Source organism: Balaenoptera ricei, chromosome 10 (assembly GCF_028023285.1).
Source record: "Balaenoptera ricei isolate mBalRic1 chromosome 10, mBalRic1.hap2, whole genome shotgun sequence".
Taxonomy (NCBI): domain Eukaryota; kingdom Metazoa; phylum Chordata; class Mammalia; order Artiodactyla; family Balaenopteridae; genus Balaenoptera; species Balaenoptera ricei.
The window spans coordinates 56,915,501-56,987,589 of NC_082648.1; the positions used below are offsets into that span (position 1 = coordinate 56,915,501).

The 72,089-nt window shown below is 42.0% G+C and overlaps 2 pseudogenes; both read right to left on the reverse strand.

The window, feature by feature from the left end:
* Positions 1-12,208: 12,208 nt before the first annotated feature.
* On the reverse strand, positions 12,209-12,909 carry LOC132372600 (ubiquitin carboxyl-terminal hydrolase isozyme L1-like; annotated as a pseudogene).
* Positions 12,910-32,372: 19,463 nt separating this feature from the next.
* On the reverse strand, positions 32,373-33,472 carry LOC132372601 (lipoyl synthase, mitochondrial-like; annotated as a pseudogene).
* Positions 33,473-72,089: the final 38,617 nt, after the last annotated feature.

The following is a 72,089-nucleotide window of genomic DNA, read 5'->3' on the forward strand; positions in this document are numbered from 1 at the left end:
TTAGAGTAGGCAGGTGCTCTGAATATTCCCCAGAACCAAGAGTGCTTAAAAACACTATTACCAGCTGTATAGCACAGGGAGCTCAGCTCGGTGCTCTGTGATGACCTAGATGGGTGGCATGGGTGGGGGGGGGGGGGGGAGGGAGGTCCAAAAGGGAGGGGATATACGTATACGCAGAGCTGATTCACTTTGTTATACAGCAGAAAACTAACACGACAGTGTAAAGCAATTATACTGCAATTTTAAAAAATGCTATTATCTTCTGCTCAGAGTGATGGCAAGATAGAGTAAAACGGGGGCAATGGTGGTGTGTGCGGTGAGGGAGGGTTGGTGTGGACATGGGCCAATGGAAGCGATCTTCTGACTGAATGTACTGATGGATTTGAAGGTGGTGTGCAAAGAACATGTGCCATGCACATCATCATCAGGGATCCACCTCAAGTCACCAGTGTGTTAGTGGCAGAGGGAGAATGGAACACGGGGTTCCTAAAACCCAGCCAGATGCTTCCTCCGGCACCATGCCATCTTGGGAATGTGGAGGCTACACCTCTCTTCTGATATTTCATGGTTATTTAGAGTTTAGCTGTAGTACAGTCTCCATGTGTCAGTGCCTGATGGGAGAAAGTGAATTAATTAAAGTCTCCTCATGCTGTTATTTATCAGCTTGTCTACAGTTTTCATTGTAAGGCCAAGTTATCCCAGAGATATCAAGACTTTCCTTGGTGGAGCACCAAGCATGGGGGAAGGAGAGACTCAATCCTTAGAAAAGTTCAAGGGGCTAGATCTTTGAGGAAAAGGCACAGCTCAGCCTGAAAGCTTTGAAACTTGCTTCTGAAGAAGGTCAGGAAGTGTGTGTGTGTGGGAGGTGTTCAGTCAACCAGAAGGAATTCTGAACAGCTTGGCTTTTGCTGTGTATATGGAATGGAACTGGCTTTTTTTCTTTTCTTCTTTTCAGTAGATTGTAAAGATGGTTACAAAAAAAAATTACAAGCTTCCTGAGGGAAGGAATGTCCCTCATGGGACATTACTCTGGAAACTACTTTGTAACTATGTTTCTGTGTATTTTAGATATTTTGGCTTAAATTAAAGGTAGCAAAAACATATAGTCTATGCTATGATGTAGGTTTTGTTTTTATCAACAAAAATTTGCATACTACATTACCGAAGGTGGGTTCAGATATTAAGAATAAATGGCATAAAGAAATATTTCCAGAGATGATTAAGGTGAGGTACCTGAATCAGTCACTATTTGCAATTACTATTGTAGTGTGTGATTTTGTAGACAGGTAAAGATAATTTCCTGAAAAATTCTCCTAATCTAGAACTATTCCTTACACTACTCATTTTGCAGACATTTGAGAGGAGAACAGCAAGAGAAAGCCCAGTGCTGACCTGGTGTAGAAGTATGCATTTAGTTCTCTAGTCTGCATCATTTATATGTTATACTCTCTGGGACTATAAACTGCTTAAACAAAAGAATAGGAATGAATGGTAGGGAATCAACCCCTTTGTTTACTCATTGTAAGCAAACCATCAGATAATCAAATCACAAAAATCTTTGTCTTGCTAGCAGTTTCACTTATCTGAGTATGTAAATCATCCTCTCACCTCTTCACCTTATGTCACAAGAGAAATAGGAATTGAATGGTATCCAAATAACTTGGATGCATTTGCTTGCTTCACTGTACCTTACACTCAGAGTAAAGATAAGGTCTGAGAGTTCTTTTTCAATTTTTAAACCCAAAGCTGATTATAAGTGCAAAACACTTCCAAAATATATACTAAGAAAATGAATGTATGTTTCATTTAGATTAAACAGGAGATCCCAGGAGAATTTTAGAAACACTTTGGAAGCTGGGGAAGTGGAGAAAAGAATGTATATTTATTCATAGGACTTATGGTGCTTACCTACAAGAAATTTCAAATATTTCCCTTCCAAACAAGAACATATGCCTAATACATTCCATCATGATTTATAGGTGTGAGTTCAGGAGGTAAAGTCATGTGGGGTAAGAAGAAGGCATTGAACAATAGTCAAATCAGTTGAGAGTTGCTTAAGTCATTGACCTTTGTGAATTCTAGTTCTGGTGGCAATGATCGGTGCTTTAAAATATTTAATTATTTAACACTTACTTTGCACTTTCTATGTACAGGACTACTCTAAATACTTTGTAAGTAATTAATAGAACACTATGAGGTAGGTGCTGTAATTATCTTTACAGAGGAGATTATGGAGGTTCAGGGAGGTTAATTAAATTTCCCAAGAACACACAGCTTGTAAGAGGCAAAGCTGGGATTGGAACTCAGTCTGGATCTGGAGTCTGTGTTCTCTGCTGCTCCATTTACTGAAGAGCGAATTAATAAGCATTTGATAGTTGCATTCTATGTGTCAGTCTTTCAAACAGGTCAAGGTGGCTACCGAATTCCTAAGAATATGTACATACAGTTTCTCTAAAAGCTCAAGCCATATAATGCTGCAATATGAGAAGCAAGGGAGAATACACTCTTGCTGTATTTTCTGTTTTTCCTAGACAGTTTTGTTCTCTAGGTATGCCCAGGATAGTTAAAGGGCCTAAAAACCGTTTAATATAAGGAGATGATGAAGAATCTAGCGACATTTAACCTGGAGAAGAGAACTCTTGTTGGGAAAATGACCAGAGCAATTCTAGGCTTTACATGATGTTCATGAAATCCAGAGGAAGAAAGAGCAGCATTCCCAGCCCCTTCAGAAGAGCAAAGAGGCTTATTTTCTAGAAGCCTCCAGCAAACCCCCTGTGTTAGGGTCCTCCAAGAGCAGACATCAAAGTAGGATTATATGTGCTGAGCTTTTATACGAGAAAGTGCAAGTGTGAAACGAAATAAGGAGCTGGGAAGGCTGGAAGAGCTGTCAGACCTTGCCAGAAGTCTCCTGTGCAGTGAGGGAAAAAGAGAGAAAGAGTCCTTCATTGCGGTGCCCTCTGAGCAAAGCCTCAGGGAAATCCTTTAGCCAAAATCAGTTGACAAAGGAGTTCAGTGTCTCCCAGGAACCAGTCTGTCTTAGTACCCTTAGGATCCATAAACCAGGGGATGGATTTCAAAGTGCAGCACCTGGAGCCCTTGGTCAACCACGCTCCTGCGACAGGAGGTGAGATGCATTCTCATGGCTGCTATGTCTCTCCTCACAGTTCGTCGGTCCATTATTAAATTAATCTTTGTATCAGGGGATTAAATGCCCTGATTGGCTGAGGCCTGATTTCTTGAACCAGTCACCCTGGCAAGGGGGATGGGATTTCCCATAGGCCCATTAAGTCCACCGTCTGAGTTAGCTTCCCCTCCAGCATGTGGGTTGTGGGGAGGAGGGACTGATACCTAAATAAAAATCTGGCAACCCCTAGGAAGGGGAAAGGGGGATAACATTTATGGTTTTGTAATTCTAATCCTGATCTAACACCAAAGCCTGTGCTTTGTTTTTCTGCATCACAGTATTTCTTAAAATCTATGGTGAGCAGGTATTAATAGTTGTGGTGTTTGGGGTGGGAGAATGGGGATCAAATTCTATCTCACTGAAAATCATCCAATCTATGACATATGACTAGTTTTAGATCATGTCATAAATTGTTGACGACCTCACATCTTGAAGTAGGAATACAGCAAATGTAGTAGCGAATATTTACAGAGCAATAATTATGTGCCTGACAATGTGCTTTATATCCACTCTCACACTTAATGCCCACAATACCCTGTCAGATAAACATTCTTACCAGCTCCAGACAAAGTAGGAGGACACTAAGGGCTCACAGGGTTAAGAAACTCTGCTGAACAGAGCAAGTAATTAAGTGGCTGATCGTCTGATGGCAAAGTGGTACCATCTCCTCCTCCTCCAATTCTCCCTCTATCACTTCTCCAGCTTTCTTCAACAAAGCTTTTGAAAAATAAGTTTGCTTTCCAGGAGCTGTTCTCTTCTAGGTGAAAATGGGAGAGCTGGGTGTTCTCTCAGGCACTGTATTAGTGGCATTCTGCCAACGTTGTCTTGAGATGGCTGTTGAAGGCTCTTGAGGCTGGCACGATGACAACTGGAAGGGCAGGTTGCCCTTAATGTCCAATAACTGCAGGTAGCAAAATACAGTGCAGTGCTTTAGATGTAGTGTTTGGCTGACTTTGTAAAGAGAACTGTTTTATGTATGCATCGTGGGTGCTCAGCTAGGTATGGATACACACCAAGATCACATGCAGCTGGCATTTTAGGGAACCCATAGAAAGACAGACAAGGACCTAAATAATGAGGGCCATGGAGAGAATTTCAGTGGTCATCTCAGTAACAACTTATTTCATTGCAGTAATCTTTACTGTGGTGTGCCCTGCTTTAAAGAATACAAGTCAACAACACAGATAAATGAAAGGGTGATTATCCACTTTGAAAAGGCATAATGAATTTACATGAGAATCTCTTATATATCAACAAAATGCATTTAAAATGCAATTCATTATGTACAATACTTCATGTTTTTTTCCAGAGTGCAGCCATTGGTTTAAGGGCTGTTCACATACATATGTTTTGAAGAAATATATTTCAGATTGATCTTGCTGAACCCAATTTCAACACATTATTATATATCTATACATCCAGAAATATTCATGAAGGCCCTACTATGTGCAAGGCCCTATACTACACTTTTATACTTTGACTGGGTGGTTCTGGGGTGAGGCCCAGATTCTGCATTCCCAACAAGTTCCCAGACCACACTTTCAGTAGCAAGGGTTTCTAGAAAATCAAGCTGGGAAACTGGGCAGAAACTTAGGAGATATGAGAGGCATGGAAACTCCCAGCCCAGTGTCAACCACAGGATGAGTCTGGGAAGGATGCTTGCTGCTGCCCACTAGTGGTTGGGCCTCTGGTAACCTCACTGCTACCTGCACTAGCTGCTGCATGCCCTCAGCTTCCCCTGTTGTTACTGGACACTGGGTGTTGTAGTCCCTGAAGCTGGACTGAATTCCTATTTGCAGTAATTGCTCCTGCCTCCGAGACCTGAGTGAGACCATTTGGTTGAACAAGCCAGGGGAGCACACCTGTACTCTTTTCCTTGGAGAATGGGAAAAGCTGGTGGTATCTACTCTTTTCTGCTTCTGTAGTGGGGGTCAGGCCCTGCTTTCAGCCATGACTCACAGTATAAGAAATTCCCCAGGGCTTCCCTGGTGGCATAGTGGTTAAGAATCCGCCTGCCAATGCAGGGGACACGGGTTCGAGCCCTGGTCCGGGAAGATCCCACATGCCGCGGAGCAACTAAGCCCGTGTGCCACAACTACTGAAGCCCACGCGCCTAGAGCCTGTGCTCCACAACAAGAGAAGCCACCGCAATGAGAAGCCCGCGCACCACAACGAAGAGTAGCCCCCACTCGCCACAACTAGAGAAAGCCCACGCAGCAACGAAGACCGAACACAGGCAAAAATAAATAAATAAATAAATAAAATAAAATAAAGAAATTCCTCAGACCTAAGAAGGAGGTTCAGATGCTGGACAGCTAAAAAAAAAAGAAAAAAGAAAAGATAAACGTCCACTATGAACGATATGAGTTTATGCGTATAAAAAAGACTCGTTTAGGCATGTAGCTCACCTTACATGAGCCAATGCACGGAGGTAAAATTCCCACATAGCTTAACCTTGGGCTCACCACTCCTCTCCCCAACCTCAAATGGAAGAAGTGGCTCTCCTGTGTTATGTGGCATGCTCATGTGGCCCCTTCCAGAACATCCCCCTGTTCCAATTCTCATTTGCTTTATTTCATCTCCCATTTCACTGCAAATTTTTCTTGTGTCAGGAAGTTTTTTCTGGATTTAGTTTGTGAGGGTCAATGAGCTCCAAATGTATCCCATTCATCTTCCTGATGGGATTTATAGGGTAACTTCTCCAATATTAAAAAATAAACGTAAATCTTAATGTTGTGGCTAAGAAGAATGAGAAATGTCAAAGTGTGCGCACATTGGTTCCCCTTTTAGGATCACTCTCCCTCTCCACACTGGAAGCTGGTTTTCATTAAAATGTGACATTTATCTTCCCAAAGTGAATTTGTCTTGCTACAATAATAGGAAAATGTCACAATTTGCTGCAAAAAAAAAAAAAAAATACAGGAAAAGATAAATAGTTTTTAATGGAAACCTTAATTTTAAAATAATGCTTTTCTTAAATACCCAATACTCTAAGAGAGGGAAAAAATGTCATGAGAATTCAAATAAAGTAAATTCTAATGTCCTCTGAGGAGAATACACTGAACAAAGATGCGTGTTGTCAAAACACTGCAAAGCACTGCAAAGCACTGCAATAGAGCCTTTCATTGGAACATACGTTCCCCTATTACCAGTCATGAAATGCAGGAATTGTAGACGATTAGGAATGGAGACGGTAGGTTTAGACTTTGTTGGGTGAGATGGGGAAAGGGTGCCTGGGACAAGCAGCCACTGGCTGGAACTTCCCCACTTTTAATCAGATGTAGACGCAGCCATCAGTAAGAGGGCTCAGCTGCTGGAGTGGGTGTGACTTCTCCAGACCGGACAGACTGCCCCAGGGCTGGCATTACAGACCACAGTTAACTTAAAAACTAACTATGCATAACTTAAACATTAACTTCACAGATGTAGCTAACAGGAGAAGCATTGGGCTGGAGGTCCCAGACCCAATTTTAATTCTGGCTCTGACCCTCTTTCCTCATCTGAAGAATGAAAGGATTGGTATAAATGTTCACAAAGATTTTCCCTCTTTTCAGATTGCGGGGTCCTAAAGATGAAAAGAATTTCTCTCTACAACATGCTCTGCTGGGAGAAGAAGGGCAAGATTAGGAAAGGACTTTAATGAGAAATGGAGGAAATGAAAACCTTAAAAAGTCAGAAGTAGCTAGAGAAAGAGGGAAATACGGAGAGGTCTTTGGTGGGTAGATAATACGAGGACTCCTCGTCAAAATACACTGCTGTCGCTTCTCCCTTTCCCTGGGGCTGAGGAATGGAGGGGACACTTTGACACAATCATTCGCTGAGGGTTCTCAGAAGCTTTAATATCTGTTTCCGAATGAGATAATCTTAGTAACTCACTACTAGGTGAAATGATATTCTGATTATCAGTGGGGACAAGATAAAATCAAGTCTCATATCACAGTTTCTCTTCCATTGATCCTTAAGACCCTCTTTTTGAATGAAAGACCAGTAATCTCTATACTTAGACCTTGAAACATGATTCAGAACCAAGGTAGAGATAAGAATCAGGAACCAAACCCCAGCCACGGCCATGCAAGCGTCTAAGTGAAGGTGCCTGGTTTTTGTTTTTATATACATTAGTTTTCAATATGTTCAATATACTGAGAAAAGAAAAAGAGGAGGCTGGCTCTTTAAAAAAGAATTCGTTTTTAGTCTTCTGGTAGTTGAGAGTTACACAGATTGATAGATTTACTTACTTTATTTTTAATTTTTGCCACTTGACTTATAATATGCCTTGGTATGGTCCTCTTTGGGTTCATCTTGTTTGGGACTCTCTGTGCTTCCTGGACCTAGATGTCTGTTTGCTTTCCCGGGTTAGCGAAGTGTTCAGCTATTATTTCTTTAAATAATTTCTCTGCCTCTTTCTCTCTCTTCTCTGTCTGGGACCCCCTATAATGAGAATGTCAGTACATCTGATGTTTTCCCAGAGGGCTCTTAAACTATCCTCATTTCTTTTAATTCTTTTTTCTGTTCATCCTGGGTGATTTCCACTACTGTCTTCCAGTTTGCTATCTGTTCCTCTGTATCATCTAATCCATTGTGGATTCCTTCTAGTATAGTTTTCATTTCAGTTATTGTATTCTTCAATTCTGTATGGTTCTTCTCTACATTTTCTTTGTTAAAATTCTCACTGTGTTCATCCACTCTTCTCCTGAGTTTGTTGAGCACCTTTCTCATCACTACCTTGAACTGTTTCTTGAGTAGATTGCTTTGCTTTTCTCCACTTCATTTAGTTTTTGTTCTGAGGTGTTGTTTGGTGCCTGCATTTGGAACATATTCCTTTGTCTTCTCATTTTGCCTAATTTCCTGTGTTTATTTCTATGTAGTAGGTATGTCGGTTACATTTCCTGCTCTTGGAGAGGTGGCCTTATGTAGGAGATGCCCTATGGGGCCCAGCAGCACACTGCCCTCTGGTCACCAGAGCTGTATGCTCTCGGGGGCCCCCTCTGGGGGCTGCGTGGGCTCTTCTGTTGTGGTGGGCTGACTACTGTAGGCACACTGGCAGGCAGGGCTGGCCCCCAGCCTGGTTGGCTGCCAGGCCCTGCCTTGCGCAATGGCTGCCCACCTGCTGGCGTGGGCCTGGGTCCCAGCATGGCGGGCTGGGGTGTCCGGGACTGGTGCTGGCCCACTGATGGGCAGTTAAGCCCCTGCTTCTAGTAGGTTAGAGGGAAGACTCCAAAGTGGCACCTGTCAGCACCAGTTTCTTGCAGTAGAATGAGCTGTCAGAAATGGTGGCTGCCAGCTTCTGTGTCTCCAGGGCGAGTCCCAGTTGCCTCCTGCCTCTTTGGGAGGCTCTCCAAGATCAGCAAGTGGGTCTAACCCAGGCTCCCTTCAAACTACTGTCTCTGCACTGGGACCCAACAAATTTATAATTGTGAACCATTGGAAACAAACATCAATCGTGAAGGGATAAGTTAAAAAATTAGGAACTCTGATGATGGAGATCAGTGTCGCTCAACCCTTTTACCTGTTTCCACATCATTCCCCTTACACATCCTACTCTTATCTGGAAGGGAACGGAGGACATAATGAGAACCACGGATGCAGACCTGTGCATTTATTGGCATGGAAAAATGTCCCAGCATTGCTGACTGGAAAAGCCAGGATCTTTGACCTGATGTAGAATTACACCTACATATACAAATCCATAGGTAACTCTAAGCACATTCACCAAAATGCAAATGGTGGCTGTCTTTAGAGAGAGGGGTTTCAAGTGATTTCTAATATAATATTTGTGCTTTTCTGCTCTGTTTGAATTCTTATAATGAGCATATATCACATTTATACTCAGAAGAAAAAGCAGGAAAGCATTTTAAAAAAGAATAATAAACATAAGCAGTAGTAATCGGCCATAGGTTTAAAAAGCTGGAAAATAATTTTTTCTCAGAATATAGCAACTCAACAGAATATTAACAGTTTTTTAAATGCAGCACAGTTTGGTGGTCTTGTGTTTCATTCGTTTTTCTACCATTTGAAGGGTGTATATAAATACGTGCTCTAAGGAGAATCCACCAAAGTATTCAGATAAAAAGTGAGATCTAAAGATGTGATGTGAGTCAAACATCTGAAACTTTAGTCAGAAATAATACCAAATGGTTAACTGTTTTCTATCATTTACAAAAAGTATGTAAATGATGAAGTTTTCATTTGTCATGCAGACATTGTTAGAATTATTGAGACGTAGCCTAGAGAGAAAGGGAGGAGGCGTTTGGTTTTATATCTGCTTTTTAGAAGACATTTGTATGAAAGAGAAATAACAGTGTCAGTAACGTCTCAAATACAGAGGACATCTAAGGGTACAGGACACATCAGATGTATGTCTCAGACATAGCGACAAATTTCAAAGAGTACTCCATTGTTAGAAGGTTATGCGATGTTGAAATACTAGCTTGGTACTCAAGAGGTAAGGTTTTTAAATGGTTATCTTTCATTAGATTTATTCAGAAATTTAGTATGTGAGAGTTTAGTGTTAATAAAGAGTTACAAAGCTCAGCAGACAATTGGAATAAAAGATTTTGAATTGAGCAGAAATGCCTCTCCTCCCTGCAGACTTATGATTATGTGCAGTGAATGAGTGTTGGCATTAGAAAGCTAAACCACATAACACATACAGAATATTAGTATTCAGTAAACAATCACGATTGCAGTCATCAAGTGTCGAAAGTCTGCCACGTGTGTTCCCAGCCTCCTTTAAAAGTAGTGCAGCTGTTACCTTAATGGATGAGAATCCAGGGTAATATCAAGGAATAAAAAATTGTTCAGTTTGATTAGTTCTAGGGGGGTGTCATCTTCAAAATGTGCCTAATTCGATAACACCAGGGCATTTCTGAGAGACGAAAGAAAATAAGGATAATGTGATGTAAATAGATACATTATTATTTTCATCTCTTTTGACATAAACCATTCTAGAAGCAAAATGACAGCAAAGAGGTGAGAAATAGGGAAGCAGCCTCTTCCATCTGTAGAAAATTGCGTGGTGGGCTGAGAGCCATGGGTCAGAGGATCAAGAGTGGACCCCAAGCAGACTGGCTTCCCCCTAATAATTGCAATAGTAGATCACATTCATGGAATGTTTAATATGTTCCAGACCTTTCGCTAGCTGCCTCACATGGATTAGATCATTTAACCTTCACCACCACCCTGCAGGGAAAGAACTGTTATCACTGTCATTTTACAGATATGAAAATTGAAGCTTGGAAAAGCTAGGTAATTTCTCAAGGTCACACAGTAAGGAGCGGAGCTGGTATTTGGACTCAGATATGCCGATGGGTCCCTCAACCAGTACATTTCATTGCTTCCCCGTGCCTGCTGGGTAAGGAGGGCCTTCGTGTATGTAACCTGCCAGAGCCCTCATCCTCAATATCCCAAACCAGTTTCTTTTTGGGAAATTGGGAATCTTTTTTATCTTATGCCTTGGAAATACTTTCTGTCAAGCCAAGTTCAGGCCGTTTTTATCCTGTTGTCCTTGAAATGCTCTCTCTCCACCTGCCTTTCCCCCAAACCCCCTGAAAGCTCTTGAAGTTGATCTACAGAAGAGTTAAATACATACCTAATTAGAAAGCAAGAGGGAAAGGATGGGCCTGGAAGTGCTCAGAACTAAAATTTGGGTGTTGAACCCTCTGGCAGTATTCTTCCTTACTCTGTCTAGTGACTTGAATATGGCCAGCTGACATGAAATGTTCCTGGAGATTTGAATCACTATTGGAGTTCAACTTCTTCTTGGTTTAAATTCCTTTTAAAAATGAGACCAGGCTTACTCAGGGTAGGAAATGAGTGGTAATCCATTTCACAATTAAGGCAGTCTTCTTTTTTTTATTTTTATTTTTATTGGAGTATATAGTTGATTTAAAACGTTGTGTTAGTTTCTGCCGCACAGCAAAGTGAATCAGTTATACGTATACATATATCCACTCTTTCTTAAATTCTTTTCCCATATAGTTCACCACAGAGTACTGAGAAGAGTTCCCTGTGCTATACAGTAAGTCCTTATTAGTTATCTGTTTCATAAAGGCAGCCCTTGTTACTTCCATTAACCCAGAGAAAGGTTGCTGGGAATGTGTGCCTCCAATTTTCTTGCTCCCATTTCCTTCTTAGAGGGAAAATAAGGTGATTTCATCTAGACATTTTTACTCTCAACTCTATTTTTTAATAAAGAATTTAAATTATTTACTTTCATCCTTTGAAAGAAGAAATCTCCTTGAAACAGTGTTGACTACTTTGATCCCTTGGGTTATGTATCTAGACCAGGACATTATACTATTCATTAATGGTAACAATAATAACCATTGGAAATACTAGAATTCATTTGTAGAGAAAATTGCAGGTATCCTCAAGACATCTTCAAAGTGTTGACAAGCCTCAATCAATTAATAATCAAAATCCATGCTAGATCACTGAGATTTTAGATAAGAAATCATTCTTAAAAATTTTGCTACTAAACATGGTGTAATCATTTTCAAAGATAACAGAAATTTAATAATATATTGAGTAATGGAACTCAAAACTTTCATGCATGACTACTAGATTAGACCTAGCATCTGTTGAGAAATCTATCGTTGAAATGGGTAAGCACAATTGTGATTTGTTACTAAAATGGGAAAAAAAATGACAAAAACATCTCTGCCCAATTGAAGAGGTCATCCTTCCTTTATCTTATTCAGCTTCTATAATGAAACTTGTATTACTACTTTAGTTTTTTTTGTTGTTTGTTTGTTTTTTTATCTCTTAGCAGCAGAAAAATTTTCTTCCTTTTAAGGACAATTAAGCCACATCCAAGGCCTTAGCTTACAGATACAAACCAAAGTAGCCATTAAAGCATTAGATATTGAGGTATAAGACATACAATGAGGGTAAGTGCTTATCTGCAGAACCGAAGGAGAACAGCTGTGCTCTACAAGTACTGAAGCATCTGAGACCACATAGGTAGGGATATACTTTCACGATGAAGGGAAGGGGAGAGAAAGCGACGTGCCGCACCACGAGGCATTAGGCTGCCTTGCAGAGGGCCACGGCGGAGAAGCAGACCTCCCCTTGCTCGCGCTCAGTGACTTCTCTGCAGACCTTGGCGGTGTCCTGCAGCAGTGAGTCCTCTGAACTGGTGCCACAGTTCACCGGAAAAGGCATCCGTCCATCAAGTTCATAGACTTGAACAACGTGGCCATCCACGTTGTTAAACAGAGTAAAATGAAAGTTCACTTTGTCATCTACCCGGCATTGGCCTTCCCGTGCCACGGCATCATGGGCTCCCTGGAGGGCCTCATTCTTTTCAAAGCATTTTGCTCTGTCTTCAGGGTACAACTTCTCTGTTTCAGAAAGAAACTGTTTGGGAACTGACCCATCCTCGAACTCCAGTTTGTCCTGATTGTTGGCCACTGCGTGAATGAGAGTCCGATGGTTCCACCGGAGTTGCCAATGGTCTGCTTCATGAAGTACACCTTAGGACTTACTTCTTGTCCCTTCAGCACTTCAATCTGTTTTTTCCTGAAGTTCTCATGCTGGGCCATGAGAGGAAAGAGGCGCAGCAGCGCGCAGGCAGGCGCGGGCACCGAGCCCAGAGACTTCTCCTCCAGGCCCAGCACGTCCTCCAAGCGCCACTGGCCGGCGACCCCCAGCCGGGCCAGCACCTTGTTCAGCATCTCCGGGTTAATCTCCATCGGTTTGAGCTGCATCTTTGCGAACTACGGAAGGAAGCGCAACCCAGAGAAGAGGAAAAACAGCCACTACTTTAGTTTTTGTATCTTGTCCAGATTCTTACTCAAAATATTAGTCAAGTCATGTACTATCGGTGCTTCTCACTATTTAATTAGGTTCAAAATCTTACCATTTCATCAAGCACAGATGGATTCGAAGACTGAGAACCACCAATATGTCTGTATGAAAGACTCTTGGGAGATAATGAGCAGGAGGAGATTTTTTATTAGGAAGAAGGAAGAACTGAATTAGTGAGCTGGATCTATATCTCTATTGCTAAGTTTCAAAGCTGCTTGCTTCTTTATGCTTATATTAGAAGTAACTCAATTAAGCAACAGATTTTTATTGAGCATGAAATATTCTGGGCAAGGTGATACATGAGGGATTGTCCCATACACAGAGGAAGGTAACACATACTCTAATTTAAGGATTAAGATCAGGAGATTAGAAATATGTACATAAAAGTATTATTAAAAAGTATAAGGTAAGTGTGAAATGTCAGTGTGAGCAATAAGTGCTGAAGGAATTCAGAGTTTGCTTCAGGTTAGAGTAATCTGGGGAGGCTTCATGGAGGAGGTGGGATCCGATCTGCACTTGAAAGGATGCCTTGATGGACAATATTGTTGCCTAACCACCATCCATTCACCCTTCTTTGCGTATTTTTCAGAAACCCTCTCCCATGCAGGACACATACCTCAGGGAAAGCAAACTCTTTCTTAAACTCCAAGGGAGAATCCTGATTAGTCTAATGTGAAGTCATCATGGTAATCCTATCCACTCTTTCTTCCCCTCCCCCCATGATTTGTTCAGGGAGCCAAACTTAATGCCAATCAGTGACTGGCATTTCCCCTAGCAATGGTCTAGGGACATGACCTAAATGGGTCCAATCAGTCTAAAAGGAAAGACCTTTGTTTCATAATTGGGAATAAGATTTTTATTCTCTCCTACTGTGCAGGAAAAGGATGTTGGTTGCCCTGATGGCCTCTGGCAGTCTTTTTGAGATCATGAGGGCCCCTGGCACGTGGAGGAAGGCTGAGGCTGGAGAATAGGGGAGATTCAGAGCTGAAGCCCTATTTGTACTGTGCCTGGAGCTTGATCTGCCTCTAGATCTCCTATTATATGAGACAGTACATTTCTTCAATGTCTAAGCCAGATAGAGTCAGGTTTTCTGTAACCCCCAGCCAAAGTCATGCAAACTGCTATCAAATAGTAGAGTTGATTCCTTTCCTAGCATATATTTAACTTTTTCCCTAACAAAGGAAATAAATTAAATGCTATGTGGTTTTTTTTTTTTTTTTTTTAGGGGGAAAGGGTAGGAATCCCTCTACCATTTTTCCTTGTGGTTTAAATGGGAGAGACAATCTATCAGCTCCAAGTACGTTTGGATGCCATGATTGATTCAGACAGACATGGGCATAGGAGACAAGAGAAAGTTGCTGAGGCTTCTGAAAAGAAGCTCCTTTCCCCTGGGAACTACCAGATATATCTTTCTCTACTCCCCTGTGTGGTCGGGGAGCAGAGATGGGTTGTGTTAGTTTCCTAGGGTGACTGTAACAAATCACCACAAACTAGGCGGCTTAAAACAGAAATTTATTCTCTTCCAGTTCTGGGGGCTAGACATCCACAGTGAAAGTGCTGACAGAGCAGCACTCCTTCTGAAGGCTCTAGAGAAGAATCCCTCCCCTGCACGTTTCTAGCTTCCGGTGGTTGCAGGCAATCCTTGGCGTTCCTTGGCTTGTGGCTGCACCACTCAAGTCTCTGCCATCATCTTCACATAGAGACACACAGGGAGAGAGCTGTATCCAAATTTCTTTAGTCTTATGAGGATACCAATCATTGGATTAGGACCCATTCTGAACCCAGTTTGACTTCATCTTAACTTGATTAAGATGAATCAAGGGACCCTATTTCCAAATAAGGCCACATTCACAGGTTCCCAGTGGACATGAGTTTTAAGGAAACATTATCCAAGCCAGTACAAGGCCTCTTGCAGCCAGTTTTGCCATCCTGAAGGAAGCCAGCCTGAGAATGAAGTTAACACATGGAGCCATACAGAGTCAAGGTGATCTCAAAGTAAATGACATCATTAACCTCTGGATAAAACTGCCTAAAGTTTATTTTACTTTGGATAATTCAATTTATTTAAGCCAGGAAATTTCTCTTTTTATTTAAGTCACTTTGTGTTGAATTTTCTTTTGAGAGTTTCAAAAAGACTTCTGAGAACTTGATACGAATTTTGTTGAGACGGGAAAGGTTCATGCTATATAACAGGGAATGGCAGGAGGAAAAAATCATGAGGATAAAATGAAAGGAGTGTTGGAGTGAAGGTTTGGCTGGAGGAGAATATTTATTGGAGGAGCAGAGGGGCATAAAGTTGTACCGATTGGTTAGTGTAAGTTTTTAGAGGTCTGGAAATGTCAAACTAAATAATTTGAACTTTCTTCTGCAGGCAGATGGTGTATAAGATGGTTTCTGAACATGGAAGTTGAATCAATTAACATGATGTTTTAGGTTAATTAACAGTGAAGTGCAAATTATATCGGAAGGGGACAGAAATCAGATCAGAATTGACTGCCTTGATGTTTCCCAATGCAATCAAGAGGAGAGACCTAGCTTCTCATTTCTGGACTGGGATTCATTCCATCCTACTTACCTAACCTGGCCTTCTTCCTGTTCCTAGAACAGACCAGACTCATTCTACTTGAAGGCTTTTGCATTGGGTGTTTGCTCTGTCCCAAACGCTTTTTATTCCTGATCTTTGCATGGCTGGCTCCTTATCATTCAATCCTCAGCTCAACTGTTGCCTCTTCAAGAAGACTTCCCTGACCAGTCAATCTAGAATAGCCTCTTGTCCCTCTGTCACACTGGCTTATTTTGATTCTCAGTAAACTAAGTACCATCTGCTAGATTTCTCATTTATTTATTTACTTTTGTAGCCCCTCCCTTCCCTGCCCCAACTGCAAAATAAGCTTCATACGAGCAAGGAGCTTGTCGGGTTTTCATGGCCATTTCTCCAGTACCCTATAGGAGCTCAAATAAATATATGTGGTATAAATGATTAATAAATTTGGCTTTGAAGTTTTAAAATTGCTGAAACATTGACTCAATAGTTTAAATAACTTTCAGATGAGCAAAATTAAATAATTTGGCTAATCGGGAGAGAAACTATTTCCAAAGTTAATTTTGCTCAAAAGGCAGGCAGGAGTGGAAGAACTAAAATGCATATTTTTCTCAATGTTCCGAAAAGACAAGAGTAATTTTCAAAACAACACTCTGGTCTCCTAAGGCTGTTTCCACCAGAAATGCCCTGGGCATAAAGAAAAGCTCTAGGGAACTTTGAGGGAATATATTTAAGCTTTTCTCTTTCCATTTTCCCTAGTGGCAGTTTCATTTCAAGGCCAGCGGTCTATAACTAGCTCTAGTTTTCTAGAGCAATTTACGTCTCTCAAATGATTCAGAATCAGACTCTTTTGTCGTTACTAGAACTGAGCCCCTGATTTGTTGTCTAGCAGTGGATACCTCTGTGTTCCTTGCCCCCACCAAAGTGCCTCTGACCTCAGCGTGAAGCTCTCCCACTATTAATTAATTTTCTTGAAATATGCCACAGTGCATTTACCAGCTCATTATGAGAAATCTTTGTTGCATACAATGAAGACCGAACAAGCCTCAACAAAGTAATGAAGGAGCACATTCTGTGATGCAGAGAACTTTCTAAGCCAGCCTTTCTCCATGACTCTCCTGGGGTGCTATTATTTATAATATACTCCTGTGACTTTTTCTGAGATTATAATGAATGAGCTTGTGTACATTACTGATCTGCTTCTTTGACTGAATTCGCTGGTAAATTATTTGAAGTGGCCTATCCAGGCCATGTGAAAAAAGATCTGTGTTAGCTTGAAGGAACTGGCAAGGCTGGGTAGATTGGCCACTAAATTCAAATTACAAATATAGTAACAGCTCAAAAAGGATAAATCTTAATTTACTGTCAACCAAGGTTGGGAATGAAACTCTAAGTGCCTGATAAATATGTCTGACTTACTAAAATTTTTATAGTGAGTACTATATAAAATTACTGGGATATTGGCTGGAATTTGGAAATTTTTGTCACCCAGAAATTTTTGCTTTCCTCCCTCTTCTCCTTCTTCCATTCCCCTCCCCCTACCTTCTCCTTCTTAATAGTTTTATTACTTATTATGGCATTTAATCAGGAATGTCTTTTGAACACGTACCCTTTTAAAAAAAGGCCTCTTTTTAAAGTAAAAACCTCAAGGAAATTAATGGAGTATAGAATAGTAATTTTTATAACTATTTGTATAGTTTAAAATGTTTGACCAACACTATGTGTTTCTAAAGTAAGTAATTTTTTTTTTTTTACTCTTGGAGAAGATATAGTTCTCCCATAAATAATTTGTAAAAGTTGTAATGAACCATTTTTTTAATTAACTGACATGCATACTGGAAAAGTTAATGTACCATAAACTAAATATGCATAAGTTTATTAGAGGGTGTGCCTGAATTTAAAATTATCTTAATAAATGTGTGCATTTAACTGACTGGTTACATCGGGAAGCTATTTATTTCAGTGATGGTGACTCTCCTAAAACGTTTTTGGACTGTCTCTTTGGAGGAGAGAGTCCAAAATCAGTGTTAAAAAGTACAAGATCAACTCGTGTTATAATCTTTGGGATTATGAAACGAAACAAGAAGAGATTCTACAGCACTTTGATTGATTTTCTTGTGCGGTTCAGAGTATGGGAAGTCACATTTTGTAGTACAATAAATATTCCTGTTTCCTATTTGGTTACTGTCTAATTTGCTTCTACTCTTTAGAGGGTAATGTTTCAGATTCCTAGTACTCATTTGACTTCATTCCTCTTTTGGAGCCAAGGAACCCCTTCCACCACTGCAGGATACAGAAGAGGGCATTTGCAGGCATTCTGGGGTGCATTTTAAAGGCATCTCATCTCCCATCCCTGCAGAAACCACTGTACTGAAACAGCAAGTTAATGGAAGACTATAAAGTAAGAAAAAAACTGTTAACTCCACGTCCCTGAGATAAAAATCTGCCCTTTAACTATGCATCTCTGAGTTCTCTAACAATGAACACAGACAAATTTATAGGGGGCCAAGACAGTTCACTGGTGAAACAAAGAAATAGTGGGAAATTTATGGATTTCAGACACAAAAATAAAGACAGGACTGTACTTGAATGAGGATAGGGACACCACCTCATTAATCCTGGTTTCATCAGCATCCTTGATTCATTAATTCATTAAACATATATTCAGCATCTACTAGGTGTCAGGCACTGTTCTAAGGGCTCTAGTAGCAAACACACTTTTCCTTGTCCTCATGGAGCTGGCATCCTGGTGGCAAGGACAGATCTATCATCTGTCTATTCTATTCTATCTGGATATGTGTGTATGTGTACAAAAGGTTTAAGTAGTTATAAAAGTAATGAGGAAAAGTTCAGTGGAGTATGAAAAAGAAGGTGATGGGGACATTATTTTAGAGAAGGTTTGAGGAAGGCCTCTCTGGGCGGGGATTGAGGAGGTATTTGAGGTGAAACCTATTCACATCACAGAGAAAGAGAAAACCTAACAATGGATACTAGACAATGATATCCTTTGTAAAATTCTTTGGCCTCATCGCCCTTGGAATTTTTTCTCTCGGTACCTTTCTCCTGAGGCTCCCAAGCCCTGCTCAGCTCTCTTCCCCAAGCTCTCTCCTCCCTTCTCTAGTTTCCTCCAAGCACTGCTTATTTCTTGCGTAGAGAGTTTATCATTTTCACTGTTTCCTCACATTATTCTGACCCTTACCCACAGCCTCACACCAAGCTTGAGATATTCTTTTCCAAGATGGTTCTGTCTCTTAGTATAAATCTGGTGCCAGCTATCACAATTATTTTTTGCTTTATCACACTTTGGAAAATTCTCTCATTTATTTGTCATAGTAACAACACTATGGAATTATCTCCATTACAGTTGAAGGAAATGAGACTGGCTAGAAGTTTTAAGTAATTTACTAAGGACAAACATCAAATGACAGTGTTAACACTTGCATCTGGGTTTGTAATATGAATAATGTCATATACACATATATACATATATCACATATATACATACGGGCTCTGGAATTAAATATACCTGAGCTCAAATACATGGCTGGTCCTGGCACTACTTAGGTATGTGAACTTGGGCAAACTTCTTAACCTTTCTGAGCCTCAGTTTCTGCATCTGCAAAATGGGAGTAATAGCAGAACCGATCCCATGCTGCTGTTGAGAGGATTAAATAAGACAGTGCATGTGATATGTTGTACCCAGTAACCTTAATGATACAGCACCTTATACATGTAACATGGACAACCTTAGCTAGAAGCTCTGTGAAATAAAAGTGAAAAACCTTGTTCAGTATCAACAATAAATGTATCTTTAAGAGAGGCAAATCAAAATCAAATTCAGAAATGTTTACTTTGCAGATTGTGGGGCGAGGGTGGACTGGCCTCTCCTCAAGTCCTCCACTCCTCACTTGGAACGCAGCTTCATGATGCCACTTAGCCAGGACAACCCATCTTGTGACCTTCAGACACAAAGTGACACATGGGAATAAAAGTGTCATTGAAAAGCGAGTATGTTTTCATACTTAGGGATTGAGGTCACCAGGATACGGAGTAAACTACCGGCTGTTTTGTTAGCAAATCCTTACTTATTATTTATATTTTCATAGGCAAGCCTCAGTAATGCTGCAGTCTTCACGGTATTCATGTAGGGGTGGATGAGAAATTCGTATAAGGAAGTTGATCCTTCTTGCATGAAAAACTCTTCATAAATATCTGCATCATAGGATTATCACACATTTTACTTCTTGATATGATATCCTATACTAGAAATAACTATTTTAAAAGTCTTATTTCTTATGAAGTAAGAAATAACTTGGGAGATGATTTGATAGAAGAGAAGTGAGATCTGAAAGTTAAGGAATTATTTAACAAATTCAGATTTACCCAGAACAATTCGGTTTAAACCCAATTACCAAAAAGTTGCAGTTTTTAATGTTAATGGATAAAGAAGGTAGATAATCCCTAGATTATCTAACAAACCTAAAATGAACCATTGCTTAAAATGAAGATTTAGCAAAAATGTCTGATGAGTGTCCCTTTTTTGTTTTTCCTGTCCCCACTATGGAGAGGGTGCCAATGAACAGCAAAGAGAAGAAAAATGAAAGAGACTGGTGACTCCATCTTGACCACTGCTGGGTGGTCACATTGTTAATTTAGTAAATGGGAAAGCTTATGGTAAAAAGTGCTTTATAAATCAGCAGGATTTAGTTGTTACTGTTACTATTTGTATTGTAGTCCCTTGAGTGGTCCTCTATTTCTGAGAGCAGATTAAAAATAAGCAGCCCTAAACTCTAGTGGGTATAAATTCGGAGAAAACTCAGCAGGGATTTTTTTTTTTTTTTTTTAATATGAGGGTTGTTTAAAAAATGAGTTAATGGCAGCCACAGAAACATACTCTTTGACAATCTGCAAAGTCTGAGTCGTTCTGGGATGGCTTCGCTGCAGGCCTCGCTGAGGGAAGGAAGCCAGCTTTCAGGGTGTGATGACCTTGACATGTATAAAATCACCCAGCTCACTCAGAATCAAGACATATGCCTAGCATGCTAAACTAGCAAAGGGAAATGAAGCATCGTTTCATCTGTCCTCCTACAGAAAAAAAAAGAATTTATTTTGAAAGAGTTTTTAAAACTGTCCATCACCGGACTAAGGACGATGCCCAGGAGACCCTCTGAGTCGGTCAGCTGTACCCTGTGACCAGGTGAGACGATGAAAACCTGCAGATATGGGAAAGCCCTGGCTCCTTCCACACACAGAAGCAGACCTACTGTGCCCATGGACGCGTACGCTACTGTAAAACCATATCAGGCGCCATCCCTCAGGACTGCGCATCTTCTTCCAAAACTTGTATCGTTTCATTAAGTCAATCCTCTTCCAAAACTTGTATTGTTTCATTAAGTCAAAAAATACTCATTTAGCAATGACCATATGCAAGACTGAGTTAGGTACTGTTGGAAATGCAAAGGAAGGGGTTATGAAACCCTTTTTCAAGAGCTTAGAGTCTGGTCCAGGGTTTCTCACCCTCACACTGTTGAGGTTTCTTTGCAGTGGGGGCTGTTCTGTGCTTTGCAGGATTTTTAGCAGCATCTCTAGCCCCCACCCACTATAGATGCCAGTACTACCCTCCTCCCTCCCTCCGTTCTAATTGTGACCAGCAAAATCATCTCCTGGTATTTCTCCATTGCCTGGGCAATGTCACCTGGGGTCAAAATCGCCTCTGTTTGAGAAGCACTAGTCTAGTACAAATGATAAAACATGTACATAAATAACACTAAGATAGTCAATGATGGACAAGAAATACAGATAAGTGCTATGGACGATTACAGCAAGTAAAGATTTCTTTTGGTTGCAGGCTTCCTGGAGAAGAAAGCATTTACAAGAAAGTCTTGAAGAATTCCTAGAATTTAGAAATAGAATGAAGAGAAGGGCAGCCCATGCTGAGGGAACAGGAGATACCAAGGAATGGAGGCATGGACGGCATAGTTAGCCTGTAGGAAATCATGTCAGATGGGGTATCGGGGCAGTTCCTGGAAGGTCACTTACCTCTGATTAACGAGGGTTTATTCTGTGCTTCGGTTCTGATGGGGACATTCCCCTAGGGATAAACTGTGGGTCAGAGGTATTGGAGTTGGGAGGATATTGAGAGCTGGACTGTAGTGTTGGCCTGGGTAGTGGGTTATTAAGAGTCTAGGAGACAGTGAGTGGCAGGGTTAGGAGAATACAGACCTGCCAAAAATTTAAAAGGTAAACTTAAAGTTTAGGATTAAAAAGAAAGAGGAATCAAATATGACCCAGCTGTTTGGAGCTTGGTGGTATTATTAATAGAAATGGAAAGTGTTAGAGAAAAGCAGAGGTAGGATTACTCTGTAATGGCCTGTATGGGAAAAGAATCTAAAAGAGTGGATATATGTATAAGTGATTCACTTTGCTGTACACCTCAAACTAACAACACTGTAAATCAACTATATGCCAATAAAAATTAAAAAAATTTTTTAAATAAAAAAAAAAAAGATTAGAGGAAGATAAATTAATTTGGGCCACACTCCATTTGAGATGCTCGTGGGCTACTCTAGTGAACAGATTCAAGAGAGAGGTAGAGATCCACTTCCGGGTTTGGGAGGGAGATCAGAGCAGGAGAATTTGGGGATCAGATCCTCTTACAGCTTTTTTCTCCTGTCTCCTGCTGCTTCTTACTTTCCTTTTTCACCTCCTCTTTCCACCTCTGAATCTGTGGTTGACACCTGTTACTTCTCTCTATATATTAGTTCTTTGAACGATAACGGTAGTAGTAATAACAATAACAGCTGTCATTGATTAAGTGACTATTCTGTTTCAGGCAAGGAACAGTTGCCTCCTGCTGGTCTTTTCCTCTCCCCCAGCAACATGCCCCATCAGCTGATCCAGCCCACCAACCTCCCTTATTCCTGAGAAAATGCCTTGTTTGTGTTGTCTCTCTCATTTAATCTTAATAATCCATGCAAGGGCAAAATTATCATTCCCATTTTCAGATAAGAAAATAGAGGCCCAAAGATATTACATTGGTTTCTCTGACCCCCAGCTGGTAAGTGACATAGGCCATGTTCACACACTGATCACACACTGAGATGACTCTCTTTCCACTGCAACAAGCGTAAACAAATGACCACCCAGAGGCCAAATCCAGCCCCTACTCGTTTTTCTATCCCCTGTGAGCTAAGAATGGTTTTTACATTTCTAAATGGTTGAGAAGAAAATCAAAGAAGAAGAATATTCTATGATGTGGGAAAATTATGTGAAGTTCACATTTCAGTGTCCATTGATAACATTTTCCCGTGACCCAGTCATGCCCATTTGTCTGTGTTGTTGATGGCTGCTTTTGCCCTAGTGTGGCGGGCATGTGTCTAGATGTGACAGAGACATATGGCCCACAAAGCCAAAAATATTTACTATTTGGTCCTTTACAGAAAAGGTTTTCCATCCCCTGCGCTGCGATATACTGTTCAGAACACTTCATCTAATCTATGGATTCAACTCTCACCTCTGCGCGCGAACTCTCACGTTGGGGGGAAAAAGAAGGAGGTGGTAAGGCAGCCCTCACTCCTCCAACTTATATAGTCCTGCTATATAACTATCTAGTCCTGCTAATGGTCCTGCCAATAAAGTCCCAACAACCCTACGCAGGTAGGAGACACAGTACCTGTGTCAAAAAAGTGACAGAATATGAAGCGTGAGAGTAAATGAAGTCAGCCACATTAATTGTGAAACACAATTCAGTGTGTCTGTATTTTTCCTGAGGTAGTGTAAAAAAAAAAATCAAATATTTTTAAGATGCAAAATAAAAACCTGTAAAATCTATGATTACTGAGAAGGGAAATCTTTCCATAAAGTTGGAGGGGGTAACAGATTCTTTGAGGGCTCCACACCTAGCACAGTACTTGTTACATTGTAGGTCCACAGTAGACAATCAATATTTGTTGAAGAATGAATGAGTGGATGGATGCAGGCAGGAGGGGCTAAACCAATACAAAAATCAGCATAAGAGAGGAGAACAGTTAGAAGGTGGATCTTCATTTTCTAAGGGCCGAGGGAGGCTGGGGGCTGGAGGTGAGCTGACGGGACATATGGGCAGGACAAGCAGGAGGCAGTGATGAGCTCAATATTCCAAGAAGGGCATTAATATTCCAGAGTTTCTGAAGCTTGCCTCCCAGATGCTGAGCCTGCCTCTGAATTCAGCTTCTAATTTTTCGTTTCTTTTTTTTTCCTGGTCTTCCTCCACACTGAAGACAATTTGTTCACAATTTTCTGCAAATGAGATGACAGAATGGGGTGCATATTCCCAAGGCACACACTTGAAAAACTGCCTCCCCTCAAGTTTCAGGTTTATTCTGAAGCCATTTTCGGGTCTGGCCCATCAGATTAGCTTCAGAGATGCACCACAAATGTGAGTTAATATTGTGGCGGTTTCATTATTGCCCTCAGCTGCCCATTTTAATAACTGTAATTTTCTAATACATTTATTTATTGTTTATTTTCCTAAAGAAAATTTTAATCTTTTGGGAGAATTCACTTAAAAAAAAAAAGGACGGAAATCAATTCATTTGTGAGGCATTGCCCTGCACTTAAACATGGGTTGCTCAGACAGCCCGTGTGAGGTACAACACACTGGAATCCATGTCACCTAGACATATTGACAAGGCTTTCTCAAATATATCTTCTACCCCCTTTCTAATCTATTATCTTTCTTTGCCTTTGCCCCTTCTCTTTTGGTTTCTTTTTCTTCTGTTTTGCTTTATCTCCTTAATGAAGTGACACTGTTATTCATATTTGCATCCCTCACATAGTAGTTGCTCAATAAACGCTTGAAATAGTGAATGTTTTGCTCTTCCTTTTTACTCTCTTTTGCTCTTCTCTTTCCTCATACTTCGCCCTTTCTGCTCAGAGGGAACAGTACACATCAAGTCACAACTATAGACCCCTCTAGAACTTTGCATAAGAACTTTGCCCCAGCACCCCTTAGTGTCATCGTTTTCATTACACCAACCTTCTCCCTGGTGTACCCAAATTTCCTAGTTTCTATTCCTAAACTGACACTTCCCAGTATATGTTCTATGGAGCACAGTCATGAGAAGTTAATTTGTCCAAAGCGACAAAAAATCCATGGCCACCTTATTTTGTTTAAATGTTTTACCAAGTATTTCTCAAAGTCTTTGAAATTTGATTTTTCAAAGCCTTTATGTGCCAGTAAGAATCTCCAACAGCAGGTAGAGAATGCAGTACTTTTCAAACGTTTGACCAGAGAATTTATCTCCCTCCTCTCTCAGCCCAGAACTTCTCACAGAGACACACTTGCAAAGTGCTCCCCAACCCATTTGGCAAACATTCAGGACAGGGTACACTTCACTTAGGATGCAGGCATCTGCTGGACAAGGTTCATTCCCTGCACAGAGAAGGGACTGAGATTGATATAGAAATTTGAGAAGAGAATTAATATTTATTGAAGATCTACTCAGTTGCAGACATCATGCTAGGGACTCTGATAATATTAATAATTATAACAAAAATATACATTGACATGTTTTATCTCATTTAGTATGTATCCCTTCATTAATACCATGAGGCAGATACTATTCCCTTCATTGTATAGATGGTGAAACAGTGGCTCAGTTGGTTGACTTATCCATGGCCCACAAGCTAGCAAGGAGCAGACCTAAAATTCCAGCCCACATTTTGTTTGAAATGAAACCAAAGCCGGAACATTTTTTCTTACACTGACGACTTGAGCAACTGTGGCAACCATCAGCCAATCTATCTCATATGTAATAGTGAAAATAGGCACAAACACAATTAAGAAAGAAGTCTTAGACAAATAGTGGACAAGGAGTTGGAGAATCAGGCAGGACTACTGGGTATGGTTGTTCAGGTTGTGCACTGCACCATTTGAGTGAAGTCACATGAATGGCACTCTCTACAAGAAAGAGTGCAGTATTCAATGTCAGCAGACATATATGCCAGCTCTGGGAAAGGTAGCCAGGTACCATAGTACTTTGAGTTTCAGATGCAAATGTAAATTTTGAGCAAGAACTCAGGACAGAATAATAACCAGTTTTAGGAAAACAATATGTTATATGTGAAAGTGCACTAAAAACATATGAGAAACTTGGATATAGTGCAGATTGGCCAGAAAGACCTGATACTTTGAGATAAAGCAAAGATCTAGCAGGGAGTCACTTTGCCACTTTCATAATAATCATGTTCCTAATATCTGTGGATTTACTCCCCTTCCCTTTTTCCTTTATTTTTTACCAGCTTCTGTCTTTAAGAGTTTCCACTTAAGCTGCTGTGTTCTCCACTGACGGCTGAGCCGGTCCTGACTGGGGCAGAAAGAGATATCAGTAACCTCACACACATTATCTGGAGTCTGAATGTGATGCTTTGGCCTTCAACCCAGGTCCAGTGTGCCAGGATTAGCCTCTGAATCCCAGCCTCTCTCTTCTCCTGCCACATTGGCCCAGTCATACAACAAGTTCTCCGTGTCCAACACCCAAATTCCTTGCTGAGGCCGGCAATCTGCTGTGAAAACCAGATTTCTTATTAGGTTTTGTCCTCAGTGAGCTCTCACCTAACTTCTGCAGGAGACTGGAAGATTACTGGCCAAGATTTCCATTGTGCATATTGGAAAATACACAAGCTTTGGTGTTAGACCCTCCTCGGTACAAATTCCAGCCTTGTCGCTTACTAGCTATGTAACCTAGGGCAAGTTACATAACCATGTTGGACTTTACCGTTCTCATCTGTGAAAGGAGCACACTGTGGACGTCCTCACATGAGTTAGATCATCTATAAGGGCTCGGATGACTCTTCCCCTTCTTCTCTGAGGAGGACTCATGGGGTAGGTATTTGTTAGGATGTTTTTCATTGCAGAGAATGGTTACTCAACTCAAAGTTATTCAGACAGTGAGGACATTTATTGGCTCATACAAAAAGGAATCCAGCCTCAAGGTTGGTCGATCCTACCATTTAATTATGTCATCAACAGCTTAGGTTACCTCTATCTCTTCACATAGCCATCTACAAAGAAGACTTCATCCAAAGGTGAATTCTCTACTTGGTAGTGTGGTGGCTTCGAGTAACAATCGGTGCCATATGCTTTTCCATTCACTTTTGGAGGAGGGTGAGGAGAGAGAGAGATCTTTGAACCTGAGCTTTGGAACCCAAGTCCCTCCAATTCATTTGCTTGGACCAATTTTAGTCATAACAATTATTGATGCAAAAATTGCCTGATAGGGAAATGTTAGATACTGACTGGTCTAAGTTCCTGAACCATCACTGGTCAATGGATTACCATGATTGACTAAGGCCAATAAGGGTCATTCTCAACCCTAAATGCTCTGGCTTTTGGTTTCAAACAAGATGTGGGCTGAAATTCTAGGTCTGCTCCTTGCTAGCTTGTGGGCCATGGACAAGTCAACCAACTGAGCCACCGTTTCACCATCTATACAATGAAGGGAATAGTATCTGCCTCATGGTATTAATGAAGGGATACATTTTTTCCTTAGATTCTACAGGGTGAAAAACCCTGAGCTTCAGTTCAGATCCCTACTCTGGCGATTACCAGTGGGGTTACCATTTCTGAACTTCAATTTCCCCATCTAAAAATAGGAGATAAAAATAGTACCCATCTCATTAGCTGGTTTCGAGGATTTGGTCAAATAAAATTTGTGAGGCTCTTAGCACAAAGCCCGGCAGGTGTGTTATTGTTATTAACAGTACCAGGAACACCTACAAATTCTAGACGTTATTTTTACTGTCTATGCCTAGAAATGCAGTGCCACTTCCTGTAAGATTCGATTGTTATCTGATTGCTGGATTCCTGCCATGGGCCCCTCTGCACCAGGTTGGCTGACTCGCATGTGAATGCTTTATACCCTCTTTATATTATTCATCTGACTGTTCAGCTACTCATGAGGAGTTGACTAGATTGGTCCCTTCCCCCCCCCCCCCACCTCACTGGCCCATCCAATCTAGATTTATACCTCTTCCCTGAGGACATAGGATATTGAAATCCCTGCTTGCTTTGTGGCATAGCAAACTCATATTTTGATAATTTTCTTGGTAACCAAGAAATGATGAATGATACACATGGCCAACTGGCTGGGCAACCAGGGTCTTCTATCTTATACTGGCATCGAATAAAAAATGTCTTCTATGGTTCTGATTGCTAAGATGCTGACTACCCAGAATTGAAAATTTCTGTTTGACACCTGCTTTTAAGCTAGACTTGCTTTAGTAGCATCCCAACCAATATCATTACTGCATCTCTTATCGTCCCATCTCTTCCAGAGATGGATATCACACATCCTCAGGTGTTTTTAAATTCCCACAGGTTTTACTCCTTAAATAGGGTTCTTCCTCTTCTGGTATGTCATTGTTATCCAGAAATATTAAATCCTATTTCTTCCACTTGCTTTGATAACATGAACAATTCTTTTCAATCTACCCAGTTATATTCTGAAAGGTGTAATGAACTCTGTGGGTTTGCAAATTTTCGTATTTTAATTTCTGATCCTTTCTTCCTCTTTCTTGCTCCTCACCGTGGAAGACTGGGAGTGACATACAATGTGCAGTCCTTTAAAAATGTCTACTATGCTTGTAGTGATGAATAGCTCGTGACAACGGCTCTTGGCTGTTCAAAAGATTGCAAGAGGAAGCTGGTGGCTAGTCCGCTGCGAAAGTCCAGGAGGACCCAGAGGCTACAGTGGCAGTTTCATGCTGGCCTGTGGATAGGCGTAAAGGTTACAAACAGATGGTCACTGGAGTTAGAAGCGGATATTTTCATTTTCAAAATGGCAGACACAGCACCAGGACCCTACTGGCAGCGTACCCCATCACAGTGGGAGAAACCAGAGCTCGGTGGCAGGCTCTGGCCTCACCGGGAGAGGAGTAGTGTGCGCTACCAAGGGAACATTTGGGAGGGTGGCCCTCCCCTCCCCCGGGCCCTGAGCACAGAGGTGCACTGCTGGCTGAGACCTACATCTGGGAGGGTGATGGCCCACAACGAGGCCACAGATTGTGGCCAGAAATGGTGTCAGACAAATGTTGGAAAAAAGTCCTCCCCATCCCCAGAAAGATGTCTTAAGGGATGACACTTCCTACTTGTATATTTGAAGGGGAAAGAACAAAATCTAGGTGACAGATACTGCTGCATTAATAGAGGACCAAAGGGAGAGGGGGATTTATTCGCTCGAACGCGTTGGTGTTACCGTCCTCGTTTTATACTGTCTGGTGTGCAGCTGCCCCCAGGAAGGGGCACGGCGGCCTGGAGTCCAGCACCATCTAGGAGAATCACAGCCGTGCACTTTGATAAAGAAAAGAAAGAGGGAACTGAGCACAGTTAGGGTAGCTGCATGTGCTTATGCACACTCCGGTGCACGTGAGGCCAGGGGCACAGGCACACCGCTCAAAAGGGGACAGCGTAGAAGATGCAGCCCTTGAGGGAGGAAAGAAGCGTGACCCCCTTACTTGGCTTTGTTTCAGGCTGGGATGTTAGAAGCCTTCTCTCTCCTTGCAGATTGAAATCTCTAAACATTCCAGTACCTCGTCTCTGGCATTTCTGCCCCCAGGGTCTTTGCTTAAAGGATTTTGCTGCTTATCTCACTGGCTCCTGATGGTACACAGCCCCTGTCTGCTCACGTGGGCACCAGGGCTGAGCTTCTGTGACTCCTGCCCTCCGGCCACTGCAGAAGCCATAAGCCCTCAGGAGAGGGTGAAAAGATCAAAGGATGCGTCTCTGAAGTTGTGAGAATCTGGGGCTTACGGGGAACCAAGCTTGATTTACACTGAAGCTTTGCTGGGATCATTTCCCGCTGACATATTCAGGATGCTGGCGGAGGCTTCCACTTGCCCTCTTCATTCGCAGTGGAGCTATTTCAGAAGTTGATTAACCTGGGCTATTTCCCTCCTTTGGAACTCCAGATGGGCTGAAAATTTGCCTTTTAAAAATGACCCACATCCTGGGAAATGGCGAAAACAAACCCTCTTCCATTTTTATTTTGGAAGGCTCATTTTTTTCTTTAAACAACTCACTTAATAATTACTAATTTACCTCTACCACATTTAGATTTGTTAATACATATTTTTTAATTGCCTATGTTGTGCAAATTGCTATGTTAGGCACTTTGAAGACACAGAGAAGTGGAAAACCCAGTCTTTGACCTCAAGGAATTTGCAGTCTTGGTGTGATTATAAAACCTGAAATGAAAATTGATGCAACATTTTAGATTATGTGAAAAGTCCCAAATGACTGGGATAAGCGGTAAATGCTCTGAGAATTTCTGAATCACATACTCCCTTTCTGTCACCTTGCTGTTTGGAGTTAGTGTGCTTCTCAACCCTGCATTCACCAACCCTCACTGTGTGACCTTGGACGAGCCTCTTGCCCTTTCTAAACCTCAGTTTCTTCTCTTGCAAAAAAAGGGGGGAAATAATATAAACCTCTCAGGAGTTGAGGGGAATTAAATAATTTCATGTATAAGAAGCTTTCAGCATGGTGTCTGGCACATAAACGGTGCTGAACAAAAGCTGTTACAATTGTTAAACCCTTGGCAATTTTATTTGCTCCTCAGCGCTCTGAGCAGGCCGATGGCTGAAAGCTCCCAGACACAGGCCCCATGGTCAGTACAGCATTTGGTTTTCAGGCTTTTTAATGCTACCTGGGGCAAAGGATCTGGGAAAATGTTTAAATTCTGAGTATCCCTTGCTTCCTACTCCCTCCATTCTTTAATCCCTAAAATAAATGTGGGGTTAGGGAATCTGACATACAGTTGACCCAAGGCTTCACCTAATGAAGTGCCCCAGACCCTGGACAGCTGTTGGGAAGGACAGAGTCATGGGGGAGGAGCTGCATTCAAAATCTAGAGAGGATATTCCATGAAACCAGCACCAATCCCTGATTGCAAGGAGGGAGTGATTCAAGAGGAGGAATGTACAGGGATTCCTATGTCTTACTTAGGACAGGTTGCCATGTTATATTTCTTTCCCTTAATTTAGTAGGAAGCATCTGACCACAACTTTAGTTGGTGCTGATGCCTCAGGAATAGGGCCTGTGAGGATGGAGGTTTCCAATGCTGGTACATATACACAGGTAAATGCCCACTTCTATGTTTTAAAACTTCCCTAAAACTCCCCACCAGCGTTGTGTTCAGAGCTGGGCCTACTGAGTAATGGCCCCAGGGGAAGATTTCATTTTGCTTTTAGCAGGTTTTCTCCCAGTGGGGTAGGCAAGTAGATGGTCCTCTCTCATGGGCCAGCTTCCCTCCCTTGACCCCAGGATACCCAGCAGGAGCAGGTGGGAAGACAGACAGTTTTGGAAAGCTGACTCTGTCTGGGCTTTCCATGTTGCTCCACTGAAAGCTACTGTGGAAAAGAGCACAAAAGTCTGAGCTCTAACAATCCCTCAGTTTCAAAAATGTATCCGCCTGTGAAATTGTTTCCAGGCCGCAGGGTTTTCTGTCCAGCTCTTCCCAGGCCCTGAGCACCAAAGCCAAGCGTTAGGAGGACAGAGCTCCCGCCCGGATTCTGGAGACTGCTGTTCTCCCATCAGGCTCATGACTGTGTTTACTGGGACTTGTGCTTATATTCAGGGCTGCTTTATGAGCATTCACCATAAGGCCTCTCACCTGGGGGCCAGAAGGGCATTTCGTATTATCGTAGGACACCAGCGTACACCACCCCAAAATAGGCCTCTAGACATAAGGATTGTTTTGAGAAAGAGCAGACAGAAGAGAAGCTCTGAAAAACAGAATAAAAGCTGCCCTTTTGTAAGGACAATTTATACTTGTAAAGGAAATATCCATTTGTGAGGGGGTCTCGCTTTCTGGACCAGGAAGAGAAGGCTGGCTCTAAGTCAGAAGAGGCTTATCCGTGGAGAAGGCACAGGCTGCGACCTGCGGAACGAAGTTTACCCTGTTTGCCGTGTCACTGTTCTTGGTCACCTTCCCACCCCTGACCTGCCCCACCACAGTCCTTTCTTTGATGCAGCAGAAGGTGGTATTTCAGCCTGAATTCTAAGCCACCTCCTTGAGTTACTCATTTCCCTCGGTGTGTCCCATGTATGTGAGATATACATGTGAATAAATTTCTCTTCGAGTTTTTCTCTTGGTAATCGGTCTTTTGTTCCAGGGGCCCTGGCCAATAACTTAGAAAGGTAGAGGAAAAATTATTTTTTCCTACCCTGCAGGGTCAAAGTCATGAAGCACCTTTCATTTAGATGTCTAACATGCTCTCCAAATAAACTTCTAGCCAGAGATGAGGGGATCCAAGGACAAGGCTGAAACCCACACCAGACATAGGGTGTGTGTGTATGTGTCTGTGTGCACACAGAATTCTATGAATTTCTTGCAAACAGAATATATTACATTGTATGGGGGGGTGGTTAAAGGTATTAAATTGTTAAATGCCAATATTTAAATCATACAACTTTTGTAACCTTGATTTGGTCTCCCTCCCCCCTTTAAATATAGTACGGTTATAGTCTCCAAATTTGAGAGTGACTTTTTTTTTTGATTTTCTAGAAGTTTTTAATGTACTTTTTAAATTATACTCTTAACAGTAAACTCTTACAAAGATGTTTTATGATTACATCATAACAAGCAATTGTTTACTGGGACAAAGAAGATATGCTAAAAGACAAATGATTTATTATAATTAAATATGCACAACTTATTGACATTTTTCTTAAGACAAAAAGACTGGGATATATCCACTGAAGTCTAGGCATTCTGCCATCACTTCTGTTACCAACTGGAGTCAAAGTTTTAAAATTCCTGTGATCTTGAATGTCTTGTTAAGTGTTAGAGGGCTTTTGTTTTATCTTTTAGCCACTAGATTTTTCAGGAAAAATTCACCTGCTTTATATGAAGAACACACCAGAGGGCCACTTGCAGTATAATGAAATCCAAGTTCATTTCCTACTTTTTCCCAGCATTTGAACTTTTCAGGAGTAATGTATTCTTCAACCTTAAGGTGGCGCTTTGTTGGCTGCATATATTGTCCTAAAGTCAAAAGGTCCACATCTGCCTCACGAAGTGCTTTCATCATTGCATATACTTGCTCGTCATTCCCACCTAAAACCCAACATTATAGGTGTTTTAGAAATAACATCAGGTCGAACTTCCTTGGCATGTTTCAGTACACGTAGAGACTGGTCAAAATTGGCCCGGGGATCATGAACTTTCCTCTGTAGTTCTGGAACTGTTTCTACATTATGTGCATACACATCTAATCCTGACAGAGCAACTTTTCCTATTGCTTTAAGATCTCAGAAATCGGGGGGAGACATTCCACAAGGATTGTCGGATTCCTTTCCTTTAAGTAAGGCACAGTCTTTGCAAAGCGCTCAGCTCCTCCATCAGGCATATCATCTCGATCCACAGACGTCAGGACTACATAATCCAGACCCCACTCTGCAATTGCCTTTGCAGTATTGTAGGGCTCATTGGCATCCAGTGGAGGTGGATTTCTTGCAGTCTTAGCAGAACAAAACCTACAACTTCCTGTACATGTGTCACCCATCAACATGATTGGGGCAGTGGCAGTGGCATATTCTCTGCCTCCCCAACACTCTCCAATATTGGGACACTGAGCTTCCTCACACCCTGTATGGAGATTTAAATTCTGCATTGTATTTTTCAGTTTATTGTAATTTTTCCCCATGGGAATCTCTGTCTTTAGCCATGGAGGTAGTCTTAACCGTTCTCCTTTCTGGCATTTTACGCCTCCTTTATATTCATCCCAGGCGTTCTTGTCTGCTAGATCACCAGATACAAAATCTTGAAGGTCTGGTCCATTCTGTAAAAATCCCTTTTTTTTTTAATCTGGCAAGGAACTTACTTGAGTGGACTGCATAAATATCTTCCAAATACCCAGGGGCCCGCGGTGCGGACTGCACTCCCGCAGCATAGAGACATACCTCTCTTTTTTTTCTAGCAGGGCCAAGGGATCACTAATTCCCAGGAAAAGAGAGATGGAAGAAAAAAGAGAGTGACCTATCTTTAAACGGCCTGGGTATGCACCAAAAGTTGCAGTGAGCTTTAATTATGCTGACTATAAACCAAAAATATATGGTACACAGTATGACAAATACAAGGATATTTATGGCAACAAGAGGGCAAATTGATAGAAATTGGAACTGTTTTGGAAAATCTGGAAGGAATGTTGTCATAAGTATGGAAATCTCTCCTAGTAAGTGTAGGTCACTCTATGCCACCCAGGAAGAGTCCTGGTCATCTTTTTCCTCAGCATTGACAGACCATTTTGGTCTCTTGAAAATTACGTAATTTCACATTTCTCCATTCCTCACATTATATCAGACACAATGGATACAGAAGCAACTTGAATATTGTTTGGTTCTCTTTAATGCTAATTACTATTAGTACTGGACTGTACTCATGGACATAGCTATGGTCTAGAGTGTTAACCTTTGAATTTGCACAACCTCAAATCTCAGAGACCAGATCTAGAGGTAACTAGAAATCTGTGAAGTGTTGACTTTCTTACATATACCTAACCCAAACACTAATGCAGAGGACTGTTTAAAAACAGCTCCCTGAGATGAGGGCTGGAGTGTTTGCCCCTTAAGTGTGCGGATCTGAGAGTTTGGCTCTGAGAGGTGTTTTGGAAATATTTGAATTGGCCTGAATTCCCATGTTCGAGGCAGAACTGTGGGCCCTCGATATGGATTGTTTGTTGTGGTTGCAGTTGCCAACACTGCTTCTCAAATTTTAAGAGACGTGTCAGTCAGTGGTGATGCTATTCTCATCTTTTGTATATGCTAGAGAAAAGGACATCCCCAGCGGTGGACAGGCTTGAAAGCAAGTGTGTGTGTGTGTGTGTTTGTGGTGAGGAGAGAATGGAAGGCCGGGGTGGGCGGATCACTACCAGACTGATGGAGAGCTCTTTGGTACTTTCCAGATAAAATGCCCCCCCTCCCAAGAAAACTATAGATCAACCTCAACCATGAGCTCTGCTGAGATGTCTTTCACCAAAGGAGCTACTTCTCTTTGTTGAGGGAAAGTGCAATTTTACAAAGATGCTGACTCCAGTTGGTGCCCAAGTCAGTCCCTAACTACGACCTACTGTGAGCAGATCTCTGTGGGTCTCCCAAGGCGGTCAGTGAGCTGAAACCAACATTTCAGAAGATCAGAGACCGAAGGTCCAGCCCTAGGAAGTAAACTGTATGATTATATATTCTGGGAAAAGATAGACTGAGCCTGTGGATAATAATAATTATATAACTGAAGAACCAAAAGGAAAAGAAAAGGGAGTTGATTTATCCCATTACAGACTTAGTGCCTACTAGTTAATATGATTTGATTTCGTCTCTCCTTTAGGCTTCCCTGCCCTCCGCAGGGTTATTTGCCAAAGAGTGAATCATGACATGCACTGGTGTCTCACGAAAATTAGAGAAGACCTAATCACCTCATGAGATAGAAATCATGATCATGAAAATTAGAGAAAACCCCTCTCTGAAAGGCTCCTCAGGAGATGCAAAGAGCTGTAGTTGAGATGATTTCAATGTCATACTCCTTTTCCCTCTCACTCTCTAACTCTCAAATTTCTAGAGAACATTCCCTTAACAGTGGTCAAATAGTAATAATAATAATGGTAATGATAAAGAAGAAACAGATAATAATGACTTGTGGCTGAAAGAAGCCTGAGTACTTAAAAAAAAACTGAACCTGCTGAACAACTTCAGCTTTGCCTGCTATGAGCTGCTATCTTGTAGCAGGATTAAAAAAAAAAAAAAAATTGCGTGATGTAGTTACTAATTATATAACTTGAGAATGAGACACTAGGACATGTATCCAGTCTCTATTACTATCCTAGAGAGAATCAGAACACTGAATTCTAGTAGTGAATGTATCATGTAGAGTGCTACATCAGCTCTTCAAAGGAAAGCATAATTTCTAGGGCTGAGGAAGAAGCAACTAAAATCACAGTTTACATGGAACCGTTTGATCACCGTCTAGGTTAAAATGAGTCTTCTGGTTTCGTTGTTGCTATTTTTCTTTCTTTGCCATGCTGGTGGCTTACTGACTCTGTGTGTGTGAGTGTGTGTGCGTGAGTGTGTGTTCAGTCATTTGCACGTTTGTGTCTGTGGCATGCTTATCTAATCATGGCCTACTCAGGGTCATCATCTACAGTCATACAGATCATGCACTGTGCAAACCCCCTGAATAGGGCCGTGATGCTGCGAGTCAAAATCGGGGCCATCACCAGGCCTAATACAGGCCCCTAACAGAGAAGAAAAAAGAACTACCCTCATTTCTCCTGTGAGCAGGGGAAGGAGGTTAATCAGGGACAAAATTCTTAGCTGAGTTGGAAGGGACTTGGTAGAGGGAGTGAGGAATCTTTTGATCTTCAGTGGTAGGTGTGATCTTAAAGAGCTGAAGGTAGATGCTTGGGGCCTTACGTAGACATGGTGGTTTCTCTAGCCCTGGGCATTGGCCCAGGAATTTGCAAAGTTCCCAAAGCAGCTATGGAATCAGGTCCTGGCCTGACAGCACTGGGGCCTGAGCGGTGGAAGCAGCCCTCCCTTCTCCTGGGTCAGCTTCCATCTACCTTCCTCTTTGGCCGTGAAAACCCTTTGGTTTTGGCGATGCCACCCCCATCCCTCTGCGTGAGACTGTGGCCGGAGAAACCAAAGAAACTCATCCTTGGCGTTAACTCTGCAATTCTGCACTTAAAGCTTTCCCAAACTTTTTATAACCTTATACTTTCTACTAGAACTTTCAGGTGGGGAGAAAAATTCAGGTGGGGAGAAATTTCAGGTGGGGATCTGATTTGATCCTATTTAATTGTTTTGAGGGTCATGTCCAGGCACCAGTATTTTTTAAAAGCTCTGTTGATCCTAACATTCATCTTGGGTTGAGAAAGGCTGTGATGGAGTCAGGGAGTGAGCTGGAGCTGGAATCCAGATGGCCTGCTGGGGGCTCTTTACTTTCTACGTGTCCACCTGCGTTGCTAGTACACCCCCTACGATCCCCTTACTCATCCCAAACCTTTACACAACTCCACTGGGCATCTTTCAACAGGGCTGCTCCAAACCTTCACAAAACTCAATTGAGCATCTTTCAACAGGGCCACTCTTGAGGCTGGAGACCTCTCCTGGCAACCAGAAAAATATGTATGGGAGAAGGTAGCTTGTCTCACTGGGCTGACTACCTTCATGTGACCTAATGCTCCTTCCGAGGGCACACACAAGCCCATCTGCCCTTTCCACAGGGGCTCCACTTTAGTTGGTGCCATCAGGCAAATCCCTGCCTTTCAGGATATTGTCAGGTCTGTACCTAGACTTTGGGGGACTCAAATGTCTGGATCACAATCTGAACGGCAGTATCCTCTCTTTGTGGAATGCCGGGGTCATCCATCAAAGCCACAGAGGAATGGCTGGAATTTTATTGCTCAATCTGGACTCGGAAAATTCTTAGAGAATGGAATTTCTCTAATGAGAGGAGCAATAGGAGTTAGACTAAAGGGACAAGTTAAAGGTTGGGGATAGGTGGGTGTCTGTCTTCTGACTAGGATACTGGTGGTTTAATGACTGAGAAATATGCACTAAGTTATATATTGAGATTCGTGATTCTGTGAGATCCCCTGGCAGATTAGAACATCTGTGACCAGTACTGGAAGCTTCCAGAGGCTTTCACTTCCCCCCAGTGCCACAGACGGCCATCTCCAGCCTTCGGCAGCCCTGCTCCGTTTGTGTGCTGTGCCAGGGATAATGAAATCAGACAGGCCCACGGAGACTTCTTTTCCCTCCTCACAAATTTTTAATAAAACTATTTGAACAACAGAGCTGGGCATCTCTGAAGCCTAAAATTAAAGCAATAAGATGGAAGATGACTCGCTTGTCAGTCTGTACAAATTCCAGGGGAGTTTTTCTAAATCTGCCGACAATGTGAGGCTCTCCATCTGGAGTCTTTTCTTCCTTATTTTCACAGGAAGAAAATCCAGCACTAAGGAAGAGAAAAAGGGACACTTCATTCTCTGCCACTAACAGCATGTGAATGAAACCCTGAATCGGGTTTTCACAAAAATTTTGGGAGAGAATCGCCCTTGAATAAGTAAGTGTCCCCCATTCCGATTTCCTGAGACAAAGTGTAGTCATAGGTGTTTGTTTGGTGACTGCCGCTCAGCCATCTGCCTTGCAGGAGGAATGGCCACTGGAGGTTCCCGGACTCGCTGGATTCCCTCTCTCACCTTGGTCTTGATGCCCACTCTCGCCCTGGCCCTGGTGAAGGCATGCACAGCACACCTGGTCTCCAAGAGCTGGCACGCCAGGGGCAGGGCCGACAAGAGACACTCACAGAAGTCCTGTAATGTCATGTCAGGTGGTGCTAAGTGTCATGAGAAAAAATAAAACACATGATGGGGCAGTGGGTTATGGAGGACAGGGGTATTTCAGATAGGGTGTTTGTGAAAGGCATCTGAGCTCCAGGTTGTAAATTACGTATCTCTATGTAGGCTGGCCCGTTTTTCAAAGCAAAGCTCTTGGCATTAATTCTGCAAGTAAGATTATTTAGTTTTCTAAAAAAGAGACTTAATTTAGCCCTGGCTGAAATTTAAGAAAGAATTAATAGCTCTCTCTTTTTTCCTCCTCTCCCCTTCCCCTCCCTTCTCCCTCCCCTCCCCTCCCTCTCTACCACATCCCCCTTCCTCTCCTCTCCTGTATCTTTCTTTCATCTTTCTCTTATCTTGACCACCTATTCACAGCCAGGAATAAAAATAAATGCAAAATATTTCTATCCCTTTATACCTTGGGGGATATTTCTAGAGTCCTTAAGCTCTCTTAACACCAGTGGGAAAGCCTGCAGCAGCTCACCTCTGCTGTCCTGCACCTTCTTGCTGGGTCCCCCAAAATGTAAATCTGACTGTGGCTCTCTGGGGGCTCGGGCCCAGACTTCCTATAATGTGTGTATAAAAGACATGAGTATCCTGCTGAAAGTGCCTAAAGAAAACAGTGAACCACCAGTCTAAGTTCTGTACTAATGTTACCTTATTTTCCACACTAAGGCATCGAAGCTAAATGAGGTACCCATGGTATATACCATAACCATCTGCCTTAGAATAGAGCTGGAGTCTTCTTCTGTGAACATGTATTCAGGGCTGTATGGCTCAGTGTCCTGGCAGGGAATACAGTTCCACGCAAGCGATTTAAGCGAAGGGAATGTAGTCCTGGGGCTACTGTGAGTGGTGAGGAAGGGGCGAGGGAGCAGAGAGTGCATGGTGAAGCAGCCAGAGACTAGAGAGCAGACAGCCCTTATCACCTCCAGGGCTGGAGGAAGGGGAACCGAGCCCACTGAGAACACGAGCCCTGGAGGCAGTGACCTGGCAGGATGCTTGCTGCCTGTCAGAGGAAGGCAAGGAGCAGAGGCAGAGCAGACAGGAAATACCCAAGCTGGCTGTCTCTCCTCTCACACTCCAGCCTCAGATCCAACCAGAAGTCAGCAGTCTGGGAGCGGGCAGCGTGGAGAGCTTGCCCCTGGGGTACAGAGCGGGGACGGAGAAAGGAGCCAGAGGAGAGCACATGCAGGATCCGGAGCACGCAGACCAGCCTTCCTGCCCACCTGCCTAGGAGATGCTCTGTCTCTGTGCGTGTCTACAGTGGCTACTACAACAATCAATCCTTCTTCTCTTCCTTCAGTTGTAACGGCCAAATATTGAGCAGCATCTTATTTGGTAAACGGGCTCCCTGATCAAAGTGCTAAGGTGACCTAATTCAATCCCAGCTTTTAATTCCATCTATTCTCAGCAGTTGGTCTGTGAAGACTTGATCTGACCATGTGTGTCCTGCCTGTAGTCTCTCCCCTCCCCAAGTCCTTCTTTTGCACTTGAAGAGAAAAGATCATTTCGAAAGAATTTAATGATTTCCTTTCTAAGTAAACTCGTAAGAATTTCCCCTTCTATTCAAATTTTTGGCCCCTTCTATAATTTTCTTATTCCTTCTTAATATTTTCTTTCATAGAGAAATTTAGGACTTGAAAGTCAACCTAAGGTCATCTTCCTGTACTGGAAGCCATAAAGATGAAAGCACAGTTATCTGGGGTGGGGAAGGGGGTGTTGTCACAGCCTGGTTCTTCCTGAAGCCTTTCTAATGACTGCATTTTCTGGCTCTGGCTACAATTATTTCATGGGTTATATTATGAGCCACAGCAGTTCATTTCTTAGCTGAAATCGTTTTCTTGGCCTTGGCTGAGAGGTGTTTTTTCCCCAATGAAACAGACAGCCCTTGAGAACTTTGCCAAAGGCACACATTCATGCAAACCTACCCAATAAATCTGTGCTTAAAAAATGCAATGGCTCAGCTAATGTTTATTATGACAAATGGTTGCTGTCTACCTCTTTGCCCACGTTGAAGACACATCTCTCTGCTGCATCTGAGGAAGAACGCTTTCCTCTGTTGTGTTCCACGGGTGAACAGAGAGAAACCACCTTTAAACTGATATTGATCCACAGGCTTTAACAACCCAAAGCCCTACAAAGGGCATGTCAGCTCATCTGAAAGCTGGCTAGCATTAATAATTAGACCTGGGATTTATGCTTCTTTTCTTCGGACAGTATTTCATAAACGCCTCCAATTCACCCTCTTTGTAGCTTGAGACTAAGGAAGACGTGTGAAAGAAACCTTATTGATATTAAGTGATGTGTTATTGGGACCCTTGAGGCCTTACTGTGGCCTGGGAGTCATGTTGCCTCTATTTGCAGCTCCGGAAAGTTTAGGTGTTCAACCATGAAGAGAGGATCTCCACCCACAAAAATCTCTCTTTAGCCCATTCCATATTAAATGCAACTGGTCTCCTTTCCCTTGTTGGCCCTGCTATGTCATCAGAAAGTAAGTTGGAGGGGTGGCAGCTAAGAGTCTATTGGAGATATTTTCACTTAAGTGCTGATGAACTGTGGTGTCAGAAGCTATAAGAAAGCCATCAACATGGTAGCCAAGGGCTTCCCTAGTGGCGCAGTGGTTGAGAATCTGCCTGCTAATGCAGGGGACACGGGTTCAAGCCCTGGTCTGGGAAGATCCCACATGCCACGGAGCAACTAGGCCCGTGAGCCACAAATACTGAGCCTCCGCGTCTGGAGCCTGTGCTCCGCAACAAGAGAGGCCGCGATAGTGAGAGGCCCGCGCACCGCAATGAAGAGTGGCCCCCGCTTGCTGCAACTAGAAAAAGCCCTCGCACAGAAACGAAGACCCAACACAGCCAAAAATAAATAAATTAATTAATTAATTAAAATATTTTAAAAAAAAAAAAAAAACATGGTAGCCAAAAGCAGAGGGAAGAAAGTCCACCCCCAGCGCAGCTGCTGAAGTCACTGTAATCCTCGCGTGCCCTTTTATTAACTGTTGCCTCGCCTGATGTCTGTCTTTCCCAGTCTGGCCTTCTTTGTGCAAATCTAGAACCTCAAATGTAGTACCAAGGTCAGGGGAATACTCTTTCTCTATAACTTGGTGGGTGAGTGGTCCTTTATCTAGGTTGTTGGCAGGAGCTGCTACCTTTCTTGGATATAATCAGAGGAAGATCCTGCTGGTTCCTGACCCAGAGGGAAAAGAAAAGAGCATTCCTACTCGTATCTTCTAGGATATGGATCCACTCCTGCAATGACTCAGGTTCCTGGTGATACAGAATTTTCAAACTTCAAGAGGCTGAAACTGGGAGAGCCTTGAGTTGCTAAGATGATGTGCAGGTATCTACCCATATCTGCATTGTCACCTCTTTGATAAAGCTATAGTTACTAATTATTAGAGCACGATTTAGAAGTTGCTGACATTTCACCTGGAAATCAGAGCCCGTCCTTTCCCTGCTACACTCTCCCGTGCTGAAATTAGAATAAAAATCTCAACTTCTTCCTGGCTTTTTCTGATCCCTCCCTAATGACCAATCTCATTCTCTTCTCTTTCCCCTTGTTTCCCTAGGCTCGAGCCATGCACTGGTTTCGTCTCTGTCCTTCAAGCATCTGAAACAGATTCTTCCATCAGTACCTCTACACTTCCAGGCCTGTCTTAACTCGAAATGTTCTCTTCTTAGAGGTCTTTCTCCTCAGATCATGCTTTCTAAAATAGTGCCTGTATTGTACATACTCTTTTACTCACCATATCACCCTATTTATGTCCTTCATAGTAATGATGACAATCATGTTATTTGTTTTTCTGGGTTGTGCGTGTGTGTGTGTTTCCTCCACTAAAAGCTCCAAAGGGTAGGACCTCTGTCTGCAGTATCTCCATCAGCAAGAACAGACAATAACACATAGAGGAACTCAAAAATATAATTGTTGAACAAAGTAAATGAATACTATTGGTTAATATTAATTTCCAGTATAAATCATTTGTGAATATAAGCAGGTTCAGTTCATGGTCCACATTTTCTTAGGGCCTAAGGCTTCTGATGCAAAGAGTCACAGCAGTCTCAAGCTTTGCTATAAGGCATATCCCCCAACCCTGGGTGGAATGGGGCAGGTAGGCTGGAGTTAAGTTGTAGCTTTAGTTTATGAATTAGTGAAGTTAACTGACCACTGAAAGAAGAACTCTGGAAAAGTGTCCACCTTCCTATTTTTTTCCCCATTTGGGTGCAAAGATGGGCAGTGATAATAGTTCTGACGAAGAATTTTTAATCTATGTTTTATTGAAAATGAAATAATGCTTTTTAAACTTTCAGCATTCCTTTCCTGCCAATTGGATATCATTTCCTTTGTAATAGTCTATAGACATTTCAACTGGTACAATATCAGATCTTATATATTAATTTTTATGCCTTTCTTTCTTTTCCACATTTCCTGACACTTTCTATATAGTAGCTAGAGGGTCTACATTGATACAAGGAGAATTAGATTACTGTATCCAAAAACCAGAAGGGAAACACATAGTTAATTGCAGGTTTGTTTATTTCTGCCCTTCAAACATCCTAAACTGGTTCTTGTATCAGGAACCAGTTACTAATGGGGTTTCATTTGAATCAAAAGCAAGGGTTCTGAGGGGGAACCAAACATTCCACTTAAGAGTTTATGCAAGAACAGAGCTTGAAAAGAAAAACAGAGCAGGGGTGCTAAGGACGAAGGGGACAACAGATTTTGCCCACCCCACCCCTTCTTGGAGCACAGAGATTTAGGGGGGACTCGACCTGAAAGGGCCAGACTTGGGGGTCCACGGGAGGGAGGAGAGAGTACAGAGGTGCCAGAGGACAGCCAGTTGCCAAAGAGCCGTGTGGAAGCCAAGCAAAGCTACAGATGGCCATCTCCTTATTGATTATACAGGGAAAGGGCCAGTGAGGCAGGGCTCCCCTGTGAGTAGGGGGACTTTCCTCCACAAGCTGCCTGGACCTCAGCCCTCAGCGGAAGGCCACCCACCTGCACCCTGAAACTTAGCAGAGCCCGCATCTAACCCCCCAACTGAAAGCCACTCTGGGCACAGAGGGTGAGGTCCTTGGAGCCCTCAGAGAGGCAGTGACAGGCGGAACAGTCACACACTGGGTGGGGCTGGGAGTGGGGATTCCCTCCATGTACACACTGCATTTCACAAGGTAGGAGATGGTAGCTAGCAGAGTCTGGGCCCATGCCTTATGTCACAAAAAGCCCAACCACTGTCTCACTTCTAATTTAGAGACCTCCTAGAATGTCCTTCTTGGGGACTCTGGCCTTGACAAAATAAAATATGGAAAGCAGTTTTGATAATGTAGGGTTCCAGAAGGTAAATACACCCACATCACTGGCCAGCTATACTGATGTCATCACTGCCCAACAGTGAGGAGTGAGGCCAGCCCACATTCAAGAGTTCCCACATTTGGAAGTTTATAGCAATACAATCCTACCTCAAGAAACAAGAAAAATCTCAAATAAACAACCTAACCTTACACCTAAAGCAATTAGAGGAGGAAGAACAAAAAACCCCCAAAGTTAGAAGAAGGAAAGAAATCATAAAGAACAGATCAGAAATAAATGAAAAAGAAATGAAGGAAACGATAGCAAAGATAAATAAAACTAAAAGCTGGTTCTTTGAGAAGATAAACAAAATTGATAAACCATTAGCCAGACTCATCAAGAAAAAAAGAGAGAAGACTCAAATCAACAGAATTAGAGATGAAAAAGGAGAAGTAACAACTGACACTACAGAAATACAAAGGATCATGAGAAATTACTACAAGCAACTATAGCCAATAAAATGGACAACCTGGAAGAAATGGACAAATTCTTTGAAAAGTACAACCTTCTGAGACTGAACCAGGAAGAAATAGAATATGTAAACAGACCAATCACAAGCACTGAAATGGAAACCGTGATTAAAAATCTTCCAACGTACAAAAGCCCAGGACCAGATGGTTTCACAGGCGAATTCTATCAAACAGTTAGAGCAGAGCTAACACCTATCCTTCTCAAACTCTTCCAAAATATAGCAGAGGGACGAACACTCCCAAACTCATTCTACGAGGCCACCATCACCCTGATACCAAACCCAGACAAAGATGTCACAAAAAAAGAAAACTACAGGCCAATATCACTGATGAACATAGATGCAAAAATCCTCAACAAAATACTAGCAAACAGAATCCAACAGCCCCCAAAAAGATCATACACCATGATCAAGTGGGGTTTATCCCAGGAATGCAAGGATTCTTCAATATGCACAAATCAATCAATGTGATACACCATATTAACAAATTGAAGGATAAAAACCATATGATCGTCTCAATAGATGCAGAAAAAGCTTTTGACAAAATTCAACACCGATTTATGATAAAAACTCTCCAGGAAGTAGGCATAGAGGGAACCTACCTCCACATAATAAAGGCCATATATGACAAACCCAGGCCAACATCATTCTCAATGGTGAAAAACTGAAACCATTTCCTCTAAGATCAGGAACAAGATAAGGATGTCCACTCTCACCACTATTATTCAACATGGTTTTGGAAATTTTAGCCACATCAATCAGAGAAGAAAAAGAAATAAAAGGGATCCAAATCAGAAAAGAAGAAGTAAAACTGTCACTGTTTGCAGATGACATGATACTACACATAGAGAATCCTAAAGATGCTACCAGAAAACTACTAGAGCTAATCAATGAATTTGGTAGAGTAGCAGGATACAAAATTAATGCACAGAAATCTCTTGCATTCCTATACACTAATGATGAAAAATCTGAAAGAGAAATTAAGGGAACACTCCCATTTACCATTGCAACAAAAATAAAATACCTAGGAATAAATCTACCTAAGGAGACAAAAGACCTGTATGCAGAAAACTATAAGACACTGATGAAAGAAATTAAAGATTATACCAACAGATGGAGAGATATACCATGTTCTTGGATTGGATGAATCAACATGGTGAAAATGATTATACTACCATCCCTATCAAACTACCAATGGTATTTTTCACAGAACTAGAACAATTTTACAATTTGTATGGAAACACAAAAGACCCCGAATAGCCAAAGCACTCTTGAGAAAGAAAAAGGAGCTGGAGGAATAAGCCTCCCTGACTTCAGACTACACTACAAAGGTACAGTAATCAAGACAGTATGGTACTGGCACAAAAACAGAAATATAGATCAATGGAACGGGATAGAACGCCCAGAGATAAACCCATGCACATATGGTCACCTTATCTTTGATAAAGGAGGCAAGAATATACAATGGAGAAAGGACAGCCTCTTCAATAAGTGGTGCTTGGAAAACTGGACAACTATGTAAAAGAATGAAATTAGAACACTTCCTAACACCATACACGAAAATAAACTCAAAATGGATTAAAGACCTTAATGTAAGACCAGACACTATAAAACTCTTAGAGGAAAACATAGGCAGAACACTCTATGACATAAATCACAGCAAGATCCTTTTTGACCCACCTCCTAGAGAAATGGAAATAAAAACAAAAATAAACAAATGGGACCTAATGAAACTTAAAAGCTTTTGCACAGCAAGGGAAACCATAAACAAGAGAAAAAGACAACCCTCAGAATGGGAGAAAATATTTGCAAACGAAGCAACTGACAAAGGATTAATCTCCAAAATATACAAGCAGCTCATGCAGCTCAATATCACAAAAACAAACAACCCAATCCAAAAATGGGCAGAAGACCTAAATAGACATTTCTCCAAAGAAGATATACAGATTGCCAACAAACACATGAAAGGATGCTCAACACCACTAATCATTAGAGAAATGCAAATCAAAACTACAATGAGAATCACCTCACACCAGTCAGAATGGCCATCATCAAAAAATCAACAAACAATAAATGCTGGAGAGGGTGTGAAGAAAAGGGAACCCTCTTGCACTGTTGGTGGGAGTGTAAACTGATACAGCCACTATGGAGAAGAGTATGGAGGTTCCTTAAAAAACTAAAAATAGAACTACCATACGACCCAGAAATCCCACTACTGGGCATATACCCTGAGATAACCATAATTCAAAAAGAGTCATGTACCACAATGTTCATTGCAGCACTATTTACAGTAGCCAGGACATGGAAACAACCTAAGTGTGCATCGATAGGTGAATGGATAAAGAAGATGTGGTGCATATATACAATGGAATATTACTCAGCCATAGAAAGAAACGAAAATTGAGTTATCTGTAGTGAAGTGGATGGACCTAGAGTCCATCATACAGAGTGAAGTAAGTCAGAAAAGCAAACACCTTATGCTGACACATATACATGGAATCTAAAAAAAAAAAAAAAAAAAAAAGGTTCTGATGAAAGTAGAGACAGGACAGGAATAAAGACACAGACGTAGAGAGTGGACTTGAGGACACAGGGAGGGGGAAGGGTAAGCTGGGAGGAAGTGAGAGAGTGGCATGGACATATATACACTACCAAATGTAAAATAGATAGCTAGTTGGAAGCAGCCGCATAGCACAGGGAGATCAGCTCGGTGCTTTGTGACCACCTGGAGGGGTGGGACAGGGAGGGTGGGAGAGAGACGCAAGAGGGAGGGGATATGGGGATATATGTATACGTATAGCTGATTCACTTTGTAATACAGCAGAAACTCACACACCATTGTAAACAATTATACTCCAATAACGATGTTTAAAAAAAAAGAGTTCCCACATTTGACCCTTGAGGGAGTAAATACTTTACACTGCCTAGACAAGGCCTTACCCTCCCTAACCTTTGTAGACTCACAACCCTACTACTCAACTATGGAAGCCAGCAGGGCACTGAGAAGCGGAAGGATAGAGCAGCGAGATTAGGACGTCTTGAAACTTCATTCGTTCTCTTAGCCATCACCCCCGCTCAAGAAAGAACTCGCCAGTCCTCCCAGTACTCCGAGTGGGCAGCTGCCACAGTGGTTTTCCTTTTTTCCCCCGTGGAAAGAGAGGAGGAGGCTTTTCGTATTTCACCCTGACACTTTAGTGAGTTATTAGGGACATTGATTATCTAACCATGGGCTTCCTCTTATTATTCCTGCAAGGGCCATAGTCCTTTGGCTCTGGGGAGACACCCTGAAATGCTGAATGGCCCAGTCCTTGGGATGGCGGGGTCTCCAGCAGGCTGGGAAGAACAGCCAGTGGCCGGGGGACCCATGCTCTGCAGTCTCTGCCCGCTGTTGGGTCTGTAATCAAAGGCCAACACGGACACCTGCTCGCCATTTTGCCGTGGGTGCAGCTGCTGTGACAGACTGACACAGTCTATGGGGCAGAGGTGGCATGTACTGTACTTGTCAGTCCCTCTGCTGTCCTCTTTTCTACTGCCTTTCCCACCCTCCTGAGAATTTTTTTTCTTGATTTTTCTTTCCCTGTTTTATTTCAGTGACGCTTGGGTTGAGGCAGTTTATTTTGCCCAGCTTCCTTGATCTAGTGTTTGTCTGCAAATACCACTATTTGCAAAGGGGACTGGAGCCTGGTTTCCAGATTCTTAGTAAATGGAGACTCTGCAGTGACCAGTGGTCAAGCTAGCTTGCATTCTGCCTTCCATGAAAGAGTTAACCTTAAGGCGCATGTTAGCACCCGCTGGTTTCCCCCCTTGCTTCCCTGGCTGATGGGCTGCAGGGCTTACCATATTAGGAGAGTGTGAAGATTCAGCTCCCCAGTGTACACAGCAGGAGCTCTTCTGTCAGTCTGAAATGCAGGTGCTATATTTAGTACCAGGCCCTGCAGAATAGCAGCTCCATGTGGGAGGGGCTGCTGGAAGGCAGTTGTATGTGAATCTCTACTCCAGTCCCCAAAGGGGCTTGAAGCTGAAGCCCTAGGAGAGAGCTGGGCTCTTTCTCCGTCCATCTCCTCCAGAGTGTCTGCATGGCATCTTTTCCAGGTTGGGGAACGAGTCAGTCCCTTTCACCTCTACGGCTTCAAAAGAAGGAAAGGAATCCTGATTGTTGAATGAACCATCACTCAATATGTCGTAAACAGCGATTTCCCTCCCTCCAGCCCTCACCTCTTCTCCCATATCGGGTTAACTAACCACTGATATGATGCATGGAATAATTTTATTGCCTTATTTCCTAAGTATAAAGAAATCATAAGTAAGAGAAATTGCCTCCATTTGGTTTTGCAGGAAATGTATCTTTGGTACTAAAAGGATTTTATTTCACATTACAGAAGCCCCTGGGTCTAAATATATGTCTTCCTTTGTAAAATATAATTGTATAAGTAGAACATAATCATTATATGTGAATTTATTTCTTATAAGGCCATACAAATTTACATAATATAGTAACATTCTATGAGAGTAAAAATTAACAAAAGATAGTCTCGTAGATAAAGTTAACTCATTTGATGATATGGAAGTAAGTGCCTTGTTGAACTGACTTACCATAACGGTAGCTCTGCTTTAGGGATAGTTTATCCAGGAACGATCAGTTCCAGAGGCAGCTTTGCTCTCTGTCTCTGTTTCTCCCTCGCTCCTTATCTCTGTTAAATTTGCCATTTCAATCGACTTTAGAGACTTTAGACAAACAGATTTGGCCCACATCGTTTCTAACTGTGAGGTCTGGGAAATACTTAGAATATGGGATTCTCCTTATTTCCACGTATTTACGTCTGCTACAAAACCCACTAATTTCCTTAGACTGTTGGTAGTGGGGTGGAGAGTTCTAGTCAAAATATTGCATAGGCCTGAAGTTTCTGGTTGGGAAATTCACTTGAATAAAAAGCGAAAGCCATAGCATGTGTAACCACCATCGTCTACCGCTGGAATGCTTCTGCTTCAGAGCTCCAGCTAGGATGAAATGATTGGGTCTTTTAGATGACTCTGGTTGAAACTAACAAACTGTAGTGTAATCTAATATGCATGACTTGGTTAGAACGGCCAACAATTTGATAAATTGAAGACCTTTTGGATACTGCACAAGGATAATGGGGATCCTTGTAGGAAAAGAATTTAACTGGGTCAGGAGTACACTCTTTTGTGTGTAGTCCCAGGGCTGGTCATTATTGTTCAGCAAAAGTACACACAGCAAATGTAAAATGTGCACTGTGGCCAGATATGGAAGGGAAAATTTAACCATGGCCCTTGCATACAGATCCAGAGGGCCCCAGAAAAGCTGGGGTGGGGCAGATACTGGGGATGGAGGCAGAGTCAGTGCAGGAGGGAAGGAAGGCGGAGACCTGTGTTCTGACAGCCAGGTATGAAGCCCAGGCAGAAGCTGGATTCAGGATGAGACCACACTAGAGATGACAGTGCCTGCAAAGGCAGGCGGGGTCGGGAGTGGGGGGCACGTGGTAATAGGAACCTCAGGGAGGCAGCGTTTAGAGGTCAAGTGCCAGGGTCCTGCCTCTAGAAGACCAGGCATCTGGGGTGGGATGGTAGTTTGGAAGAGATGGGGGAGAGCAGGCGAGGGATGCAAGGCAGAGATGCATTCAAAGAGGAAATAAGACACTTAAGGTTTCAAGACAAGGGCTCAGGCAGAAACAAATAAGCAAGAATCTGGCTTCCAGATAATTAGTTCATAATAATGATTATGATAACTAATGTTTATTACCTATTATGTGCCCAGCACGGAAAACACTGAGCTAAGCACATTGCATGCACTGTCTTGTGTTTTTTTTTTTTTTTTTGCCCTGCCACGCGGCTTGTGGGATCTTAGTTCCCTGACCAGGGCTCTCAGCAATGAAAGTGCAGAGTCCTAACCACTGGACCGCCAGGGAATTCCCTGTCTTGTATAATTTTTATAGTAACTCTATGAAGTTGATACTCTTATTTTCATCATTAAATATATAGGGAAACTGAGGCACAAACAGGTGCTTGGTTAATAAATAGTGGAGCAGAGATTCAAATCCCAGTCTCTGATTAGAACCCCAAGACTTAACTACTTCACCATACTGACCCCCCAAATGCTAGAGATCTTGAAACAAGTTTAGGACTTAGTTAAAAAAAAAAAAAGGTGGAAGCTGTTTCTTGAATCATTATTTTTTGCTCCACAAGTTGGATCTGATGCTGCTATTTATTCGAGTGCATATCATATGTGAGAGATGGGGCTAAGTGCTGGGCCTACAGAGGTAAATTTGACAAAGTCCCTCAAGGAATACTGACGAACACATAAATCACAGCACGATGTGCTCAGTGCTTACAGAGCCAGATAAGTACTAAGGGCGAAGTTAACGACAAAAGGAACCAGAGAACCTCCATACTGTTCTCCATAGTGGCTGTATCAATTTACATTCCCACCAACAGTGCAAGAGGGTTCCCTTTTCTCCACACCCTCTCCAGCAGTTATTGTTTGTAGATTTTTTGATGATGGCCATTCTGACTGGTGTGAGATGATATCCGATTGTAGTTTTGATTCACATTTCTCTAATGATTAATGATGTTGAGCATCCTTTCATGTGTTTGTTGGCAATCTGTATATCTTCTTTGGAGAAATGTCTATTTAGGTCTTCTGCCCATTTTTGGATTGGGTTGTTTGTTTTTTTGATATTGAGCTGCATGAGCTGCTTGTAAATTTTGGAGATTAATCCTTTGTCAGTTGCTTCATTTGCAAACATGTACCAAAATGTTCATTGCAGCTCTATTTATGATAGCCAGGACATGGAAGCAACCTAAGTGTCCATCAACAGATGAATGGATAAAGGAGATGTGGCACATATATACAATGGAATATTACTCAGCCATAAAAAGAAATGAAATTGAGTTATGTGTAGTGAGGTGGATGGACCTAGAGTCTGTCATACAGAGTGAAGTAAGTCAGAAAGAGAGAAACAAATACCGTATGCTAACACATATATATGGAATCTAAAAAAAAAGGGGGGGGGGGTCATGAAGAATCTAGAGGCAAGATGGGAATAAAGACGCAGACCTACTAGAGAATGGACTTGAGGTCACAGGGAGGGGGAAGGGTAAGCTGGGACGAAGTGAGAGAGTGGCATGGACATATATACACTACCAAATGTAAAACAGATAGCTAGTGGGAAGCAGCCGCATAGCCCAGGGAGATCAGCTCGGTGCTTTGTGACCACCTAGAGGGGTGGGATAGGGAGGGTGGGAGGGAGGGAGACGCAAGACGGAGGGGATATGGGGATATATGTATGCATATAGCTGATTCACTTTGTTATAAAGCAGAAACTAACACACCATTGTAAAGCAATTATACTCCAATAAAGATGTTTAAAAAAAAAAAAAAGGAACCAGAGAAAGCTTGAAGGGGTGAGATTTAAGGATTCTTGAGGGAACAACAACAGCTGCCCCGGTTGACAGGCAATGAAGGATGTTCTAGGTGAAGAGGGGGAATTGCTTGGATCATCAGGGATCTACAAGCAGCCTGCTGTAGCTGGAGCAGTAGGATATGAACTAGGAAGGTAGGCTGAAACCATATAATAAAAGTCCGCACATCCCCGAGTGCGGAGGTTAAGGTCCATTGAGTTTTGAACTAGAGCTCCTAAAAATCTCTGTGCTGAGGTCAGGACTGATGACAGGGATGACTCTGTAGGCTATGCTCAAAATCATAGCTTGGGGTTAAGGAGAAATCCTGAATTAAGCAACTAGCACGGCCTGGTAAGATCCAGAGAAACAGGATCCAAGCCAAAGAATGCCCGGCAGGGTCAGAACTGTCTTCTGGAATAAACAGAGAAGCCATCTTCCCTCGCCCTACAACACTCTCGGCACATTAGCCTGAGCTTCTGATGAAAACTTATTCCAGTGCTCATAAAGATTTTTGATTTCCTTTTAACCTGCAAGAAGCTGATTAAATTAAGCACTATTGATCGATCCCCAGGCTCTTAAAATAGAAACTCATTTAAAGGGAGCAGCAGTCAGAATAACATACAGTGTCACCCTCTGGCTCCCCTCTCTGCCACCCTCCCTGGGTTCTGGAGGTAGGATATTTTTCATGGAGAAAGCTCTGTCGTCTTGTAGGTTTCCCTGGTGAACCCAACTCTCCACCCTCAGTAGCTACTTGAAAAAAACAAACAAAAAAAATCACAGAACCAGACTGACTCTAAGTTTTGGATAAAAACCTCAAATGGGTGCTTGTCAACGGCCAGGAATCTTACTGTGCCTCCACAGAAGTGCACTTATGTCTTCCTCCAGATGGTTGTTTCACACCTTCTCTCCAACTTCCCACACCTGCCTTCTTCAACTAATGACCTCGTCTTATCATTAAGAAAATACAAGCCCTCAGAGTGGAAACCTGACCTTCCTGCCGGTCTTCTCTACAAACCTGCTCAAACCTGTGCCCACCAGCCGTCAGCTTCTGCACTTGTGATCCGTGTTCTCTATCCCCTAACCTGCTTAAGGACTTTACCCCCTTCCTTGATTCCCCCCGCCCTTTTCTCCATCATCAATTTCTTCTCTACTTGCTCAGTCCACAGTATACAAACATACTTTAATGTCTCCCACTTTTAAAAGAAATCTTACGTTTCCCAATTCCACATCCCCTACCTGCATACATTTTGTATATTTTGTTCCTTCTGGGACAAGTTGTCTAAATCTGGAATCTCTGCTTCCTCACCTCCTATTTCCTCTTCAAATCTTCCCAATTTGGCTTCTTCCCACATTACTCCACTGAAACTGCTCTTGGTGTCTATTCTGCACCAGTACAGCTAAGATGATTTGGAGCAAACCACACACCCATGCTGATTGACATGAATTTAAATTTGTGATCACTACTAACGGGTTCTTCACACTGCCCAGAGGCTACACTACATTCCTCTGGTTTATCTACACTCCTAGTTCCTGAATATTTTATGCTTTGTCTTCTCGGAGCTCCGATACCTTCCCATTCTCAGTCTAGTAGATAACCTTGTTTCCTACTATCCAGTTTTACAGAAAACAGTTTGAAGAGTACTTCCACAGTGCACACGGCTGAATCGACCCATTACTTGCATCTGTGTCCAGCCTTCTGGTGTGTTAACTAAGGTGTCATGGTCCTCGCGAAGGTCAACCTCTCCATTTGTGTGCTAGATCCCACCTTCTCTCACCTACTCGTTGACTGTCCTAGTAATTCCGCCCTGTCCTCGTGCATCAAACATTTCTCTCTACTCTACATTATCCCCAGCGCCCTACAAGTACGTGTTGCTTCCCTTGTGAAAAAAAGAGCAACAATGTGGCAAGAACAAAATCCTCTCTTGGCCCCACTTCTCCTCCAGTTCTCACTCCCATTTCTTTTTCTTCCACTTGTTACCAAACCAGGTGAACTAGGTTATTTTGCCTGAAGCACAGCAAGCCGAAAAGGGTGAGACGCGGAGGTCTGCAGCAAAAAGGGGTTTTATTCAAAACGCAGCCAAATAAGGAGAGGGGAGAAAGTCTCAGATCCGGCTCTCCGGAGATGAGGAGTACAGCAGTAGGGAAGGGTGATGTGGATCCGAGTTGTACAGAGGGTCACCAGAGCTGGGATGACCAGCTGACACAGGTAACGTGAAGGACGTAGACTGTAGGGGAGGTGGATATTAGAAGAGGTGCAGGGAATCAGGGAGAGGAAGGAATCTAGGTGGACTCAGGTTTCTGGAGAGGGGGATTTGGCCCCTTAAGATAGGGGCTCTCGGAACAGTTGGGGAAAGTAATGCTTATGGTTTGGGACATTCGTGAGAAAAATGTCTTTCTGGTAAAGAACCTTGTATTTTATTTCATATACAACTGAGTAAACAGGGGCTTAGAGACAGAAAGTAGAGCTTAAGAATGCTAGTTCTACCACTTACTGGCCGAGCGACTAAAGGGGCAAGTTGCTTAAGCTCTGCCTCCCTCTTCTAATTTATAACATGGGACTAATCATCAAAATAGCTCACAGAGTTGCTATAAGACCTAAGGAGATACTGCATACAAAGAACCAGCCCTGCCCAACTAATTGTAAATCCTCAATCCATGGCAGCTATTTAACTCTAATGACACACAGCTGTGACAACTTGTAGCTAAAATAAGTAACTTTCCCAAAGATATGTAGCCAGAGAAGCCCAAGGTGGTATTTGAACCCAGAACTGCCTCTTCCCACTTAGCACAGATTCAGAGAGAGAGAGAGCTGTACCCACACGGATCTCAGTGGGCTGCAGCTTCACAAGCCGCACAAGAACAAAAAAAGTGAAGACCCTCCACCCCCCAACCCTTTCCACTCCGAAATTCCAGTGGCAGTGATAGCCTTTGCCCGAGGGTCTCAGGAAGGTCGAATTCACAGTGGAGAGTCATAGAAGTGCATGAGAGTTGAGGAAGTCTACACAGCAAGCTTAAACCTTCATTTCTTCATGAGAGATAGAAGTTTAAAACAGGCAAGAGGAAAACGCATTTATAGGCTGAGCAGAGAAAACCAGCAGAAGGTAGGATTAACAGAGAGAGAAGATAACAAGTGAAGGCCCCAGTCTGAAGGAAGCAGGCTGGGACGCGACAGGAGTACAGGAGAGCCACCTCTTCCACGGAGGGCTGGAAGGAGGTGAGGACAGGAGCACAGGCCCTCGTATGCTGGAGCAGGGCTTAGGAGAGAAATGTCTAAAAATTCTCTAATTTCTCAGTAAAGCTGGAGGTTCATTTTGCCCGACGCAGAGCAAGGCAGATGCTGAGACGCCGAGGTCTGTGGCAGAGAGATCTTATTCACGAGGCAGCCAAGCGAGGAGAAGAGAGAAAGTCTCCGAGCAGCCTCGCCAGATGCCCAGGGCTTGGGGGTATTTATGGGAGGAGGAATGAAGCCACAGGGCGGTCCGCGGCGTGGGGGGCCTGGGGAGCGTGGGAGGCGTGGGGAGCGTGGGGGAAGGTGATTGGAAAAAGGCGCGGGAATCGTGGTTCTGCGCAGGCGCAGCTAAGCTCCAGGCCTCTGCACGTTCAAACGTGGAGGCGCTTAGCAGCATCTAAAGGTGGATTTTCGGCCCTCTGACATCAAAAGGTAACTGAGGGGATACTCATGTGTGCCCAGTTGGATAGTCCGTGGTCCTCTCCAGTCTTAACCAGTTCAGCTCCAACTAGACACAGCTGATTCTTGGTTCAACTGAACTAGACACAGCTGACCGCAACTTCTTAGAAAAAGAACTTGGGCGAAGATACTGTTCAGGCTCCGTGCTGCTTGGAGGACATGCAAGTCTTCTGTAGTAACAATTAAAACAACTGATTCACTTTGTTATAAAGCAGAAACTAACACACCATTGTAAAGCAATTATACTCCAATAAAGATGTTTAAAAAAAAAAAAAAACACCCTTGATTAGCAATGGCAGATTACAGGTGAAATGGATTGGACTGATGGTTACACATGGCTTCACTTTTGTAGCCAATTTCTTCCAAAGAGCAGGCTACACTCGAAGTCTCTGGTTTCACGCCTCCCATTCTCTCCCGAATCCACTGCAGTCAGGCTTTTACCCCACCGATCTCTTGTTCCACTCCAAGAAAACGCCTCTTAGTGAGATCAACCAATGGCCTCTACGGTGTTAAGTCCAAAGGTCCATGCTCTTGTTTGATGTATCAGCCGCATTTGATTGCCCTTCTCCTTGGAACACTTACTTCACCTGGTAACCAGGACATCACACTTGCCCAGTGTTCCACCTACCTCTCTGTACATTCCTGTGAGACTCCTTTCTGGTTCTTCTTCATAGCCTTAGACATTGGAGAGGGCCAGGGATCAGTCTGTAAACTGAGTCTCTTTTCTTGCTACACTTGCCCTCTTGGTGGTTTCATCCAATCGCATGTTTTTTTAAATTCCAGGTATGTGCTCTGATTACTTCCTATTTCATATCTTACTCTGGTTCTCTTCCCTGAGCTCCAGATGAATTTATGTGTCCAAATGCTTATTCAGCTTCTCCATGGGGGTATTTAAAAAGCACTTCAAGGTTAATAAGTCCAAAACTGAATTCGTTTTCTCCCCCCAAAAACCTGCTTCTTCTGCAGTCTTCCTCATCTCAATAAATGACACCTCCATTCCTTAAGTTTCTCAGACCAAAAGCCTTGAAGTCATACTTGTCTTCCTTTTCTCTCTCACATCCCTCATCCCGTGCATCAGCAAAACCTGTCGGTTCTACCTTCAAAATATTTCCAGAGTCCAACCACTTCTTACCATCTCCACTGTTAATAATCTGATTTAGCCATTATCACTTACTGCCTAGATTACTGCAATAGCTTCCCAACTGGTCTCTACTCTTTGTTTTTGTTTTTGTTTTGTTTTGCCTCTGCTTCTGTTCTTGCTTCCATATAGTTTATTGTTAACAAAGCAGCCAGAGTGACCCGTTTCAAACTCAAATCAGGTCATATAAATCATCTACTCAAAACCTTCCGATGCCTTTTCATCTCACTCAGAATAAAAGTCAAAGCTCAGGCTCTGTCTACAAGACCCTACCTGTCTGACCCCATTCCTTCTCTGCTCTCTCCTGATACCCTTCTTACTTCCTCTGCTTTGACCACTCTGGCCTCCTTGCTCTTCCTTCACACACCAGGCACACTCTTGCCTCAGGGCCTTTTTAATTAATTTTCCCTCTGCCTGGAAAATTTCTCCCCAGATATCTGCATGGCTCATCCCTCCCCTAAGGGCCTTACAGAAATGTCCTTTTGCTGTCGAGACCTTCTCTGAACAGCCCATCTAAAACTGTCTGCGTGGCCACCCCACCACTTCCGTGCTCCTTTCCCAGCTTTATCTTTCACCTTTGCACTTACTGCTATTTTACATGCTGTATATTTTATTTATTTGTCTTATGATCTGTCTCTCCCATTGAAAGGGAAACTCCAAAGGGCAGGGATCTTTAAAATATTTCACTCGCCACTGTATCTTCAGTACTTAGAAGAGTGCCTGGCACCAAGTAGATATTTGCTCAACTGTTAACAGGTTGCGTGAGATAAGGACAGAAAAGATCTAAAATCTCTTAGGCACCTGGGCACAGGCACTAGATAGGCAGAGAGTTGGGTTTAATCAGGGTTTGGTTTCACCCAGCAACCGCTTCCTTCTCCCAGCTTCCCACTGAATTACCTGCAAGACTTTGGAAAAATATTTCATGTCTTGATTAGAAATTTGCTAACTACAATTAGGGAATCATAAAGTGTCTACCTTCTGTTATTAAGACTAAATGTTGGTACTTCCCTGGTGGCGCAGTGGTTAAGAATACGCCTGCCAATGCACCGGACACGGGTTCGATCCCTGGTCCGGGAAGATCCCACATGCTGCAGAGCAACTAAGCCCATGCGCCACAACTACTGAGCCTGTGCTCTAGAGCCCACGAGCCACAACTACTGAGCCCGAGTGCCACAACTGCTGAGGCCCGCGCGCCTAGAGCCTGTGCTCCGCAACAAGAGAAGCCACCGCAGTGAGAAGCCCGTGTGCCGCAACAAAGAGTAGCCCCCGCTTGCTGCAACTAGAGAAAAACCCACGGGCAGCAACGAAGACCCAACACAGCCAAAAATAAATAAATAAAATAAACAAATTAAAACAAAAAGAATCCTTTTTAAAAAAAGACTAAATGTTCATATACACAGGTAGTACTTAGAACAATGCCTAGGACAATAGACAGTACTCAATAAATGCTGTCATTACTCTTGTACTAATCATTACTATGGAAACACTCTTCCTCTACCTCCATGATACCACACATTTCTGTCTTACCTCACTGGTTACTCGGCTCTCTCCTTCACTGGCTTTTCCTCCTTTACCCAACTGCTGAACGTTAGAGTGGGCCCCAGAGCTCAGGGCTAGGCCTTCTTTCCTCTGCTGCACTTTGTCCCTAGATGATGTTATCCAGTCCCCCAATCTGTAATACCACTGATGTTGCCTATTTTCAAATTTGCATCTCTCCCATTTATGCCGATGACTTTCAAATTTGTATCTCCAGCCCAGGCCTCTTTCCTCTCACTTGAGACTAGCATTTTCCACGAGGAAGACCACTTACTTGGTCTTACCACTTGGGTATCTCACAGCACGTATTTAAATTAGTATGCCTGCAGTGGTTTTGAAAAATAACCACATTTCTGATAGTCCTTCTTTCTCTCATTGAGTGTGAGCTGGACTTAGTGACTTGCTTCTAATGAATAGAATATGATAGAAGTGATGGTGTGTGGCTTCTGAGACCAGATGAAAAAGGCATGTAACTTCTCTCTCTTTTAGAGTCTTCACTCTGGGAGACCAGCTGAATATCCTACAAACACTCAAGAAGCCCTATGGAAAGGTCCATGTGGTGAGGAACTGAGGCCTCTTGCTTACAGTTGGTGAGGAATTGAGGCCATGAGAGTAAAAGTGGGTCCTCCTGTCCCAGTCAAGCCTCAGAAGACTGCAATCCCAGGTGATGTCTGGATGGCAACCTCATGAGAGCCCCTGAGCTAGAACCACCCAGCCTGTGGGCTGATGTTTCAGAATACCTGCCTTACAGAATATACAGAGAATACATATAGTATGTATACTTGCTGTTTTAGGTTGCTAAGTTTTATGGTAATTTGTTATGTGTTAAAATCTCCAACTGTGATTTGTGGATTTGCCTATTTCTCCTTTAAGTTGTCAATTTTTTGCTTCATGTATTTCGAATTCTTCACTTTATCTTTTTTTCTTAACAGTTTCTAAAGCATGCCATGGTGTATCCTGCCTTAGGGCCTTTGCACATGACAGTCTCGGATCACAATGCTCCACTCTGGCTCTTCTTTTCCGTGGCTGGTTTCTTCTTCTCCATCAGGGTCAGTCCAATTGTCATCTTCCCAGAGATGACTTCCCCAATCACTTGTATCTAAAATAGACACCCTCCCCTCCACAATCACTCTCTATCCAGTTATTCTGCCTATGTTCTTCATGGCAATGATCATAATCTGTAACTGGGTTGTCAATTCATTTACTTGCTTCTCTTATTGTCTTGGCTCCCTCACTAGAATGTAAGCTTCCTAAGAATAGGGCACCAGTCTATCTTACTTACCTCCCCATCTCCAGAGTCTGGTAAAGCCCCTACGATATAAAAGAAGCTTCATATGTCTTTGGTGGGTGAAGAGAATGATACAGAACAAAGTACATGAGATGGAGTTCTCTCTTCTTGGAGCAGTCATCATAGGATTTCCATAACTGTTTCACTGTGGAATGTAGCAAAGAACAGAACTGAGTCCTAGAAGCTGGTATGGCTCCACCTGGATGACTTAGCATTGGAGTCTTTGTTCTCTGCTATACTTTATATAGCATTTAATGCACTTCTGTGGAAATTAGAGTTTTGTGTGTGTGTATGTGTGTGCATGTCTTAAAATAGATAACACATCTTCACTCAACTGTAGAACAAGCCCCAGCAGGGGCACTGGCATAAATGTAACTTCACCTCAGAGGGATAGAGCGAGAAATGAGTCCTCATTTAGAGGGAAACTCACTAATTTTGTATAACCAGATCTTATCAAGCAACCTCTAAGTTTCTTGCTTAGGAAACCAGATTACAAACATACGATCTTGTTTCCTAGTTCCTCGTGCACATACATAAAAGTTGCTTCTATCTAATTCAGGTACGGGATGCTAGGTACACTATAGATTGCCAAAATGCACTGATTTGATCTTCTAATGGCATCAAAGTGGCAGTGTGACCCAAGATCCCAGGACTCACTCAACAAGAAAAACAGAGACTAGCCTTTGGTAATTCTTTGGCTCAGACATAGATCAATAATGCCTGGGGAAAGGAGTCTTATTTTTTTTTCTAAAATATTAATCAATTGTCCTTCATTAAAATGTATTGATCTAATGAAAAAGAAATAGAAATTGATCCTTATCCAAACTTTTCTGTGCATGAATCTTTTGACAACCATGAAAATTTAAAAAAAAATCAATTTATGTGTAAGTAAAAAGCATGATAAGAAATTAACATTATTGAAAATTGAAAAGTATAATCCTATGGACCAAGTTTCATTGAGGATGTTTCTTTGTAGCCTTTGGTTTAACAAAGTTTTCAAGCTCCTCTGCTTAGAGGTAAAACAAGTTTTCAGTTTCCTGTCTGTATTATACAAAAGGATGTCCTAAATCCTCTGATCTTCCCCAGGACACGACCCCACCCAAGTCTCCAGGGAAAGGTCTTTTGTCTTAGATTCCAGGCCTTCCCTTCTGCAGTTTCCCTCTGACCTCACCTTGAGACAACTCCTTCCTCTCCCTCAGGCTTTCTGTGTGTTCTTGCTTCCTTCCTCTCCCTTCCCTTATCCTCCTTCTCAGTCAGACCTGCCCTTGAATAAACATAGGCATCCTGAAGTATTATTGATTGATTCTAGTTATTATGTTGTTTTTAGATATTTAGTATTTGATAAGAGAATAATTCCTCTTTGTGGTTAAAGTCATCGAAACAAAATTCAACTTGTGAAATTTTATCCATCAACCCTCTCACAAGAGTTTCCCTGAACGCATGGCTTGTAGGAACTACAGTACATTGGCTTTGGAGCAAGCAGGCTTGGGTTGATCCTTCATTCTGCCAGCTAGGTGGCCCTATGTAGATCACAACCTCATTGAACCTCAGCATTCTTTCCTTGTAAAATGGAAATTGAAATGTCTATTTCACAGGGTTGCTGAGAGGCTTAGGTCAGATAGTACATGGAGACCTTCTTGCAGAGATCCTGACACACAGTGGGTATTCAGAACATGAATGTCTTTCTCCCCCACTTTTCCTTATAGGTACCAGCAGACATGGATCCATGACATTTCTTAGGACCCCTGCCACGCCTTCCATAATTACTTCGATCTCAAAGGGGGTGGGGTGGGGGGCTGCTGAGTTGAAACAGACTGAGTTTTTCAGTAGGCAAGGGGCCGGGTGAACTGCTAGAATTGTGGTTGCTGAAGGACTTATTTTGAGAGACAAAGGGGATCCTATCAACACTTGAGAATAAAAGACAGAGCAGGGGAAGGTCCCACTGGATGCCTAAGACACAGTACTAAGTAACTAGATAGAAAGAAGGCTCAGGGATCCCATCAACAAGATTCATTGCAAATATTCTGTGTACTAGGCACGGGGCAGAAAAAGAATAAAACATACCCTTCACGAAGGCAACAGTCACAGCACTGCGGAATGTACTGTAACTGTGGGACAAACTCTTGAAGACAGAGAGAAGCATCCTAGAATACTATTATTCTAGGATACTTTGGTATCCTGGATTATTCAATCCAGATAACACAATATTATAAGAGGGTGTCTCAGTCATCTGTTGGTGAATAACAAACTACCCCAAAGTTAGTGACGGAAAACAATACTGTGTTACTATGCTCATTGATTCTGTGAGTCAGGAATTCAGAGAGGACACAGCAGGGATGGTTTGTCTCTGCCTCATGATGCCTGGGGCCCCAGCTGGGATGGCTGGAATGACTCAAGATAGCTGGGGCCAGAATCATCTGGAGGCTTCTTCATTAATATGTTTGGCACCTGGGCTGGGCTCAGCTGACCCTGAAGCACCTCCACGTAGCCTTTCCATGTGACTTGAGCTTCTCACAATGTGAGTTTCAAGAGGGAACAAAATGAGAGTCGACATTCCAAAAGAACCAGGCAGAGTCAAATGGTTTTTATGACCTGCACGAACAGATAACAGGGAGTGGCCCATTAAGAAGCTGACAAACTGTTCAGTGTGGCTGGCCTTCCATTTATGGCTGGTGAAGTGTTGGAACAAGAGTCCAGGAAGTGTGGCAAGGCCAGATCAAGAGCGACTTCACAAGTCTTACTGGGAGTTGTACATTGTTTTGCAGATAATTAGAGAATTATCACTGGAAAATTTTGAATTTGAGAGTATTTTAGAAAGGCTATGATGGCAGCATAAAGGAAGGTTATTTGAAAGAAGTGGGACTGGATAAAGAAAGGCCATTTCAGCTACCATTGCAATAGTTAAAGAAAGGAGGAAGACCTTAACTAAAGCACTGACAGTGAGAGTTGATAGCTAGGGACGGCTTCAAGAATTACTAGGAGGTCGAATTAATAGGACATAGTGACTTCTAAAATGTGGTGCCAGGGAGAGGAAGGAGCTAGGATGGTCTCCCAGGCTTCTGTTTTAGGTGCTGGGTGGATAGTAATGCTATTTAAAGACAATGAGAATCTCAGAGATGGAATAGTTTTGCAGAAAAGATGAGTTCAGTTTTGGATGCTTTGAGTTTGAAGCACTTAATGGGTCTCTCAGTAGAAGATGTCCAATAAACAGATTTATGAACCAGGAGCTCAAGAAAGACCTAGCCTAGAAAAATAGAGACCCATCAGCCTATTGGTGGTGGTTGATACCATGAGATTCAGTCAAATTGTCTAGGAAGAATAGAAGAGGGAATAGATGGATCCTCCAACATCTCCTACATTTTTTCAATGGACAAAGAAAAAGATGGTTTTAGAAAACATTGAGAAGTGTTTAGAACAGTGGGACAAGAATGCGAAGAGGCTGATATAATAACTGAAGTCAAAAGAAAAGACAAATTCAAGAAAGAAGACAGGGCCAGAAGCCTCAATGCTACAGAGAGGCCAAGTACAATAAAGTCTAATAAGCATCCTTTGCAGGTGTCAGGGCCACATCCACAGCTGAAGGAGTTAGTCCCTAGGGAAGGAAATGGTTAAAGTCATGGCAGGGACCCTGACTTCAGACAGACCTGTGATGAGTGCAAATTACCAGAACACAGACTCAGGAACAGGGACCAACAAAGACGCCCAGTGAAACAAGTTGGTGGCAAAGATAAAGAGGGTCTCAGAGGCCAGGTGTGAGCTTATTTTTCAAACATATGCTCAAGGTTGGGGGTGAGTGAAGAGCAAAGGTGAATTGATGCCAAGCCTCAGAATGGCTTAAACATCTTTTTTTTTTTCCTGGGAACTAGAACAGGCCCAAACCTATGGGAGAAAGGCAAATGGCAAGCTTTTGGGGAGCCACCTTTTTTACTTAAAGTACTTCTTTGCATCTGAATTAGTCTGTGCAGTTTGGATTGAAAGCACCACAAACCCAAGTCAAACTACCTAGAGTAAAAAGGGAAAAAATATTAAAAGAATATTGGTATCTCTCTCATAAGTGAAAGGATGAACAACCAAATCACAGGAAATACTGGTGTGCAGTAGAGAGAGCATCAGGAGAATTGAAACTGGGGAGTCAAACTCTACCAGCATCCTTCTCGATCGCCCTTCTGAGTTGACTTCATTCTCTGGACATAGAGCACTCTCTCACCAGCGGCACTCAAGTTTGATATCTCGTGGGTCTCCCTACTGGAGAGGACCAGTTCTCAAAATGTCCCCAGGGACAGACTCTGATTGGGTCTGGTGCCCACCTGTGGATGAATCAAGGTTGACTAACAATCACATTTCTGGAATGGACAAAGTGGGGAGGAGGACTTTCCAGGAGTTGGGGGAGGAGCTGGGTTGACAAACCAATTGCTGCCCAGTCTACTTCAACTTCAAAGAGGATTTATTATTCTCAGAGGGCCTGGGCTTCCATTTGCTCTAGAGACTTATTAATAGGGTGACCAGATGTCCTAGTTTTGTCTGGACAGTCCTTTTTTTACACCTGTTGTCTTGATGCAATTATTAATAGCACCCTTTTCACTTTCAAAACTGTCTTGCTATATGGAAGATAGCTCAGTGGTCATCTTACATGTTGGTGTTGTGACTCTGAACTGGCCAAAGTACTACAGGAAACAGTCTTTAAAGGGTGGTTAAAATTACAAATTGTGACCTCCTTTAGGGTAGGTTATTCTTTATGGGGCACTTCAGTACTCAAGACATAACTGACACTCAGTAAATGTTGAATCAGGGAACAAATGTTATAAAAAGCTTTCTCCTCCAAAGTATTTGTGAAGTCACTTTTTGATGCATTTTCCCAGTTCTGTGTAATACTATGTATAATAGAGCATATTAGGCTAATAGTATCCTAGAATCTCAGAACTAAAAGGAAATTTAAAGACTATTTAATCCAACCCCCTTCCAATTAGATGAAAAACTCGGAGTACAGCACTTGTATTTGTCTTGTTTAGTGGAGGCTGGATGCCCAGAAGCTGGCAAGTAATAGGCATTCAATAAACATTTGACTCTGTTCACAATCCTTGCTTTCCTTTGACCGTATTTCCACCATGAGTACATCTGATGGTGCTTGAGCACCGCTGACACTGGGAGACTCCTCATGCTTGAGGAAACAGCCCACTAGTCTCTGAGCAGCTTCTGCATTAGAAAATCCTTTTTATCCACAGTGAGCTGGAATCTGACTTCCTGTAGTTTTCATCTGTGTCCCTGGTTCTCTGTTTCTGAGGCCAACCCTTCTTCTACAACACAATCTTGAGTCTGCCATCTCCAGGTTAAACCACTGCAGTTCCCTTTTCACATCTGATCTGGCTTCCAGATCCTTTGCCATCCTGATCTCTCTCTTCTGGACACGTTCAGTTTGTCCAAAAACCTCTAAGGCAGAGTTCAAGGATGTGTTTTGACCATGATTTTAAAAAGTGATCATCTCACTTCCCTCCTTCAAGAAAATTATGTTTCTATTAATATCAAGCTAAGATTGTTCAGACTTTTTTTTTTACCAGTGTCACACTACTGACTCATGTGTAGTTTCTCATTAATTATTTTTAATTAGGTACAGCTTCAGTATTTGAAGTCTCAATGGAAAGAGAAGCAGCAGTAGTTTTTTTTTTTTTAAACACATGTTTCTGCTAAGTCTCTTCCATCATTTATGAAGCAATCGGTTTATTGAATTGTGTTACAGCCTTGCATTTATTCCTGTTAAATGTCAGTGTTGGAAGCAACATGCCTTATAAGACTCTAATGTTTTGGGGGGGATAACTTTGATATCCAGGATTTTGACTCTCCCATCTTGTTCTTATCCTCTTATCTAATGAGTGGAGGACACTTGAGAGAAAGTGGCAGTCACTAGATCTGAGCCTGGGTCCCTTAAAGAATAGTTTCACAGATCTAGTAGCCTGGAAGGCGACTAAGAAGTTACAAGAATGCACATCCCACGAGAAAGAAAGAGTTTTGAGAAAACTGAGACTTCCACAGTGAATGAACTGCCTTCTAAGCTATTTCCTGGTTGCTGGTAGGTTTAGACAGACAGGATAACCATCTGTCCAGGATGTTTTATTGGGAATTTCTGCACTGGCTGGGACTTTAGACCAGATTATCTCTGAAGATATTTCCAGCTCAGATTCCACGGACAGTACACATTTACTATTAATAGCCTGTGCTGGATTTTTTTTTCTCATCCCATGGCTGAAGGCCATTACATATTCATTCACTAAAGATAGATTTTAAAAAATATGGACTAGTTATAATACAGTCATCTATACTATAGTGTTTGGAAGATACATTTCTGGAAAATTTAAACCACTCTGTGTTTCAGATATGTTTCATTTCAAGTGAGGATTAAATTTTAACTGAGTAAGAGAAAGCGAAGTCTGAGTATTTATTTGTTGTTGGATACATGTTATTAACGAATGCTATCATAGGTATGTTGTATTTGTTGGTAAGTGTACAAACTCTCCTGCTTCTCATAGGATTTACTCATCTCTCCCTACACTCATCCATCAGTTCATCTATCCATCCATCTTGGTAAATGTAAATTATGACACTGTTATATATTGAACAGAATATTGTAACCTTCTCAAATAGGCAGTAATTGTACAATGAGCCTAGATAACTACAGCAAACCGAAGTCTAAGAAAGTGCTTTGAGGCTAGAAGGAAAAAGGAAATAACAGTATCAAAGCCCCACTAAGGGAAGTGCCAGATTCTAGCCTGTTATTTATTATGTGCTCTAATGCAAAACTTAGAACTTTTCCACAGGAGGTTACATGTGATTAAATATAACTTTTGAGTGCCCTAGATTATTAGGGTGGTCCAGCTGTCTTTGAGATACTCAAATGGATTACTATGTTATCACTTTGAGAAAGGCATTCAAGAAATTTCAGACAGGTGATAAATGAAGCAAGAGTAATATTGGAATGGAGAGAAAGCATAGATGGCTCTTTCCAAATCTTCTCACTGGGAGATCATATAGCAAAAGCATTTTGATTTAGATATTTTTTCTTATTTTTTAAAAATTAGGTATATACTTTTCTTGTCCAGAGAATGCTAAACTTGAAAGCCGATGGATCATTTTGTTTAATTTTGAGTTAAAATAACTCTCCATGCTGTAATTTTTTTTTCTAGTTAGTTTGTGCCGTTTTCTGCTTTCCCCAGTGTGGTCTTATTAGATCATTCCAGTTCAACATTGAGAAATGGAGTCGGTCCACCAGAACCACTTCTTTTTTCACAGGAGCCTCAGGTGACCTTCAGAGTGCTCGTCACTGTGAGGTGTGATGGAGAAGAATCTTAGTAGAACTCTTGTTCTTCTCTGTAGAAAAATGTTACCTATGTTACGATGATGATCAAGGATTTATCAACATTTCATTTTTCTTAGGAAATACTTCCTTTTTATGATAGGCCACGAAAATTCAAGGATTTATTCTAGAATAATTTGGAGTTTCCCCTCTGTTAACATTCTGCTTCTCGAGGGCACAGATAATTAGTAACCTAAAGCTCTCAGAAGAGGAATATCTTTTCCTTACCAGCGGCCACAATAATTTCAAAATATAGTAGGTTAAACCACCTTCTTGGTGTTAGTCTGTATTCTAATTGTGCTTATGAGGTTTATGGGTTCCGGTTGGAATTAAAGTACAATGAATATAATGCATTTAATATATTACCAGCCAGGCAAACCAGCAGCCACAAGTGACACTGATTTCTTTGTGTCCTAACACCCAACAGTATATTAGTACAACATAATTACCATACTCCAATTATGCTCTCTGTCTCCAGGGACCATTCGAGCACTTCTCATAGTCCGTGGTAACAAAATAAAGGTACTGAGCAGTGTTTCCTCTGGGCTTGAATGCAATATTTTGTAAGCTGATTTTCATCCACATACACATTAAGGCTAAATCAGGGATATGGGGGACTTGAAATTCCACTTGAATACCTAAGTCGAGCATAAGGAATGAGGATTAATGTGCCTATGGTCTTTGCTCTGGAAAGTCCAAGGGACCCTGGTGGACAGCAGGGATGATTTCACCTTGGCAGTGACATCTGCTCAGAGCGTGGCTAGTTTGGAAGTTACAGGCTAGAGGAATTCAGCCTTATGTGGTTTCTTAAAGGAAGCCTACTTTCTTGTATAGAAAATAGTCTGTGGGTGTAAGCTCCCAAAGGGTATGAGCCATGAGTGTTGAACTTACTGGAAAGGGTGAGACTTTTAGACCTAGTTGCGAATCAGCAAAGTCAAACAAAGCAAACCATCTTGGCCTTTTTGTCGCCTAGTTCTTCTCTAGCTAGAATTTCTGTAGCGTTTTGGAATGAGACATTCTTCTTCTGCAGATGGGAACTGGCCTCTGCACAGCCTATCATAGCCCCCTCGGCTCATCGATAACACCCCTCTGCTCTCGTGACATTGGGTTCCTCAAGACTGCCCAAATGTAGTCGCCAATCTGCCCTTCTTTACCCTGTTCTCCCACCACTCTCCTTCCCTTCGTCCTCACCCCTCATCCGGTAACATTTGGACATTGTCCAGCATCAGGGATTTGGTTTCCCAGAGGATATGTTTACTCTTCCAGTGGGACAGGTACAACATTACAGCAGGCTTCCACTAGTTTTTGATCTTGCCCTATTCCCAGCAAATAATTTTGAGCACTCATCTCTAATACATGTTTAGTTATTTATAAATGATGTAAACTACGGTAGCAGTACATTTGTATACTATTGAATTTTGCATAAATTCAATTTTATGCAAATTGAAATGATTCCATTAAAATAAATATAATTAGAAAATCTGTTATTTTCTCCTGTACCCCAACAGATCATCTTGCACATTCCCTGGAGAGTTTGCACCTCACTTCGGAGATCACTGCATTATAATTCGGGTGTTTGTAATTATGTCCTTAAACTAGACTGTGTACTCTATAAGGCTATACAGTGCATGGTTAATTCAGTTTTATACTCATGGAAGTTAGCACAGCATCTCGGACATATAATAAAAATGGCTTTAGTGATGGTTCTTTTGAATGGATCAATGAATTTCCACCTCTGCGTCATATCTCTCATTACTGCTCCTCTCAAAAATGTTTTCCCTTTCCTTCCTTTTCACCTGACCATCTACCTGTCACTCAAGGCCAAGTCCAAGTCTTTTATCCCCCATGAATCCTTTCTGTCACTCTATATCGCATAATACCTTTTTTGTCACCTATAGAAATCGTTGGCTTTGCTGCTCACTTGGCATGTCTCATTCAGTGTCTGATGACATATCTTGGATGACATATTTTCATGCATGTATATTTTCAGGTAGATTGCAAGCTCTTCTTTACTTCTTTGCCTCGAACACAATACCTTACTCTTGCTATAGTTACATAAAAGTCACTCTATAAATATTCATTGAACAGATGACAAAGTTATCAATTCACACAGCTACATTTTTGACTCAAAATTGTCATAAGTGTGTTTGACATTTTGCCTTCTTGTAGACATTTAAAAACAGCTATTCCTCCTGCAGAGCTCCCCAACTGGCTCATATTCTCAAAGGGACCCTATTTGTAAAACCAAGGTCATAAATTTAGGGAAAAATTGGAAAACACAACATGTCTCTTAAGCATGCATATAAAATCACAGTTCTGTAGTTCCAGGAGCAGCGGGCATGGGGCTCCTCGAGACATACTCATGCATGTTTTTAGACCACTGTGACAGACCAAATCAATGCTTTGGAGCCTGACCATAGAGTCAGTGTACTTGGTTTATTTTAAAACAATTGCGCATGCCTTTCGACATTGTTATGTTCTGTTTAAGATCTAAATTTTTAAGTTCTGAGGACTCACACCTTCCATTCAGAAGATTGTGCTGTTTTCTCTGGGCAGCTCCTTGGAACTGAGCTCCCAACAAATGTGATCTATGGATTAGGAGTGTCAACCTTTATATGTTGGCAGCCAAACCAAAGGATGCAGAGTTCATATAAATTAAGACTTCAGCAAAATCTTCAGCAAAAATGATCACTGTCTGATTAAGCAGGCATGGTAATAGTCCTGGGTTTAAGTTAGCCACATTTTCTGCAGTCCTACTTTATGCCCATATAGAGAAATAAGGAAAGCATTTTCCAGCTTAACAAAAATATTTCTAGTTGCCTAGAGCCCAGAAATGATTATAATTTTACTTTCATATTTTAAAATTGCATGATTTCTTTCTATCAAAAACCTGGTAGCATTTTTTAAATTCTCTATGGAGAATGCTTAATAAATGCTTATTAGATGACTCAGAATAGAACATAAATGTGTTTATTGGTGAGGGAGTGAGATTCATGTTCTACTAAATCTCCCATTTCCCCCTCAGTGTGTATCTTGGCAGAGATTATTAATATATTCCATCTGCCTCTAAAGGCATTTGAAGATTGATTCTTTTATTTTGCCCTCACAATAACCCTGAAAGATAGGTGGGGCACGTCTTACCCATCAGTAAACAGATGACAAAACTGGGCCCAGATAGGCTTGCAGATTTCAGTCTTAATCTTGGAGACCTTCTCTAAAAGCTATGTGTGTGTGGAGGGGAGGTAAAGGAGAAAAAAAAAGTGTCATGACTTTAAGAAGTGCATATACAGTGAAAGCAGGATTTCTCAAACTCAGCACTACTGACATCTTGGACTAGATAATTCTTGGTTGTAGGAGTCTGTCCTCTGAATTGTAGGATGTGTGGCATCATCCCTGGCTTCTATCCACTAAATGCCGGTAACAACTCCGCTCCCTCTAAGTCATGACATTAAAAAGGTCTCCAGACATAGTCAAATGTCCCCAGGGGGCAGAACTGGCTCAGCATTGAGAACTTCTGAGCTAAAGAGAAACAGAAATGGCTTAGAATTGTCTAGTAAACATAAAAGAAGCCAGAGTCAGTCCTCATAATTTGGTCACACATTTTGTTCACCAGTGTTTACTGAGCTCTTATTGCGTGCATAAGTTATCATAAGGCACTAAAGGAGGTACACAGATAAGAAGGACATGACCCAGCCCACAAGAAATTTACAGGCTGGTTAAAAAAAAAAAAAGAAAGAAAGAAAAGGTCACGTAGACAACTGTGACAGGGTTTATTGAATGTATACTACTTGCAAGGCTCTGGACTGGTTATGTTCCATACTATGGTGAGACTCAAGGGGAGAAAAGGCCCACAGTAAAAAACAAAACTATAAGGATATTTCCTGTGTACAAAGGGTTTTCAAAGTAGTTGGAGAATAAGGGGGGAGGGGGATGGAAAGAACTAGAAAAACAGGCTAACATTAATACAAAATTAAATGAGCTACTTTAAAAAAAGGTATAATAAAATTTTAATATGATTCTGAATATTAGTTCACAAGGAAGGGCTGGAGAAGTAAGAGAAAGCTTTATGCATATGGGAGAAGAGTGAGCCACGGGAAAAAACCCTAGACCACAGGCGTGAAGACACGGGTCACCCAGATTCAATACTTTGGATTTTCTCTAATTCGCTATCTATTTATTTCAACAACATTTTATTCTATTTCATTTGCATTTTTGATGACCCTGAAGCTATTTGTTGTTCAGCCTCATAACTTCCCTTCTCTGCTGGCCAGGGCATTTTGATTTTTTTTTAATATTCCACTTCATTTTTTTCCTTATTACAAGAGCACAGAGAAAAATTAGAAATTATAGATAACCAAATGAAAATTATAAAATACACATAATCCTACCATCTAGAGACAAACCCTCTTTAGGGTTTACCCTCATCATTAAACTGCTTTATAATCTGTTCTTTTTCACTTAGCAATATATTATGAATATTTTTTCCCTTTAATAAATTCACATCTGCAGCATTTTTTTAATGATGGCTTAGTATTTGCATTATATAGGTGAACTATAATTTATTAACTAATCTTCTGTTACTGGTCTTTCATGTTGCTTTATACTTCTCTTATCACAGGCAGGACTGGGATAATTTGTGTATGTGGCTACATTTCCATAATTACTTCCTTAGAATGATTTCTCAGTAGCTTCCCATATTTTCACCCTCAAGGACTCCTTTTATTATTGTCCCCTCCTGGGTCCCATGTTTGAAAAGATACAATCTACCAAACTACATTTGGTATGAAAAAATTTGTCCTTTTTTTTTTAATTACTCAGACTTAGATAAACTGCTAATCAAAACATTGAATCAGCATGAGATTTAAAAAGAATATTTACTACATTAAGATAATATAATTCCAGCCTAAAGCAAAGACCCTTGATATGCTAGTTGGCCTCTGCAGTCTTATCTTGGGGAACCATATTCTTTCTGTGAGCTTTTCTGAAATCTTAGAATTTGCAAATGCTGTTTTTGCAGCTGCCTAGCATTGGTTGGGACTGAAAGGGACAAATACTTGGAGTCAGTGAGTTGCTTTACGCTAACAGAAGAGAAATACAGGCATGATTGTTTAAATACGTCAAGTGTTTACTCTGTTTTCTGTGGCCTGATGGTAGATTCCACATAATTGCTCTTTACTTGGAAATACCTTGTTCTGGGAACAAATTGCTGGAGAACAACGTTTTAACCTGATGTAGTTTTTAAAAAATGGCCCAAGTAGACTATTTCTGAAGGTCTGTGACCAAAAGTAGTCAAATGTGGGGAGTCCTGAAGTCATCCCCAAAATGCGTGTTGTTTGATATATATAGCCTGGCTCTGTCGCTTGCCAGTGAGTGACAGCTGCGGGGCTAATCCACGGAGAAGCCAAGAGCCTCCCTCATTTCCAAAAGGAAATTCACTTTGGCCATTGCTTCTTGTCAGTTACATTGCTTTGTTTAATGGAGTGATGTCCAGAATAGCTCTTTGGACCCAAACAGTAAGGAAAGAACTTCAATGCTTACTTGGATGTTCTAAATTTAGTTCATTTGCTGAGCTGTCTGATGCCAGTGGGTTAAATGGTTGGCTCCCGGACAGAGGTTTGGGTTACAGAACTCTTAGGCGGGCTCTTCCTTGCAGCATTGTGAATTCAGATTAGGCTTTGCAGCGGCTGTGCATATGCACGATGGTGGTGGTGGTGGAAGGGTTCCCAGGAGTGTTCCAGCAATCATTTCAAGCCAGACTTTTCAGTGTGGGTCTTCTACATGGTGGTGAGTCAGGCTGTGCTGTGGCAGAGAGAGCCGGTGTGGAGCAGCCTGAACCTGAGCTGTGATTGGAGTCTTGCCAGTATATCTGATGACACAGTGTCTCCCACGGTGTGGGCATCTTATGTCCAGGATAGAGATATTAATTCGTTAAAATTTTTGAAAACGTCTG